Here is a 68,122-nt window from a genome sequence, read left to right on the forward strand (position 1 = left end):
TAGACATTCTACTAACTATAATTAACTTTGCAACTACATGTCAACTAACTCATTAGAGTATTTGTAGACTGTCTGATTAATATTTACTAAAACTTTATTTTGTTGGTCCCCCAACAGACATTCTACTGACTATTAGTAACTTGGCAACTACAATTCAACTCATTCTACTAACCCGAACCCTAACCATAACCTACCAGTCTACTGACAGTCAACTAATACTCTAATGACAGTTAGTTGACATGTAGTTGCAAAGTTACTTATAGTTAGTAGAATGTTTAAAGTGGACTATCGAAATAAAGTGTAACCTGTTACTCAAATACAGTCAAACCAAAACTTATTCAGACACCTTCAACGTTTTCTCACATTATCACAGTTTATTCACTATAGTTTAGAAAATGGTAATAAAATAGTTTCAGAACAAATTCATCTTGATAATGTCTGATAACTTTGATAGAAAGGGATGGAATGGATTGCAATCAACCAATCAGCCGTTGAATTTAACTATTAGATAATACCAATTTAGGTCAACCAATGACCAAGCAATGCTTCATTTGGTTCAGTATGTGGGGTCAAAGGTCACATTAGCAATTAAAGAAAAAACACTTCAGCAAAACATGCTCTAGAGTGCGTTTCCCGAAAGCATCGTTGGCCAACTATGGTCGCAAGTTCCGTCGTTATCAGCATAGTTCAACGATTTGGTGTTTCCCGAAACCATCGTTCCAACGAACGTTCGCAAACTGCATCGCAAACTTGTGTGGTTGGAACGACAGCTCTTGACCTGTGGTTAGAAGTATAGTTCCTTGTTAGTTTGTCGTGTCGACGGCATTGATTTCGCAGCAGCTGGGATGTGTTCTATTCAGAGCTATCGACCCTATTTCTTTCGTAGGTTTCACCATCCACTTTAAGTATTTGGATGACTTAAAGTCGAGGTGCCTAGGTTTTACACAATTTGCTTTCTTCATTACAAATTATTTGAAACGATATAATAGCGTGACAATCGCAATTATTCTCCCTTCGAAGTGCCCTCCGAAAGGATTATTTATGCTGGTTGGGACGCAGTCTTGGTTTCGTTTGTGCGAAGAAACAAGTGAGTGCAAGTGAGTAGCTTTGTTAAATTCCCAAAGACAAATTGTCATATAACAATATTTTACAAAAAGGGGTTTACCCTTAAATATTAAATTGTATCTGTACTGTAGAATTACACATATACGCAACACATGCAGTGCTTAGCGCTAAGGAAACGTAGGCAGATTCAGATTTATTTTATTCTGACATTTAAACATTTAACACATGATGACATAAATCAACATAAAGTCTGAAAAGGAATAGGCAGAAGCATTTATTTTTTGGGTGATTTCTGCCCAGGATTTTTTTTTTTATCAGCATTTGTTACACAATTTTTCAGCTTTGAAAATAGCTGTTTTTTTTATTCTCCACCTCCTCCACAAGAACTGTAACTTCATTTTTTGAAAATTGTGGTCATATGAACACATAGCTGTATGGCAAGGGGACTTAAATAGGTAGGCTAATGATCTTAAGCAAAATATGCAACAGGTGTACACAATAGTATAACAATCACAGTGATCATTGATCAACAGTAAAACCCATCATTTATTTTCATTATAATTGTGCTGATCTATCAATATTCAATAAGAAATTAATAAATATGAAATTGTGAAATTAATAGTTATAGATTTTTGGGATCAGAGAAGACAACGTGTTTATATATGTTTATATTTTATTGTGCAAAGAATGAATGTTGAGTTGTTAACGTAATTACTCCACATCGTCACTAAGAAAGCGCAGTCGAAAAGAGAAAAGAACCAAATTTACAGCAGGTGGCGATATGTGCTCATAGCACCAGTCCGCCATTAGATCGAAGAAGAAGAAGAAGAACGTCATAACGACAGCTCCAACCAATGTGGTTCAAACCATGGTTTTGCGACACAGGTACCATGGTTTCGGGAAACAGTAGTGACTAGCTAGTTGATTTCTTTAAAGATGCATCGTACTATGGTAGTTAAACCAGTGAGTTGCATCATTGTACGGGAAACGCACCCCAGGTCTAAATAATTGTGGTCCCAAATTATTATCAATTTTATTGGTAGTCCACTGTATGAAGAATTTTGGAATATAATATGTCACAGTTTACTTCTTTTTTGTCCTGCACCGAAAAATTATATCTGGTGTCTGAATCATTTTTGGTTTGACTGTACCTTTTGATTTTGCCAAGTATGACATCCAGACATCCCCGGTAGTCTTGGAACAACATTGCCATCCTCCATTTAGATTTTGGAGTTAGAGCTGGGGTTGGGTCTTGACAAAAAATATTTTGGTAAAACTTTACAATAAGCTTAATTAATTAACATGAACTAATAATGAACTGCCCTTTTAAAGCTTTTATTTATCTTTGTTGATGTTCATTTCAACATTTACCAATACTTTATTAAAACTTGCTAACATTAGTTAGTGCACTGTGAACTAACATGAACAAACCATGAACAGATGGATTTTTTATTAACTAACGTTACACAAAGATTAACTATTGCTGAACAGAGGTGTAGTTCATGTTAACTAGTGCATTAACTCATGTTAAAGGTGGGGTGAGTGTTATTTCAAAACTGCTTTAGAAAAGTGTCTCAGGCCGAGGACCAAAACACACCTATAGCCAATCAGCAGTAAGGGGCGTATCTACCAATGACGGGGAGAAGAGAACGCTCAGTGCACTTCATTATTCAAAAGACACGACACAGGACGGACATTAGCCGAGGGATGACAGAAAGAGAGAGATGGCAGATAAAAAACAGGGGGAGGATGTCTGAACAAAAGAAGTGTCAGCTTTCCAGCGCTGGAGAGAACTCAAGGAGCGAAGTCCGAGGTTGCTTTATTTCTTCTCGATAGGCGAGTAACATTGGTTTTGTTTTGCTTCACAGAACTAATATATGCTGGCTTTTGCTTGAATATGCTCGTGTGTCATGTTTGCTTGTTTGTTCATTTGCAATCGTATTGTCGTTCACTTCAGTGATGATATACCCCTTTTCCACCAAGGCAGTGCTGGTGCTAGTTCGGAGCCAGAGCCTAGTTTCAAATCGGTTCTTTGTGTTTCCACACCCAAAGCACCAGCTCCGAGCCAGGAAAAGTGGTTCTTAAGTAGCACCAAAACATTGCTGGGCTCGAAGGTAAGAACCGATTACGTCAGGTGCTGGGGGCGGGGTTACTGTGACCAACAAGACGAACGCAAACTTGTGACCGCCATTTTTTAAATAGCAGCTAATGGAGCTAACACCTGCTGCTTGTTTGTAATCTCCGTCTATACAAATTACGGCGAGCTGCACGAATGCGTTGGATTCGCTGTGTTTTGATGCCGATGTAGGAATGCAAAGACATGAGCATAATGGTAACGCAACATTTGCCGTTGTTGATGGAAGGCTTGTTCGAGATGCAGGGGTGCTGTGCAGACCGATCGCCGTATGACAACGAGTCCAACGAGAGCACACGACTCCTTGTGCTTTTGATTCACTCATGCGGTGTTTTGATATCATACGCGGATCGGTTTGCGCAGCGCCGATGCATCTCGAACAAGCCTGGTGTGTGTGTGTGTTTGTGTTTCCCGCTGCCTCGCTAGCGTTGCTGCTGAGAAAGATGAGCATATACAGTGACGTAAGACCTGGCTCTGTTGTGGCTCTCAGCATGTGGAAAAGCAAACGGTTCTTAGAAGGCTCCTCAGTCGAACCAACTTACCCCTTTTCCACTAAGGCAGTGCTGGTGCTAGTTCGGAGCCAGAGCCTAGTTTTAAATCTGTTCTTTGTCTTTCTACATCCAAAGCACCAGCTCTGAGCCAGGAAAAGTGGTTCTTAAGTAGCACCAAAACATTGCTGGGCTTGAACAGGGCTAGAAGTAAGAGCCGATTATGTCAGGCGCTGGGGGCGGGGTCAACAAGACCAACACAAACTTGAGATCCGCCATTTTTGAAATAGCAGTGTTCGCAGCGGTGCTTTGCAGAGACTGATCGCCGTATGACAACGAGTCCAACGAGAGCATATGACTCCTTATGCTTTTGATTCACTCATGCTGTATTTTGATATCAAGCCTGGTGTGTTTGTGTTTCCCGTTGCCTCGCTAGCGTTGCTGAGAAAGATGAGACGTATACAGTGACGGAAGACCTGGCTCTGTTGTGGCTCTCAGCATGTGGAAAAGCAAACGGTTTTTGGAAGGCTCCTCAGTCGAACCAACTATGAACTGGGACTAGCACTGGCTCTGAACTAGCACCCGGTTAATTCTGGTGGAAAAGGGGTATAGAAGAGCCATTCATTTCCACATCCTATTATGCTAAACCAATGTCTGTTTCAAGCGTCAGCTCACAGTGGCCCTCATTTATCAATCTTGCGTAGAAACGGGCGTATATGTTGGCGTAAGATTATGCTTACACTCCTCTCACCGCCTGATTTATGAAGCTGTGCGCACCTCTGAAATCCAGGCATGCGCAAAACCTGCCTTTGATAAATGCCGATTGACATGATTGTAATATATTCGTTAGTTGGACTGTCGTGCTCGTGCTATTGAGTTGTTCATGAGAACTGTGTTTGTGTTTTTGGGATGGAGAGGATGACTTTTTCCCTGAACATTCGACCTGGATTACCATAGTAACACACATTGCTTTCACATATTGATGACATCTACCCTCGGCCGGCTGGCACAGCAGATTCCGCCATAGTCGTTGCCTGGGTTACTTATGTGTGGGGCGGAGCTATCAAAATAGAGGCGTGGCCCTTTTGGGGTAGGGGCGATTTTTTTTGGTGATTTGAAATATCAACATCGGTTACCAGAAAGCACTTACCCCACCTTTAACTAATTCAACCATATTGTAAAGTATTACCAGTATTTTTTTCTGATATTAGGGTTAGTTTGTGGTTAGGTTTTCAGAAATGTAACAGATTATTCAGTAAGAAATTTATGAGAAACACTATTGATATTTGAAATTGACTCCCAAACAAGCTCACCCCTACCCAAAAGAAACACACCTCTCTATTAATTGCGTCGTCCCCAAAATAACAAACACACTATGCAATGTCTAGCAACAACAGCAGATTTTGGTTCTGTGAAATATAGCAAAACCGATGTTACCAAAGCAAATCGCTCTAATGTCTCCAGCACTGGAAAGCTTTTCCCATATTAATGCAGGTCCTAGCTCTTGTCTGATCCTAACCCCTTCTGTTTCCAATTATATTGCTCTGACCTTTTCCTCTTTGGTAATATCTCAGCCATCTCTCTCTCTCGCTGCAGTCTTTCTACAAATGTCCTGCTTGTTCACTCTCTCTCCTCCCCCATCATGAAGCGTATATGCCCCCTATAGTTTATTGGCTCCAAGAGTGTTGTGGTGCTTGGTGGATCTGTGAATCTCCTATTTACACATGCCAGGACTGTGTACAAACACTGTTTTTAAGAACACACACACAGAACAGACATCTAGCAAATATTCACAAAATTGTTTTTTTGGGTGTTAATTAAATTTTTCAACAGCATTTCTCATAAATCTGCACTGGCAGTGTGTGTAATGCCTGCAACAGTTGCCTGCTGCAATCCTATAAGATCGTTACAAATCAAATTGTATGATCTAATAAACTTGGGTATGGCATGTATTTAGACTGTACAATGATGACACCTATTGAATCATAGGCTACGACGCAAGTTAGTATAGAAGAATGCGCTAGTGGTGAACAAATAGGCAAGATGAACCACACTTTGGCAATTGTGTTTTTTAATGTGCTCTGAAAAAAAAGAGGGGAATATGGACGCGGTCATGGATAGGGAAAAGAGACCAACTTGGCATGCCAATTTTGTAACTCGAGCTTGAGGTAAGTAGTTTTTCGGTGCCTGTCGTGTTGATAAATACGCCATTTCATGTTGCATTTTTATTGGCTAGTCAGCAGTAGCAGCAAACACACTGAGATGATCATACTAAATTTCTGAAAATTATCGCAGGCTATCTTTGGTCGCAAAACCGTGACAACGGCTGTCTTTGAACCTCTCTGACTGTTCGACATAGGACCACCGATTAGGAGTTATCGGCACGATTGGTAATATTCCGCCCATGGAACAGCCCAAAATCATACAATGTGTGCTGGGAATTAGAGTTGGAGGTTAAGAATCGTTAGGAGAAAGGATTAGGATTTAAAGGCTCAAATAGAGGTTATGGCTGAAGGTTAGGATCCAGAAATGTGTGTTTAAGAGTCAAGTTTAGAACTAGAGATTGGAGTTAAGAGTTTAAATGGTTAGGATTAAGAAAAGGAGGCACGGCCATGGGTTAGGATCAGGGTTGGGGGTCAAGGGTTTAGGGTTAGAAGTAGGGATTCAAAGGAGAAATTCAAGGTTTTAGGCGGAGGTGTTCATTCCTGTTTCTGAAGATTGACCTTCCTGTAGAGTTCCAACCTTGCGTCAACACACCTGTTTGCAATTTTCAAGTGTTCCTGAAGATCCTGATTAGTTGTTTCAGGCGTAATTGAATATGATTGGAAGTAAAAATTTGCAGGAAGATAGATTCCAGGAACAGGAATGGGCACCTCAGTTTTAAGGTTCAGATTGAGGTTTTGGACAAATCAAAGATGTTGATCCAGGAGCACATTCTAACTGGCAAATTCACAGTCACCTTGAATAACGTTCAATGCAACTCCGAATGACACCACATTGTTTTATTTTACTTTATAGTTATGATATAAAGGCTGTTTATGAGATCATTTGTTTATGATGTCCTTGTTTACATGTAAAGCGAACAACAGTGTGCATACAAGAATTGTACAAAACATGTCTGTAACAGATTTGGATCACACTGTAATAAAACATTGATTGTATCTTTTAAATTACATAGCTGATGTATTCTTTGACTTCATTGACCGTTTAGTTACGTTTATGAAACCGAAATCAAAATGTTACAGCTTTACTTGAACTTGAGTGGTTTCACTATGGTCAAAGGCAGAGTTAGTGTAAGCATTTTCCTGCAGGTCATCACTACTGCTATTGACCTTCTCCATTTTGATGACACCTTCCTGGTCTGGATCTTTTTCCCATGCCTTGCCAAAGTCTTCCGAATCCTAATACAAGCAAAGAAAGGTTCAGTTTGCATGCAAACAACTCAAAGACGCATTCTACAAGTCGAGACGCTTTGTACCTCTTTGCCTTCACTAAAATCTGCTTGTCCAAATTTCTCAGAGCAGATCACCTCCTTCATTGATCGAGTCATCCCTGGCTTCAACTTTTTGGGGTCCATTGGTCCTGCAGACACAACAATGGCAATTATACAACAATTTATCTAATTTCTCCAACATAAAACTCCTTACTCAGTTCACCCAGATCATTTATTGATCAGAAAACTGTTACATACATACAGAAAGCATATTGGTTGTAATGTCAGGGAGAACTTAGGTGCGCTCATCTAGGGCCAACCTCTCTAAGCCTAGCTCATCTATGGCCTTGGAAAACACAAGCCACCGAATCATGATTCGGATCGCGTGTCAAACCGCCAAACTGCTGAAATTTGGCGATCCAAACTGCTGATTCGACTCACTGATTCATAACGCTTCGAAGCTTCATGATGCCGTGTTTTGAAATCGTCATCACTATATAAGTCATTATTTAGGGGTTTTTTTGCGCACAAAAACTATTCTCACCGATTCATAAAGTTATTTTAGAACCACTGTAGTGAGATGGACTTTGTAACGACGTCTTTAGTACCTTTTAAGGGTCTTGAGAGTGAACCGTGCATTGTGCCAATGGAGGCCTTTCAGAGCCATCAGATATCAACTAAAATATCTTCATTTGTGTTCTGAAGATGAACGGAGGTCTGATGGGTGTCGAACGACATGAGGGTTAGTAATTAATGACAGAATTTTTCATTTTTGGGTGAACTAACCCTTTAAGGGTCAGAGAGACGGATAATAGTTGTAAAAAACAAAATGATCATATTTTTTGGGTGATTAACATCATACTTGTATGAATAAATGTATGTGTGACCTCTTTAAAATAACTTTGATAGGCCTATTCGCAGCTCTCAGATTCTTTGGTATGAATAGTATTTCTCGTTCTCTGAGAGCAGCAGATTTTTTATTGTTACGTCTATAACTCAAGGAGTTTTGTTGCTGCCAGTGATGTGATGGAATAGAAGAGCTAATGAAATGTTGCTCTCACCCGTCAGCAGTGTGATGAGTAGGCCTGCTGCTACAGTGCCAATAAAGCCCACTGCACTGTAGTACAAATAGGACATGGAGTACCATGAATCAGCCAGCCAATACCTGAACACAAGACAGAGATCATTTACATAATCTTATAATGAAAGTACAGATTACATTTGTACTGTAAAAAATAGGGCTGTCAATTGATTTTTATATTATATTATACTATATAGAACTTTTTAAATAAAATTAATTCATTTCAATCATGACAACTCTTGAAATATTTTTAGCATATTATTGGTTATGGTAATGTTGATCTATTTGGTCTTGGTGGACTAGATCTGCTACGCTTCTGCTGCAGAGCTAGTATGGACTTGCTACTGTCAATAGATACACACACACACACACTGCTGTGAGCATGTAAAATATGCATAAATAGACATACACTGAACAGGCATAAAATTATGACACTAATATTGTGTTGGTCCCCATTTTGCCGCCAAAATAGCGCTGACCCGTCGAGGCATGGACTCCACTAAACCACTGAAGGTGTGCTGTGGTATCTGGCACCAAGAAAAGTGTGAATTTGGCCCTTGTCAAACTCGCTCAAATCCTTACGATTGCCCATTTTTCTTGCTTCTAACACATCAACTTTGAGGACAAAATGTTCACTTGCTGCCTAATATATCCCACCCACTAACAGGTGCAGTGATGAAGAGATCATCAGCGTTATTCACTTCACCTGGTCATAATGTTATGCCTGATTGGTGTATATAAATCCTGTAGCAGATCTAGGCAGGTGGTGCTGGGGGAGGTGGAGGGTTTCAGAGGAACTCTGATAGCACGCGCTGCAGAACTACCCTACAACAAACACTGAACCAGACTATTTAAATATTGAGCAAGCAATTTCATTGGCTGCAGGGTTAGCAGAGGCCAATCAGCTTGTGCCATGCAGATTAATTATATAATTGCTTGTAGATTGCATGTAAAGGCCCTGTCCCCTCTCTAGAGTTTCCTGACTGAACTAGATATTTATTTCTTATAGATAAAAAGGAACTGAAATAGTCACTGTCAGAAAATGTGATAATTTACTCAAATTTTCCGTTGGTCATTATTTCTAATCTGTGATCGTTTTGATTGAATTTTCATTCTTATTTTCTAGGAGAACTAAGTGGACTCTTGTCCCCTATATCAAATGGCTTGACAAACCCAATTTTCTTTCCACAAAATTGGGCGTTAAGTATTTTGACTTCAGAAGAATGATAGAAGCACACTGCACCTGTCGGAGGAGAGCGCGCTCACGGTGAGTGATGTCTGGTTGGATTCAGCTGTGATGCTGAAATTGCAGCCTGCAGTGCTGAGTTCAAGAGGATGTGTGTTATTGCTGGGTGCTGGATAAATGAAAGCCCCCACACCAACCCAGAATGAGAGACTGATGCCCACAATCAGACCCCCAACTGCCCCCTAAAGACAAAGGCCAAAAATCACTAAGGATGTGAACAATATTAACTTTAACCAAGCACAAATTAAAAAGTCATTCCTATTTTATTTGCATTTTTTCCTCCTCTATTTTGAATGTTATACAAACTACAGTCTTCATGCAAAGATTTGTAATATAAGCTATGTTGTACAAAGGCATATTCTTTATTTCTGACGGAGCCCCTAAAGGGACATGGTGATGGGAAAGAAATATGAGATGGGAGGGAAAAAATTATTTCAATGCTTTTGCATTCTCTAGCTAAAGTTGTGTGTTCCTCCGAACTTTCCATTCCCTCACGAAATCTTTAGCTTTTTCCCCCGTTTCATATATTTTTCCCATCACCATGTCCCTTTGGAGGCTCTGTAACATTATATATACATTATACATTACATATACTCTTCATAATGTCTATTTAAATGGATGTTATTTAGATAAATAGGGGGGAAATTGCTTTTATTAAAATGTAATCAACAATTCAGTAGTAAACAATCAGAACTAGATCATGATTTTCACAAAATATTTCTATGTGATTTATTATCTTTCTAGCACTTGCTTTAATAAAAAATATATTTTCCCAGTATTTTTCTCCAGCAATTATCAGCTATAATAAAAAAAAATAATAAAAAAACATTTAAAAAGTAAAATTAGGAGTCTTTACTATTATGAAACATGAAATACTGCTTTTAAGGTATGAGCAAAATGTCATAAAGTAATTGGCAGTTCAAAGTTGACAAAAATGTATTATTATAAAATTCTAATGTAATTGGTAAATGTAAAAAAAAATATTTTTTTATTTTGTTTCAGATGTCTCTAGTACTTCAAAATTGGAATAAAATAAAATAGTTCAATCCAACCATATATTCATGTCTGTACCGCTCTTCACAACTCTGGTATGAAAGTTTTGGATTAACCTTTAGGTTAGTGACAGGAAACAGGATTCCAAGAGAAAACAGGCCCAGCATTGGGCCTCCGCACATGCCATGGATACTGAGGGCCGCCTGAGGCACAAGAAGAGAAAGACACTCAATGACAGCAACAGATCATCTCAACCCAAATGAGAATCCCATGAGCCACATACCTGCACAATTCCTCCCATATATGAAGCACCCACGGCCATGGTAGTGCAGGTCACACCGAACACCACACCTGAGCGTCAGCACACAGCAGGCAGTGTAGATAACATTAACTCTTACTTAGTCAAGCATCACTCTCACTATTCTCACATTTAGGGTTAGTGATTTAAGCAAACCCCTAACCCTATGAAAATTTGGCACATCGCACCCCATTTGTGCAATGGTTATAAATTATTTCTGAAATTGACTTATTGAGGAGATACAACCCCAAATGAGAAAAAGTTGGGACAGTATGGAAAACGCAAAAATTGATGATTTTTAAATTTACTTTGACTTGTATTTCATTGCAGACAATATGAACACAAAATATTTCATGTTTTGTCTGGTCAACTTCATGTTGTTTGTAAATATGCATCCTTTCCTGTCATTCAGACCTGCAACACATTTAAAACAAGTCTTAAGGTGGGCAACAGTACGGGGTCTTCGTTGTCGCATTTTGCGCTTCAAAATGCACCACACATTCTCTATTGGAGACAGGTCGGGACTGCAGGCAGGCCAGTCAAGTACCCGTACCCTCTTCCTCCGCAGCCAGGAGTTTGTAATGTGTGCAGAATGTGGTTTAGCATTGTCTTGTTGAAATATGCATGAACGTCCCTGGAAAAGATGTCTTCTTGAAGGCAGCATATTATGCTCCAAAATCTCTATGTACTTTTCAGCATTAATGGTGCCTTCACAGAAGTGCAAGTTACCTTTGCCAAGGGCACTGACACAACCCCATACCATGACAGACCCTGGCTTTTGGACTTGTTGCTGGTAACAGTCTGGATGATCCTTTTCTTCTTTGGTCCGGAGCACACGGCGTCCATTCCTCCCAAAAAATACCTCAAATACTGATTCATCTGACCACAGTACACGTTTCCACTGTGTGATGGTCCATCCCAGATGCCTCCGAGCCCAGAGAAGTCGACGGCGCTTCTGGACACTGTTAACATAGGGCTTCCTTTTGGCACAGTATAGTTTTAACTGGCATTTGTGGATGTAACTACATATTGTGGTACTTGACAAAGGTTTGCCAAAGTAGTCCTGAGTAGAGGGCTGCATTGGGATTGAGTCCCGCCGGGTCCCGCGGGACCCAACGTAAATCTCGCGGGAGCGGGCGTTTTGAATTTTGCTGCGGGCGGGAATGGGCGGCTAAAAAAAACACAGCGGGAATCGGCGGGATAGGGAGGTTGCCTAACGACATGATGGAGAAGATGTCAATAGATGATGTAGAAAAGAACCTCAAACGAGGTATTTACAGCACAAAAGCTAAGCAAGGAAAGTCTGACATTTGGAGAAGTTTCTCAATTGTTTTGGTAGGCAAAACCATGCGGTATAACGTTATATGTATCCACATATTGCCACCTGGCAAATACATAGCTACTTGATCATACCTCACCAAAAACGCTCAGCAATCCCTGCAGGTCAAGTTGACTGTTTGGTGTTTTTGACAAACAATACATAGAAGTTTAGTGAGTGGAAATGGATTGTTTCTTAATGTCCGTTTGCTATTTTGTGTTCACATTACGTTCTGTTGAAGCATGTTTTCTCAGGTTTCCTTTCGGTCACGTCGGTCACGTTCGACGAATTGGGATCTGTTTTTTGTTTCTCAATCTGTTTTTCTGTTTTCTGTTTTGCAAAGCAGTCTATTTTTTTATGTGCAAAGTTTTTGATGAAAACTAAATTATATTTGAATGTATGTCTTTTTTGTTTTTTTTACATGCAGGCCAGGGAAACGAAACAAACAACCCCATGAATCTCTTTAATAATATCAATACAGAAGACGCAAAATCAATGCATCTCTATTATTGTGCGGGAATAAATTCTCAGAGTTTTGCGGGTGCGGGCAGGAGTGGACATACATATTGCGGGAGCGGGCGGGAGTGTAACACATACGTTGCGGGAGCGGGCGGTAATGGTCAGAAATTCGGCGGGTGCGGGCGGGAGCGGGATGAAGAAAACAGTCCCGCGCAGGGCTCTAGTCCTGAGCCCATGTGGTGATATCGCTTATAGATGAATGACGATTCTTGATGCAGTGCCGCCTGAGGGATCGGAGATCACGGTTGTTCAGCTTAGGCTTGCGCCCTTGTCCTTTACGCACTGACATTCCTCCAGATTCCTTGAATCTTTTAATTATGTTAGGCACTGTTGAATGTGAAATATCCAAATCTCTTCCTATCTTTCTTTGAGGAACATTGTTTTTAAACATTTCAATAATTTTCTCACGTATTGTTGGCAAACTGGCGATCCTCGGCCCATCTTTGCTCCTAAAGGATTAGACCTTTCTTGGATGCTGCTTTTGTACCAAATCATAATTACAATCACCTGTTGACATCACCTGTTTCAAATCACATCATTATTTAACCATTTTACCTCATTACTAGCCCTAAATTGCTCCTGTCCCAACTTTTTTTTAAATGTGTTGCAGGTCTGAATGATAGGAAAGGATGCATATTTACAAATGACATGAAGTTGACCAGACAAAACATGAAATATTTTGTGTTCATATTGTCTGCAATGAAATACAAGTCAAAGTAAATTTAGAAATCACTTTTTTTTTTTTTGCGTTTTCCATACTGTCCCAACTTTTTCTGATTTGGGGTTGTACATTAGAAGCAATATCTAAAGAACAGAATATGCGTCGTGATGGCGGAGAGTTTTGCTCAATCAAATGGATCTCTAGGCATTTCTAATTCATTACAGTAGATCTTGATATGATTCATCAACTTCCATTTGTGAAAAAGAAGTGTATACTTAATTGTAATGAATGTGTACTTATGGTAATCTTAAAAGTATTTTTAAAAACTGTACTTGTATATGAGATAATATTATTAATGAAACAAAAGCCACTTAAAGAGTACACTTCCATGCTTCTTAACACATGTAACACTCCTCAAAAGTGAACTTTAATAATGTCAAATTAAAAGTACATTTTAAATCATTGATTTATCGTGCTTTAAAGCAGTACACTTATTTTGATGGGTTGACTACACTGTAAACCTGAATAAGTTGGCAAAACTCAAAATAATTGTGGCAGTCGGTTACATCAAAATATTTAAGTTAAGTAATTTGAAGTTTAAGTAAGCAGAACTTGCAGTTCCCTTTCGTTCAGTCACTACGATGTATGTTAGTGACTAACGAATGGGGGTTTCGCTTAGAAGCCAATCATCTTCGAGAATTTAACAGCGCCCAATGGCGTGCCAATGCCATGGGCATGCTGAATTTGTATGCGTAACTCCGCCCCACCTCGTGGGTATATAAGGAAGTACGCTGGCAACATCGCATTATGTTTCTGCTTTGGAGCCAAGAGCATCTTTTCACTCCTACAAGCCTGATTTCTGAAGTCCTCTCTTCAGTCTTCGAGAGAAGCGGTTCTCCAGGGTGTTGGTGTGACGGCGCGTTCCAGCGATCTCATGCTGCCTGCTTGCTGATCTGTGCAGTGATCTGCAACAGCTGTGTGTGTGTTTCCCTGGGCGCTTCGGCACTCTGCAGAGCTTTCCTCTCACAAAAAGAGCTTGCGCGTGGCATGTCTTTTTCAAGACGGTTCGCCCGTGCACTTCCGGGTGCGATCGATCTCCGTTGCTATAAGCACATTCACTGCTCGATGTGTTTGGGCTTCAGCACGTTCGGGCAGTGTTTGTGGATGTGTCATGTTCCCACTGCGGGGGCGTGACCATCGCGATGTCGTGGTCGAGACTCAGTGATCTCCGTGAGGAGAGAGAGTCCCCTCTGCCACACCCCAATCTACCGTCTCCGAGAGAGGTGGTACTTTGGCTGGTGGCCAGGGTGACCTGAGGGCGGTGCCGTGGTTTTAAGAACCCCGACGATCATTCCTCGGGCCACGCCCCCCTCTAGCACACCGCTTCCCGCGAGTGTTGGACTGAAACAGCGGCCCGTCTCTGACGCCTCGTTCGTTTCGTTCACGCTCCAGATAGCAGTGAGATGTCGATCGCCGCATCCCAAGGTGGGCTGGAGTCCTTTGGGGATGACGATTAGGTTGTGCTCCGCCTCCGGGTGTGTCAGCGCTGCCTGATCCGACCTAAAGTTGACAGCCATGTTATCTCGGGCAGCCGCGAGTCTCGCGCTGGTGTGGAACTCCGCCCAGTCGCGAGTGCTCGTGGTTGCGTGATTGGTTTTTGAGGGCGGGACCCGACCGCTGTTGGGCCCCGCCCCCAATGCCTTTCGCTCCCGAGGTGCATAAGGAGATCACGCGGTCCCGGAAGTCCCCCTGCTTCCCGCGACCGTTTGGTGGCCTCCTCCTTCTTCTCTGCCCTTGATGGGGCCGCGGCCTAAGGGTACACTGGGGCCCCCTCCCCCCCACTGTTGAACTCTCTGTTGCGCACTACGATGTCCACAGAGGGCTTTGACGTGGCGTGGTGTGGCTATCCTAACCACCCTCCCAAAGCCTGTGGGCTCGTCTACTTCAGTGGCGTGGTCCTGCAGAGCTACGGGCAGGCCGCCGCCCCTTTGCACATGCACAAGAGTGGAGCCAACCCAGGCCTCTTCAATGAGCTGCGTGCCGCAACTGATCCCGCCCCCGGGCGGTGAAGGTGGCCACACGCTCCCTGGGTTGGGAGATGTCCACAGCTGTGGTCCGGGAGAACACCTGGGCTTACCTGGTGATTTGGAGGACGTTGAGCGGGCCTGCCTCCTCAACTCGCCCATATCCCAGGCTGGCTTCTTCGGTGGTGCGGCTGGGAACTGCGCCCAACGGTTCTCTGCCGCCCGAAAGCATACTGAGGCTGTAACACGTACTGTAGCATACATCAACCACCAGGGCGGTCTACGCTCCCGCCGTATGTCTCAACTCGCCCGCCATCTCGTTTTATGGAGTCAGAAGCACCTGAGGTCCCTTCGTGCTATCCACATCCCGGGAGAACTGAACCGTGCAGCCGACGAGCTCTCACGGATTCAGCCACTTCCTGGAGAATGAAGACTCCATCCCCAGACGGTCCAGCTGATTTGGGAACAGTTCGACGACGCACAGGTAGATCTGTTTGCCTCCCACGACTCTTCCCACTGCAGCCTGTACTATTCCCTGACCGAGGGCACACTTGGCACGGATGCACTGGCGCACAGCTGGCCCCAGGGCCTGCGCTTATATGCGTTTCCCCCAGTGAGCCTTCTCGCACGAGTAAGCAAGATCAGGGAGGACAAGGAGCCGGTTATGTTGGTCGCCCCGTATTGGCACGGCCAGACCTGGTTCTCAGAACTGCTACTCCTTGCGACAGTCCCTCCCTGGTCTATCCCTCTGAGACCGGACCTCCTCTCTCAGAGACGGGGCACTCTACAGTATGGCACCCGCGTCCAGCGCTCTGGAAGCTCCACGTGTGGCTCTGGACGGGACGCGGCAGGTTTGAGTGGCCTGCCACCTACGGTGGTCGCCACCATCACTTCCGCTAGGGCAGAGTCTACACGACACCTCTATGCGTTGAAGTGGAACCTCTTCGTCACCTGGTGCTCTTCCCGCCAAGAAGACCCTTGGAAATGCCCGATCGGGTCCGTGCTTTCGTTTCTTCAAGAGGGGCTGGAGCGAAGGCTGTCTCCCTCCACCCTGAAAGTGGATGTGGCCACAATATCTGCCCATCACAACCTCTTGGGAGACAAGAAGGTAAGTCAGCACAACCTGATCATCAGGTTCCTGAGGGGGGCGAGGAGACTGAATCCTCCTTGCTCTCCTCTCGTACCCTCTTGGGACCTCGCAGTAGTGTTAACTGCTCTGCAGAGACCTCCCTTTGAGCCTTTGCGGTCGGTCGATATTAAGTTCCTGTCGATGAAGACGGCTCTGCTGACCGCATTTGCCTTCCTTAAGAGGGTCGGGGACCTGCAGGCATTTTCGGTTGACAAAGCGTGCCTAGAATTCGGGCCGGCTAACTCTCACGTGATCCTGAGACCCCGGCCTGGATATGTGCCCAAGGTTCCTACCACTCCCTTCAGAGATCAGGTAGTGAACCTGCAAGCGCTGCCTTGGAGGAGGCAGACCCAGCCTTGGCATTGCTCTGTCCAGTATGCACTCTCCGCGCTTACGTAGACATGACGCAGTGTTTCAGGACCTCAGACCAGCTCTTTGTCTCTTATGGTGGAGAGCGGAAGGGAAGTGCTCTCTCAAAGCTGAGGTAGTCTCACTGCTTTCCGAAGGTGGATTTTTAACCCTAGGGGTGGCGGGGACACGCCAAGGGAAGATACCCGCTCACTGCGGAGGCTTACGGTGAAATACACATGTGGGGGTCGCCGGAGGGGAACCATGCACATGGGGCACCTGGCCGGACATGAGGGTCTGGGCTCGAAAGGGCAGACTGAACTGATGTCGGCGTCGACAGTGCTGGAGGAGCTCAGGGCTCTCGGGGAGCTCACCTGAGGAACAAAATCGCACGTATCCAGTCCGTGGAGTGGAATGGCGAGCAAGCGAAGACACCTGAGCCTGGTCCATTACCGGCCCCTCGGGGGGGGCGAGTACATAGTCGGACACTGGCTCCACTCTGAGATTGTAGAATCTGGCGAATGTGTTGGGTGTCGCCCAGCCTGCAGCTCTGCAGATGTCTGCTAGCAAGGCGCCATGCGCTAAAGCCCAAGAGGAGGCCACACTCCGAGTGGAGTGTGCCCTCACACCAAGGGGACATGGGCGACCTTGCTGCTGGTAAGCCAAAACAATGGTGTCCACTATCCAGTGAGACAGCCTTTGCTTTGAGAGAGCACTTCCCTTCCGCTCTCCACCATAAGAGACAAAGAGCTGGTCTGAGGTCCTGAAACACTGCGTCATGTCTACGTAGGCGCGGAGGGCGCGTACTGGACAGAGCAATGCCAAGGCTGGGTCTGCCTCCTCCAAAGGCAGCGCTTGCAGGTTCACCACCTGGTCCTTAAACGGAGTGGTGGGAACCTTGGGCACATATCCAGGCCGGGGTCACAGGATCACGTGAGAGTTGGCCGGCCTGAACTCCAGGCACGCTTAGTCAACCGAAAATGCCTGCAGGTCCCCGACCCTCTTAACGGAGGCCAATGCGGTCAGCAGAGCCGTCTTCATAGACAGGAACTTAATATCAACCGACCGCAAAGGCTCAAAGGGAGGGGCTGGAGCGGACTGGGACGCCTTCCTGCGGCTGCCTTTGACAGAGGTAGAGGGAGCCGCAGGAGTGCGCCCTCGGCGGCGAGCAGGCTGAGGCACGGGGCAGGATATATTTTATAGCTTCAGTCTGCTTCTGAGCGGCCGAGAACTGTTGGGCGAAGCTCTCAACCGCTCCGCCGAATAGCCCATCCTGGGATATGGGGGCGTTGAGGAAACGGGTTCGCTCAGCGTCACGCATATCGGCCAGGGTGAGCTATAGGTGTCGCTCCTGGACCACATTTGTGGACATCACCTGACCCAGGGAGCGTGCGGTCACCTTCGTCGCCCGGAGAGCGAGGTCGGTGGCGGCACGCAACTCATTGCTGAGTCCTGGGTCAGCCCCCCCCTCGTGCATATCACACAGCAACTTGGCTTGGTAAGCCTGAAGAGTTGCCATGGTATGCAAAGAAGCAGCGGCCTGCCCCGCAGCTCTATAGGACTTCGCCACCAGGGATGACGAAAACCTACAGGCTTTGGAGGGGGGCTTTGGGTCACCACGCCAGGACGAAGCGCTCTGAGGACACAGTTGCATCGCAACAGAACGTTCGACTGGGGGGACCCCAGTGTACACTTGAGCCCCCCATCGAGGGAGGTGAAGGAGGAAGAGTTCGCCAAACGTTCGCGGGGAGACAACGGGGACTTCCAGGAACGCGCGATCTCTTCATGCACCTCGGGAAAGAAAGGATTTGGAGGAGCGGTCGGACGGGTGTCCGAGCGCGCCGCCCCCAAAAACCAATCGTCCAACCGCGAACGCTCAGGCTGAGGCGGAGGGTTCCACTCCAGCCCAAGCGCTGCGGCTGCCCGAGACAGCATGGCTGTCAATTCTGGGTCCGACTCGGGCAATGTTGCCGCACCCGAGGGTGGCAGCACAGCCGAATCATCATCCTCAGATGACTCCAGCCCACCTTGTGATGCGGCGATAGACATCTCCTCATCCTCCGCCGTGCCAAACGCCACAGTCGGGACAGCAGGAGCCGGCCCCGATGTAGATGCTTGAGCACGGGCCGGGTCAGGTGCATGAGAGGGGGGTGTGCCGAGGAACTAGCGTCGGAGCTTTGCTCCACACCGTCACCCTCAGATCACCCACCTCCAGAGGAGACCGCAGATTGGGGGGTGACAGAGGGGACTCTCATTCCAGGCATCAGCACGGAATTCACGGAGTCTTGATCGAAGCACTGAGATGGCCAGGTTCCCGCAGAGAGAACATGAGTCATCCACGAGCGCTGCCTGAGCATGCTGAAAGCCCAAACAAGTCACGCAGCGCTCGTGCCCGTCGAAAGAAAAAAGAGATCTACCGCACCCAGAAGTGCACGGACGAAACATCCTGAAAAGGACGTGTCACGTGCAAGCTCTTTTTGTGAGAGGAAACTTTGCAGTCGATGCCGAAGCGCCCAGGGAAACACACACCAGCTGTCAGGCGGACCACTGCACAGATCAGCAGGCAGGAAGTATGCGATCACTGGAACGCGCCGTCACACCAACACCGACTGGAAAGCTGCTCGTCTCGAAGAAGCTGACAGAGTCTCAGAAGGCTGTAGGAGTGAAGAGGTAGGTACTCTTGGCTCCGAAAGCAGAAACATAATGCGATATTGCCATGTACTTCCTTATATACTCACGCGGTGAGGCGGAGTTACGTATGCAAATTCCGCATGCCCCATGGCATTGGCACGCCATTGGCCGTTTTCTCTAAGCTCGAAGATGATAGGCTTCTAAGCGAAACCCCCATTCGTTAGTAACTAACGTTACGTCGTAGTGACTGAACGAAAGGGAACTCTTCTAAACTATATACATACATAACAAAACATTAAACACTGCTAAGGCCCCGTCCACATGGAGACGCGAAAAATTTTGTATCGCATCAGCGTTTCGTCCAGATGAATCCGGCGTTTTGGGAGCCTGTATTTTATAAACCAGTATTTTTTGAAACCGGGTCCCAGAGTGGATAAATCTGAAACCGACTCCCTTGCGTTTTTGTGTGTACAGCCAATCCGTATATTTTGTGAAACGGTGATATCATCACACCACATCTTGCACATGCTCAAGTCTTCTTCTCCGTTTTTAGTGTATTTCTGTGGCAGAATTACAGCGCCACGTACTGGTCTCGCATGTACACTACATCATTTTGAGTCGGTTTCAGTGGTTGTGTACCCAGATATTTCTTGAGATGAGGGGAAAAAACGATTGAATAGGGAAAGCTCTGGCTTCGTGTGGATGTGGCCTAAATCTTCACCTTAACATTACAGTTTTTCTCAGATCAGAATTGAAATTCTCAAAACTACCTGTTCAATCTTCCCATCATTGTGTCACTTGTGCTACTTACAGCCCAGACAACACATACTTACAAGTTTATCACTTTTATCAGTGTTTTTATGTAACTTCAAAGGGTTTCCTGTAAAATGACACCAAAATTGTGTATTTAGAGACCACTGTGTGTGTGTATGGGAAGCTTTTCAATTTGTGTCGGCCAAATCCAGGTGGAAATCCCCAAAAATTGTCCCAGAGCAGAAGTGGCAAAGGAGATTGTCCTATGTTCACATTTCTACTTTTTTGTTGTTGTTGTTTTATTTGTGCTATGCAATGTTGCTGTTCTATCTCTACACAGATATTTACCTTTGAGAGATGATTTAAGATTTTGAGCAAGAGACTGGCTTTTGCAGGTAATCCATGGTATTTTGCTATTTGTACAAATTGTTTTGAGAAATGCACTTACTGTTTTGCAAATGTTGAGTATGATTCGAGAAATGTACCAAAGCGACTGAGAAAAACTGTAATCTTGCACACAAAAAAAAACATTATATAACACTTAATTTTAGCATTTACTCTCCCTTTTAAGTGTCATGGCAAAGCATGCTGGGAAATAGAAATCCCAGCCCAGTTTTAGATCAATTGAAGTTTGTCTAAATTAAAAGAAAAGTTCATAAGACTCAAAGCAATAAAACCATTTCAGATTTTGTGAACTCAAAAGAAAAAGAAAGTTCTAAATACTCACAAATGTTCATTTGATTGAACTCATTTGTGTAATTTGAGTTGGCGCTACTCAGCCAAAACATTATTTTGAGCATTAGGGTTTACAGCCCTTATGTATTTAAGCACATGTAAAGTACTGCAGTATTAGGCTACATTTAAATATATTTAAAATAAATTACAACTTCATCATTACAAATTTAGTTCATCATAAAAGTTTATGATAAAGCATAATGTTCTCTAAAATCATTAAAATGTCACTCATTTGTGGTGAAATGATGTTATCATTCTTTGATGTTCCAAGTGCTGTTTAAGTTCTTCTATGATTTCTTTATAAAGTTCAGCTGCTCTGGTTTTGTTTTGGTTCACTCCGCCTTTTGTTTGACCTACTTCTGCCTGTTAAAACGTCAGACACTTCTTGGTAAAAATCTGGAGATCCAATGATCTGTTGCGTTTCCATTTCTGCCCATATAAAGTGGCAGAACGAACAGACTTTACAGGCTGGGTTTTTTTCCCTCGTCTTTCTGTGACTCATAATGATGTACTGATCCACTGAGATAAGTCTTTTTCAGTGATAAATCTGCTCTTATGCCATATGATACGATCAATTTCTCATTATGAGAGTGCTCTGTTAATGCCCTGAAAAGGTTTGAACACATTGGGTATATTTACACAGGGCTTTGCTGGTCCAGTTGGCTGCTTGGTTGGACAGATCTCCAAAACACTGGCTCACAAAGTCCTCGTACATCACCGTGGCCAAAGCATTGATACTGGCAGCTACTGTGCTGAAGAACAGAAACAGAACATAATGTCTCCTTTTATAGGTCAGAAGGTCACACAAAAATGAACACTCTGACATTATTTACTCACTAACTTTTTTGGAAATGTCTTTGAAATCGAGAAATGAAAATCTGTACAAAGCAACAAATCTTTTAAACAAATTTGTATATAACCTCAGAATATATATCTAAATCTAAGAAACATAAGCATTAAGCAAATACATTTTAATTTTAACTTAAGCTATATTACTACATTATCACATATGTTACTGTGAACGTTTATGTGTAAACTGTCTGTAAATCATTGAGGGTCAAAAGGACTCAACATTACCTCAGAGTTCCACTGAACGCACATGCGACAAATAACCCTGGCAGTCCTGGAAACGCTCCCAGAATTTCCATCACAAAATATGGCATGAGCTGAGAAGAAATTGATATGGTAAAGTTAACGGTATGAGCAAGAGTAATATAGCGATACTTAATTTAGTGAGTGCCACTGATAAAACTGTTAAAGAGCACCTATTATGGCATTTAAAATGTTCCAAATATTGTTTTAGAAGTTCCCAACAACATTTTTGCATTCATGCAATGACAAAAAAGACTTTAGTTTTCTTATAATATGCATTTATTTTACCTGTTTTGACAGCGATTCTCAAATGATTCCTTTAGTGATTCGATTTTCAAAACCCCGCCTTTACGTGACGCTAATCTGCGGTGATTGGTCCGATGACCCAGTCAGTTGTGATTGGTATAGTCTGTGCAGATATTTTCGGAAACGGAACGTCCATCACCATAAATGGTTTTCGGTTTAACCTCTTAACTGGATTGAGGGCGCATTCGTCCTCAAGCTTTATTTGTTTAAATTAGCTCAAATGACTGTCAGATGTAAGTAATTACCATGTCAATCTATACATAATTTAAAAGATCTAAGAGTCAAGCTTCCATTTTTTACCTCTGTTTTATTCTCAAAGTCTTATAGTGACAGTAATTTGTTAATATGAGACTCGCGACAAATCAACATCCCTCAGGGCTTTTAGTTCAAAAGTGTGCATATGAGGAGAAATATTGATAGATTCTCATATGTCTGTGTCAAATTTCTAAACAGAGGAGTATTTTTTATTCAATACTTCCTCAAAATGCGCAGATGTAGCCTAATCATGAGCGATTGAGTTTCTTATGTGTTGTTTTCAATTCATCCTGGCAGCCAGAGGGCGCTCTGTGCACATGTAGTCCATATATGATACAGACAGACGAAGAAGAACCATGTGCCATAATAGAAGTCCATAATAAAAGCTTCCTGAGATTGCGAAACATGCAAATAGAGACATTTGAAGACTAATAAACACACAATCGGTGTATGGTTTGTCTTCAAGCCACTTAGTCTTCAAATGCTCATCCTTGGGCAGATGAAAAAAGTTTGCTTTTGAGTCGCACTTCAGAACACAGCGTCTCGTCGCCATGATGTTTTCTAGTTTTCACTGGCGTCTTGGAGCGCAATAAGTGGGCGTATCGTATTCAAATAACTTGACAAGTTGACGTCTTGACAATAATAACGATAAAATATTATTTACCAGTTGCTTAAGCTCGGTATAAGTGAGCTAGTAATGCTAGTGGAAGCCAGCAAACACTATATATGGTACACGCTGTGAGAGCTGTACAGCCCCTTTTTATTCCCAGACCTAAAAAGCTAAGATGCGCTAGAATTAACGCTGGGAATGCCGCTCATTCCTGCGGGTGTGTAGCGGGTGAAAAAAAAAAAAAAAAAAAAGGGGGGTTTTGTTGAGGGAAGGCTAGGCATTTTTCTCCTAGTATTAAGCTGCTAACTGGTTGCCGCCTCAGGGTAAGCCGGTCTGTATCTTCTCTCAGTGTAAATTTCTGGATAATGCAGGATCAGACTATGCTAGAACTACAGTTAGATCTAGAACCAGATCTATTTAACGACTGGCACTTCTACCCGAGTGCCCCTTTTGCTTGGTGCAAAAGTAGTGGCCCTTTTTGGGACCTCGGGTATAGATCTAGATTGGCCTAGGCTTTCTAGGGATTACGGAGTCGCGCGCCAAGAAGCGGTCGTGCTCCGGGTAGCTGTTCCATTTTTTGAACTTAGCTTTATTATTTGTCCCTAATGTAGCCTCCTCTTATGCAGAGTAGTCCGGCCAAGGCCCACCCCCTTACCTGCGTTCTGGGGCCTTTGCTAGTAATGCAGGTTGGTGCTGTGCAGAATTGATAGCGACTTAGCCAGTAGTCGTGGGGCAGGGTTAAGGTGTTTTTCATGCAAGTACGAACATTCCGTATGCATAGCTCAGCCCGGCCCTCCAGAGCTAGTTTTAGAGGCCGCCAGTTTTTTGGCAGGCGCTGGCCTTTCTTGTATATGCCCTGGCAAGTTGGTCGTACTCCCCTGACAAGGCAGGGTAGATTTGAGTACCTCCACACCCAGCTCTGTATCATTCTGCCTCACCCATGGCTCGGGTTGAGCAGCACTTCACAACCTTTTGGTTTATGTAGGTTTGGTCGTGAGCTCCCTTGTAGCCAGAGCATTGCCATGGCTGACGCCCTCACACGGTATGATAGGCCGCTATTACAGCTAGGACCTTCATGAGGTGGGTGGCGTATGTGGTACTCCCCCCGCTTAGGGGGTACAAGGCGTTTGGTTTGCCGAGTACCCTGCTATGGACAATGTGATTGGGTTCCATTGTTTTTAGGCGCTGCCGATAAGACTGCACCATTATACAGTTGGCTCCAGAAGGAATTGGAGGCCTCCGGGATGGGTCACCCAGTCTTGGCAGTAGACTCCAGGTCAGATGGTATGCCTCAGAGTTAGGCCTCCTTGCGAGTGAGTCCCGACGTTTGGGGAGGTTGGCAATTTACTAGCTGCAACCTGGAAAACAGGTAGTCAGCCTTGGTAGGCCTCTGCAAAGTTCGGCCCCTTGTGTATTGCGGTATTTATTGCCCCCCAACGATGTCGGCTTTCAAGTAGCAGATTTTCCCAACTATGACCCTAGTTAGCAGTTGGATGTTAATTTTTGTCAGCCAGCAGAGAAGCTACTGTCAGCCCAAGGCTGACTGATAACATCACAGTTTTTCACTCCTGTCACCAGGAAGCCGTCCCTGCAGGCCTGCTGTGAGGTGGTAGGCCCCATTAGGCCTCCCTGAAAGCAGGTTCCCATTTGCCAGTCGCTGTGTCAGCTAGCATGGGCTGCTAAGCTGTTGATGGGTGGTAGGCCGCACCAGGCCTCCCTGAAGACTCGGCATGAGGTAGCAGGCCTCACCAGGCCTCCCTTGAGGACGCATTCTTGGGTTCAGTCACTTGGCAGGTTGTGATGAACTGTTGGCAGGTAGTAGGCCTCAACAGGCCTCACTGAAGGAGGGCTCCTGTTTGCCAGTCGCCGTGTCAGCTAGCACAGGAGCTGCTAGGCTGTTGCTGGGTAGTAGGCCGCACTAGGCCTCCCTGAAGACTGGTCGTAAGGTAGTAGGCCTCACCGGGCCTCCCTAAGGGCATGTTCCTGGGCTCCAGTCACCTGAGAAACAGCTAGCACGAGTCGTTAGCAAGTAGCAGGCCGCACTGGGCCTCCCTGCAGGCCTGCTATTAGGTAGTAGGCCCCTCCAGGCCTCCCTAAAGCTTGCTATCAGGTAGTAGGCCTCACTAGGCCTCCCTGAGGGCGAGTTCCCGAGTCAGGATACTCGGCTAGCTGGTGTAGCTTGACCTTCAGGTAGTAGGCCTTCACTAGGCCTCCCTGAGAAAACGAGTTTCCATTTTCCAGCTACTTTGACAGTCGGCTTCAACTGCTATCAGGTAGTAGGCCTCACCAGGCCTCCCTCTAAGCGAGTTCCTGAGCATGGCTTCTCAGGCTTCTCTGGCATATATTTCCATCATACAATGGGCCTCACTAGGCCTCCCTAACGGGTCTTTGGTTCTCAGTACGAGGACGGTTAACTGGCATGACGCTGACAGCTAGTGGTGACCTGCTATCAGTGATCCGGCTCCTAACCCGGCAGCATCTGAGTAAGGTCTCTCCCTAGCGCGACTGGTGTCGCTTCTGCTACTTGGTCCCCAAGGAGGGGATTTCAGCCTGCAACCTGGTTTACCTACCGGGCAGCCCCCTTTAAGCTCCCCTCCTTTCGGAAGGGTCATATGTGAGCCGAAGCTGCCTGGGCCTGATCGGGTGGTCGTAGGCCCCTAGGGTGGCCTCCCAATTGGATCAGTTTTTAGGCCAGTCTGGCCTCCTGAGTGTTTCTATCTGATAATAGCTCAGTAGATCCTAGGATTGAGCAGATTACTCCTCTCGCTGGCAAGGGTAGAAAGCGCTATGCTGAGTGCTGCTCTCCGGGATTCCCGTCTCTGAGATCCGGTCCGAGGAGGCCACTGCCATTCTGCAGTCCCTGGGACTGTTATCGAACAGACAGGGATGGCCCGGCTGAAGCGCCCGTTAAAAAAGGCACCAAGCTAGGCCTCCTTGGTGGCGGTAGTGGCTGGCTGGGGCGCCCTAGGGCCCCCTAGCCACATTCCCTTAAAGGAACCCCCTTCCTTTGAATGGGTTGGATCCAGGCCTTTGAGCGGCCTGTGTAGAACTTCTCTAAGTGTTCGAAGCTTCCTACTCAGGCTTATAGCTTGGGCTATGACCGAAGGGAATGCTGTCACTGACAGCCTCTGTGACCAGAGGGGGGGTGGCTCAGGCATTTCAATTGAATTTGCTTGTTCTGACAGTTGTCACTGCCAGTAGGCATGCACTCCCCTCGGCATGGCGGCGTTGGTATTTCGTTCCCCGTAGCGTCAAGCTGACGCAGCGCGAGTTCCCTTTCGAAAGGGAACGTCTCCGGTTACGTATGTAACCTAGGTTCCCTGAGAACAGGGAACGAGACGCTGCGTCACTTTGCCATGCCTCAGGGTTTGCCTGCCGGACAGTCCCTGAAGACGAAGGGCGGTGTCATGTTGGCAGAGGCGCCCTTATATACTTCCTGGTCGCACCCTGATGACATCATCGGCTGTCGCCGGTCAGTAGGACTGATGTGATTCGATAGTAGTTCAGACGCCTGTCACGCTGGAGGCGTTCCCCGTAGCGTCAAGCTGACGCAGCGTCTCGTTCCCTGTTCTCAGGGAACCTAGGTTACATACGTAACCGGAGACGTTTCTCTGCCACCCTCTTGTGGAAAAAAAATTATTATAACATGATATTTCACGGCTAGATGGCCTTATAGCTCTATATGGAGCAAATGAGCTGTTCCGCTGGGTCCTAAAGTCGGATCTTGAGTTCATCTCTTCAGCAGTGGTGTGCACAGAGGTTTATTCGTGAAAGTGAAAGTGCCCTTTTTGCTCGTACCGCCGCCCCCGCAAACACGATTTCTAATTTCTACTGGAGGTGATTCAACCAAAAGATCACAGTTTGTCGCTGGGGCAATTTCTAGATCTTTTGCTATTGCTGTTTGGATCACCATATAATGTCGGTGTCAGTCTGTTTTTTAGTTCTTCTCTGTGTGTGTTTTGATTTGTCTCATGTTTCTTTGTCTTAGTTTTCCCGCCACTTGTCTGTTTCCATAGTTACCCTCATTAGTTAATTTGTCCCAGCTGTGTCTAGTTCATTATCTCGTTTCAGTTTGCCATTTAAAGCTACACTGTGTAACTTTTTTAGTTTATTCTTAGCTAAAAACACTTAGTTCTTTCAAAAATATATGTGCTCATTAATGTATATTTACTTCTTTCAAGTAATAAAGTATTCTCGTAAGTTTATAATATGCCATTGAAAATACATACGGGTAAGGGGTTCGAATGCGGGTCGCCATGTTGCCCCTCCATCTTGAAAGTACATTAGCCAAAGAGGGACATACCCATAAATTCAAGCTTCGCCTTTCGCGTTTTAACACTCGATGGCACCATGATGAATGTGGACGAGGTCGAACTGGAAGCCATGTTAATCTTGGACTAAATTGGCCACCGTATGAGTTAAAACGAAATCGGAATTGAGAGGAAGAGAAACTAATATTCACTGGATGGTCATATACCTTTTAACCGCTAGATGGGGGAAAATATCACACAGTGTAGCTTTAAGTCTCTCTTGTTCACTCACTCTTTGTCCGGTCACCGTTATACAAAGTTGTGCTTTTTCCTGTCTGACTGCCTTGAGTTGATTTAGTTCTGATTAAAACGAGTTTTGATTGCATCGCCTGAGTTTCCTGCCTGTTCCTACCCACAATCGTGACAGATGACTGGACCCAGATTGTAAAGTTTGGCAGCGTTTCTCCTGCTCTTGTTTTGTTTTGTTTTTTGACCTTTTCCCTCGTTATGGACATCCCTGCTGTTCGTCTTTTATGTTTGGAACAGGGGAAACGGACATTAGAGGACCACACGCAGACCTTTCTAGAGACTGCCTATATAACTCTTCTGCCAGGTGAGCTTGAACGCCACATGCAGAGTGCAGATGTCCGGAGGAGGTCCGCAGGCAAATTTTGCCTTTGTGGAGTGGGTGCTGGCGAGCTGTAACTCGCCATTCACCGTCTGCCTCGGAGAAGAGGATCTCGCCAGCACCGCTCCAGACCCAGAGCCTGAGCCAGCAAATGAGGACTGGCTCATTGATTTTGGGACAGAACCAGCCCCAGACCAGCGTCCAGAGAGGACTCCAGTCCCCGTCCAGACACCAGAGAGGACTCCATTCCCCGTCCAGACACCAGAGAGGACTCCAGTCCCCGTCCAGACACCAGAAAGGACTCCGGTCCACATCCAGAGTCCAGAGAGGACTCCAGTCCCTGTCCAGAGAGGACTTCGGTCCCCGTCCAGAGAGGACTCCGGTCCACGTCCAGAGTCCAGAGAGGACTCCAGTCCCCGTCCAGAGAGGACTCTGGTCCCCGTCCAGAGAGGACTCCAGTCCCTGTCCAGAGAGGACTCCGGTCCCCGTCCAGAGAGGACTCCAGTCCATGTCCAGAGTCCCGTGATGGAATAAGTTGTCTGTTATTGTTGCAGACTTTGTTTACGTCATTGTTCTGTTCCTTGTTTCCTAGTTATATTTTATTGAATCGTGAGAACTCCTGCAATTAGATCCTGTTTCAACTTATTTGCAACTACGTGTGACACATGTAGACATTACAAACTCTTTTTTGTGTTTTAGCATTTTTAGTTTTAATTAAGCCTTTGTGGAGTGGGTGCTGACGAGCTGTAACTCGTCATTCACCGTCTGCCTCGGAGAAGAGGATCTCGCCAGCACCGCTCCAAACCCAGAGCCTGAGCCAGCAAACGAGGACTGGCTCATTGATTTCGGGACAGAACCAGCCCCAGACCAGCGTCCAGAAAGGGCTCCAGCCCCAGACCAGCGTCCAGAGAGGACTCCAGTCCCCGTCCAGAGAGGACTCCAGTCCCCATCCAGACACTAGAGAGGACTCCAGTGCCCGTCCAAAGAGGACTCCGGTCCCTGTCCAGACACCAGAGAGGACTCCAGTCCCCGTCCAGAGAGGACTCCGGTCCCCGTCCAGACACCAGAGAGGACTCCAGTCCATGTCCAGACACCAGAGAGGACTCCAGTCCCCGTCCAGACACCAGAGAGGACTCCAGTCCCCATCCAGAGAGGACTCTGGTCCACGTCCAGAGTCCAGACAGGACTCCAGTCCCTGTCCAGAGAGGACTCCAGTCTCCGTCCAGAGAGGACTCCGGTCCACGTCCAGAGTCCAGAGAGGACTCCAGTCCCCGTCCAGAGAGGAGTCCGGTCCACGTCCAGAGTCCAGAGAGGACTCCAGTCCCCGTCCAGAGAGGACTCCGGTCCACGTCCAGAGTCCAGAGAGGACTCCAGTCCCTGTCCAGAGAGGACTCCAGTCCCTGTCCAGAGAGGACTCCGGTCCACGTCCAGAGTCCAGAGAGGACTCCAGTCCCCGTCCAGAAAGGACCCCGGTCCACGTCCAGAGTCCAGAGAGGACTCCAGTCCCCGTCCAGAGAGGACTCCGGTCCACGTCCAGAGTCCCGTGATGGAATAAGTTGTTTGTTATTGTTGCAGACTTTGTTTAAGTCGTTGTTCTGTTCCTTGTTTCCTAGTTATATTTTATTGAATCATGAGAACTCCTGCATTTAGATCCTGTTTCAACTTATTTGCAGCTACGTGTGACACATGTAGACATTACAAAATCATTTTTGGTGGAGTTTTAGCGTTTTTAGTTTTAATTAAGCATTTACTGAGGCATTCCATTTATTCCTAAAGGGGTCAAATTGACCCACGAGGGAAGGATTTGTTACTCTTTCTATTGAAACCACAAACTCTTCGATTCCAGGCAATGTTTGTGTGTACTCATGGTTCAAGTGCAACAAGTCCTGAGGTCTTGGACCACTCCGATGAACACTTTTTTTTATTTTTTTTAATGAAAAGTGTAAAAATGAAAGTTAAACCATTGACATGTGTATGTTGTAATGTTTAATTCAGTTGATAATATTATAGAGGGCTGTCAAATAAATCTATAGAAATCATCACCTGGTCTGGTGCAGAGACCAATCCAGCTGACCAGGGGTCACAGTGGGAGTAGAAAGCGTACATCATTAGACCAGATATCACAGCACAGAACAAAATTATCCACAAACCCATCAGATTCAGATACAGAGCCCTAAGGGGGAAAAAAAGACCTTTTAATTAACCAAACTGTACATATAAATGAAAAGCTCCAACATAAGAATCTTTTTTTTTTGTTCATAAAATCAGAAATGTAAAAAGTAGTTTAAAAAAGTTTAATGTTTAAAAAGAGGAATTTAAGTTAAAGTATGGGTAATGTATAGTTTTTTTTTTTTTTTACCTTGTTTAAAACTCAAAATATCTAGCAAAAACATACTTGAGTGAAAAAAAGTTTCTAAATGTAAAGTTGCGATGAGACGGATCTTTTCGTCCGTGTTGTGACGTGAAACTAAGTGTAACAGATTATCAGAAAAAATAAACAAATGTAGGGTGGGGACATCTATGCTTTTGTTTTTGATTGGATGTTGATTGGCACTAAAAACTTGAGGCAGAAGAGCGTAAGCTTAAAGAGGCGGGTTTAAGCGGACTAAATGATTGGATAAGTCCTGCATATGTCACCAGAGAGAAGTCTGTCAATTTCATTGAAAGGTACAGTTATAATATTTTGATGAAACATTACAAGTTCAAAACTATTTTTTATTCAATATATGGGCAGATGAATTGTTCACAATAAGATCTATATAATAGAAAATAGGGTCAAATTCGGTCCTCGAGGGCCGCTGTCCTGCAGAGTTTAACTCCAACCCCAATTAAACACACCTGAACCAGCTAATCAGTGTCTAACTAGGACCGTGTAAGACCTTGATTAGCTGGTTCAGGTTTGTTTATTTGTGGATGGAGCTAAACTCTGCAGGACAGCGGCTTTACTGAAAGCTCATTTTTTGAGATATCAACCTCAAATTTGGAGCACAAATTGTTTAGATGTATGGCTTTTTTTATTTTCTCATAGTTTTAGAGTCAAACCTGTTACAAACACTAAAGTACTTTTCACCACTGTTAATAAATACAGACACAATGATATGCAAAATGGCCCAAAAAACGTATTTGTATAAATAAATAAATGTTTCATTTAAATAATTGAATGGTAATCAAGTCTTTTTTTGATCAAAATTCATGGCCAGATTGTGGGAATATTAGGAAAAATTACATGTAATGGGAGCTCACCAGCGTGCATGGCTTTCTGTTTTGCAAGAGATGCATCTCTGGATGGTTGACTGGTTTACCCCATAGATACCCAACCATGTGAAGGTGCCTCCTACAGTAAGGGTCCAGAACGTGTGGCGCCTCAGAGGATCGACATCAAAGCTGGAAAGAATGTGCACAAAAGTATTTTAACCGGTTGCAAAGTGTCACTATTCAAATTTGCTCATTAGTGCTGCTAAAAAATGTGTAAATCATAAATCAAGAATTACTCTAAAAATGAGATGAAATAAAGTGTGTTCTGTATGTCTGAACACATACATACTCAAAGACATGCAATCTGCCTCCTGTCTGAGCCGTGCTCCAAACAGACCCAATCCCCCCCGCTCTATTCGCACCCTGGATCAGAACAGTGAGGAACCCGACCACCATCACCACCATCTGGAAGGCATCTGTCCAGACCACAGCCTTCAGTCCACCCTAAAGAACACACACGGGCACTGTTTCTCCTGTTTCTGTCTGATCACCAGCCACTGAGTCCATCTGAATGCCCCATTCACAACACTTTAAACATCTCTCCCAGGTTTAAACATACAGTAATATTTCACCAGTCAAACATTTCACAAGTTAGTTCACACAGTGCATGTTTTCTCAAGAAACAGGCGATCATTTCTAGGTATGATGGTGATTTGTGAAGTGTATGAATTGATACTTTTCATTTTTAGCATGTATACATTTAATTGTATAGACAATAGTCATGTCGGTTAATAATTTTGTCCTTACCATAACCAAGCGCGCGCGCACACACACACACACAATTTAACCTCTTAAACGCCAAGTACCCTAATAAGGGTCCGTAATGACATCATCAAGTATATGCTTTAAATGTTAAATGTCTGTGGAGGAGCTCTGACCTCATATGAAAGCTTCTCTACTTTCTGGAGACATGCATCACTTTGGCATTTGTTTTACACAAAGTAACTTATTTACACTAAATTACTCTTTGACCATTTCCGCCTGGATTTGGCCGACCCAATTTGAAAAGCTTCCCATACACACACACACAGTGGTCTCTAAATACACAATTTCGGTGTATTTCGGTTTCATAAACCACTGCTAAAAGTGATAAACATGTAAGTATATGTTGTCGGAGCTGTAATAAACCCAAAAAAAAGAGGCACTTTTTGATTTCTTTGGTTATAAATTCATTTTTGAAAGTGTGTATCTCAGGCCCTGTGTGCTCTAGCACCCTGCAGACAGTTTGGGCTGTTTCCAGCATATGTCAGCAAACACTGGAAAAAATTGTTTTGTGACACTGGGATATTGCATTTATACGACTGTAAATGGGGAGACTTGTATATTGGAGAGATTTGGGTAGGCGGAAATTACATTAAAAAATTACATTAAAAACAGATTGTTTTCCAGTATTTGCTGCCATCTAGTGGAATCATCCAAAACTGTCTGCAGGGTGCTAGAGCACACAGGGCCTGAGTTACACACTTTCAAAAAATGAATTTATAACCAAAAAATAAAAAAGCGTCTTTTTTGGGGGGTGGGGGGTTAATGCAGCTCAGACAACATATACTTACATGTTTATCACTTTTAGCAGTGGTTTCTGAAACTCAAAGGGTTTCCTGTAAAATTACACCAAAATTGTGTCCACTGTATGTGTGTATGGGAAGCTTTTCAATTTGGGTCGGCCAAATCCAGGCGGAAATCCACAAAAGATAACACTTTACATTAGGGTTCCCTTTGTAAAGGGTTTATAAAGGTGATTGTTAATGACTAATAACTCAGTTGATAAGCAGTTATAACTGCATGAATAAAAAGAGTGACTTTAACGCAATGCCTGCCAAATAGTGAGCCATTTTTAACTCACATGTTATAAATGCTTAATAAATGTATTTATTCACACTTATTTAACTCAATACCTGATTCCTGAAGTTCAGTACAGGTTCTCAGGTTTCCACTTTACATTAAGGTTCACTTTCACAGGTTATAAATGTTTGTAAATCATTAATAAATGGTTCACAAGTGTCCACCCTACATTAAGATTCACTATTAGCTAAAATTGGAAATAAAATATTCATTATTAATATCTCATCAAGTTATCGTTGTGCTCTTATGTTGTTTTTTTTCCAAAATAAAGTTTGATAATTTCATCTTGATAAACAAGAAATCAGTTTTTGTATACACTGCTGTGGATAGGCATCATGAGTTTTTTGTGGAATATCACGGGTAAGACAGTATTTTCTGGAAAAGAACATTTTAAGAAAACTGGCAGTCATGAGATATTAATGAGAAAACCACAAATACAACCCCCTTCAGTCTCACTATTTTTGCTGCATCGTAAAATAAATCAGGAATCAGGTATTGAGTTAAATAAGTGTGAATAAATACATTTATTAAGCATTTATAACATGTGAGTATTTGGCGGCCATTTTGTAAAGAAAAACTACGCACCTGTGCACATACAGTACATAGTAGTTAATAGTTACGTGTATAAAGTTTTGAAGTTTACAAGAAGATGATAACGGTATCGTTTCAAAACTATTTCAAAACCCGTTTCAAGGTTTGCGTTCTCTGGCCGCCGGGCGCTGTTGCCATGCAAATGAATGGCCTTTTAGTTGAAATTGGTGTCGTGTAAGTGGCCCCAAAGTAAATAACTAATGATTTTTTACAAAAGAAATGAGACAATCGAAAACTTACTTAAGCTGGACAATAACTTTTTTCTAGAGCTGATGAACAGCCAAAACAATCATTTCCATTAAGTTCCTATTATCACTGTAAAGCTGCTTTGAAATGATATACACTCACCTAAAGGATTATTAGGAACACCTGTTCAATTTCTCATTAATGCAATTATCTAATCAACCAATCACATGGCAGTTGCTTCAATGCATTTAGGGGTGTGGTCCTGGTCAAGACAATCTCCTGAACTCCAAACTGAATGTCAGAATGGGAAAGAAAGGTGATTTAAGAAATTTTGAGTGTGGCATGGTTGTTGGTGCCAGACGGGCCGGTCTGAGTATTTCACAATCTGCTCAGTTACTGGGATTTTCACGCACAACCATTTCTAGGGTTTACAAAGAATGGTGTGAAAAGGGAAAAACATCCAGTATGCGGCAGTCCTGTGGGCAAAAATGCCGACTGATTCAAGCTGATAGAAGAGCAACTTTGACTGAAATAACCACTCGTTACAACCGAGGTATGCAGCAAAGCATTTGTGAAGACACAACACACACAACCTTGAGGCGGATGGGCTACAACAACAGAAGACCCCACTGGGTACCACTCATCTCCACTACAAATAGGAAAAAGAGGCTACAATTTGTACGAGTTCACCAAAATTGGACAATTGAAGACTGGAAAAATGTTGCCTGGTCTGATGAGTCTCGATTTCTGTTGAGACATTCAGATGGTAGAGTCAGAATTTTGGCGTAAACAGAATGAGAACATGGATCCATCATGCTTTGTTACCAGTGTGCAGGCTGGTGGTGGTGGTGTAATGGTGTGGGGGATGTTTTCTTGGCACACTTTAGGCCCCTTATTGCCAATTGGGCATCGTTTAAATGCCACGGCCTACCTGAGCATTGTTTCTGACCATGTCCATCCCTTTATGACCACCATGTGCCCATCCTCTGATGGCTACTTCCAGCAGGATAATGCACCGTCACAAAGCTCGAATCATTTAAAATTGGTTTCTTGAACATGACAATGAGTTCACTGTACTTAAATGGCCCCCACAGTCACCAGATCTCAACCCAATAGAGCATCTTTGGGATGTGGTGGAACGGGAGCTTCGTGCCCTGGATGTGCATCCCACAAATCTCCATCAACTGCAAGATGCTCTCCTATCAATATGGGCCAACATTTCTAAAGAATGCTTTCAGCACCTTGTTGAATCAATGCCACGTAGAATTAAGGCAGTTCTGAAGGCGAAAGGGGGTCAAACACAGTATTAGTATGGTGTTCCTAATAATCCTTTAGGTGAGTGTATATTGTAAAAAGCACCATAGAAATGAAGGTGACTTGACATATATATTAAGAAATGTGAACTTCCTCAAACTACATAAAAACCCATGTTAGATTAACAGAATTCCCACAAATGTTGTCCCAACTAGTCAACCTGAACTACCTGAAATGTTAAGGGTTCATGAGTTCCCAGCATGGATTGCAGCATGAATAAATTATGTAGTTACTGATAACAGGGGTGCCCAATCCTGTTCCTGGGGGTGCGTCTCAGTCAGCTCCCTAGTTCAGTAGTCAGGGCACTGATCAGGGAGTCGGCCATTTTGAGGGCTGTTATAAGGGAACCTCCGTTCACTGATGGTGGGATACTAGTAACCAAGACGTTCCCTTTCTATCACACACTTCAACGCTGTGTCACTGGGGTTCCCCATTCTAAAAGACACAACTACTGAGCTGTGTCACAAGATATGGCTAAGCCTTCGCATGCCAACAGCAAGTGCAGCTGCGCTAACTCTTAACCTCCCAACGCCCAGGGTAAATGACCTCAGGTATCATGACCTCCATATGGGGAACTCCTCACCTCTTGGAAAAGGTCACTCCAGCCGAAGGGCCTCTTCTGTTTTTTTTGTTTAACCCCTTTAGGGTCAAAGATCGCAGATGGCCCCTGATTATTATTGTTCAAAATTCACTGCACGTTAAAACATCACACTCTGGACAATCTCAGGATCATTAGAAAGATTAAAGACTCCTGCTTCGATATTTGAACACTGTTTATGATAAAAGTAGGTTTCAGTGACATTCATTTCTTACTTTATGTCAGGAGGGCAAAATAGTCGATCTGTAATATTTAAAATTTTTAATAGAATATCAACACAAGTATGAATTCACTCACGCCTCCTCCGGTTTATTTGTGTTCAAATAATGCACTAGACAGCGTCAATTAGGGCTTTTATAGGGCAACATTTTTCCCATTTAGGGAAAAATATTGAATTATTATCACGTTTGCAAAATGTTTCATCATTCAGAATACCATTTCTATTCATTTCTCACCGATTTATGCCATCTGAAGAGATAAAATAGCATTCAGAGCGACTCTGTGTCTCCTGTTCCTGGTTTGCGTCAGCTGTGATCTCGGCGCTCCTTCAAAATCCATGAGCAAAATCCATATTAAATCGCAATCGGAAATTATTACAAACACTCATTGGTGGTTTAAAGGTGGGGTAAGCTCATAAGAATATCACTGGAAAATTAAGGATTATGATCAGGGAAGGGCTTTAGGACCCGCGTTGATATTAGAAAAGCTTTCCAGCGCTGGAGAGAGTTGTGCAGGCTGTTTTGCAGTGTTTACTGTTTAGCGTCCATATTTTTCTGTTTATGTCTGAGCTTATACACCGATCAGGCATAACATTATGACCATCCTAAAATTGTGTTGGTCCCCATTTTGCTGTCAAAACAGCCCTGACCCGTCGAGGCATGGACTGCACGAGATCCCTGAAGGTGTGCTGTGGTATCTGGCACCAAGATGTTAGCAGCAGATCCTTTAAGTCCTGTAAGTTGCGAGGTGGAGCCTCCATGGATCGGACATGTATGTTCAGCACATCCCACAGATGATCGATTGGATTGAGATCTGGGGAATTTGGAGGCCAAGTCAACACCTCAAACTCGTTGTTGTGCTCCTCAAACCATTCCTGAACCATTTTTGCTTTGTGGCGGCGCATTATCTGCTGAAAGAGCCACAGCCACCAGGGAATACCGTTTCCATGAAAGGGTGTACATGGTCTGCAACAATGGGAGGTGGTACGTGTCAAAGTAACATCCACATGGATGGCAGGACCCAAGGTTTCCCAGCAGAACATTGCCCAAAGCACCACTGCCTCCGCCGGCTTGCCTTCTTCCTATAGTGCACCTGGTGCCATGTGTTCCCCAGGTAAGCAAACTCACACGCACCCGGCCATCCACGTGATGTAAAAGAAAACGTGATTCATCAGACCGGGCCACCTTCTTCCATTGCTCCGTGGTCAAGTTCTGATGCTCACGTGCCACTGTTGGTACTTTGGGCGGTGGACAGGGGTCAGCATGGGCACCCTGACTGGTCTGCGGCTATGCCGCCCCATACACAACAAACTGAGATGCTCTGTGTATTCTGACCCCTTTCTTTCAGAACCAGCATTAACTTCTTGAGCAGTTTGAGCTCCAGTAGCTCGTCTGTTTGATCGGACCACACAGGCCAGCCTTCGCAGAGTGTGGGGTGCACGCTGGCCGCCTTTTATTACCCGTATATTCGGGAGCATGGCCAGACATGCAAACTCCACATGCAAATTTAATTGGCCTTTTATGAATATGTCAGAGGTGTTTGGGGCTCCCAAGAGTGACCCCTATACCCCTTTTCCACCAAGGCAGAGCTAGAGCTAGATCGGAGCCAGAGCCTAGTTTCAAATCGGTTCTTTGTGTTTCCACACCCAAAGCTCCAGCTCCGAGCCAGGAAAAGTGGTTCTTAAGTAGCACCAAAACATTGCTGGGCTTGAACAGGGCTAGAAGTAAGAACCGATTCCGTCAGGCGCTGGGGGCGGGGTCAACAAGACGAACACAAACTTGAGATCCGCCATTGTTGAAATAGCAGCTAATGGAGCTAACAGCTGCTGCTCGTTTGTAATCTCTGTCTATACAAATTACGGCGAACTGCATGAATGCGTTGGATTCGCTGTGTTTTCGTTGTGTTTTGATGCCGATGTAGGATCGTAAAGCCATGTGAATCAATAGTAACGCAACGTTTGCATTGTTGATGGAAGGCTTGTTCGCAGCGGTGCTGTGCAGACCGATCGCCGTATGACAACGAGTCATACTTATGCCTCCTTATGCTTTTGATTCACTCATGCGTTTTTTTTAATATCATACGTGGATCGGTCTGCGCAGCGCCGATGCATCTCGAACAAGCCTGGTGTGTTTGTGTTTCCCGCTGCCCAGGGTTGCCTGGTTTTCACAACAAAACCCACCCAATAGGGTTTGGGCGTTGTGACGTCATTACTTGGCGTGGCGGCCATGTTGATGGCTTCCTTTACTGCTACTCGGACTACTACACACTGTTTATAGACGTACTCCCTCTCAGTCGTGTGTCTTAATTTGATTAATTTGGCGTCGAAAATGGATTAACTTTCCACCGCTTTCCTGCTTGGAGGCGCAACCACGGAGACCAAGTATCCGAGGTAACAAAGAGTCGTCGGCTTTCACAAAAGGACGCTGTCAGCTGGATGCAAGAGATGTGGAGAGCACAAGAAAAAATGTCCACCTCCGAATTCACGTGTAAAGGGTGATTGGAACCGTCCGCAACAAGTAGCCTACACTATTTTGTCAGATAAAGCACCGATTCACATGGTGTTGACAAGCAAGGAAGAAGACATGACATTCCTCGATAAGATTGTGTCTGTATGTTGTGCTCTGATAAACATGAGCCCTAGTGTTGTGCTGAAATAAATGTGCATTAAATACAGCCATAAGTGTCTATTGCATCCATACCCACAATCTTCACAATAAATATACTTAAATTAAATGCACATGTCTCATATACAAGACGCAATAACAGTATAATGTGCAAAAGCAAGAAGTGCCACACAATCAGATGTTTTTCAGTGTTTATTTGCAAGTAGTGCAACCTGAGAACACAGAACGGTGCAGAATGCTTCAAGGTAAAAGGTTAACGTTACATAGGCTTCATGATCTGCAGCTCTTGAACCCATCCATTTGTGAACTGCACATTTCATATGGATCCAACCAGTTAATAGTTCCGCTTTTGTCCATATACCGGTCCCTGGCTTCCCTATCTAACGTATCCCGGTAAATTCCACATCCTTTTCGCGATTTTAACATAGTTTTTCTTTCTCCCAACTCTGCTTCTCCTCGTTCGATTTGCTGTATGTTTACATTTGCGAGGCCATCAACATGGCCGCCACGTCCCAGAATGCAACGCGGCGCCCAAGCCCTATTGCTACTCAAAACAAGCCCAATCGCGCTTCAGGGGGGCTTCCCCGGTAAAAATCACATTTGGGGGTAAAATATGTTTTTTTTTTGGCATGGTTGCCTACTAAAATTCGCATTCCCGGGGCTAAATATCACATAATTGGGGTCGCTTCAACCCGCGGACATGAAAAACAGCCCGCGGCAACAGTGATGATGTAGCCCAACTTGGCAACACTGCCGCTGCCTCGCTAGCGTTGCTGAGAAAGATGAGCATATACAGTGACGTAAGACATGGCTCTGTTGTGGCTCTCAGCATGTGGAAAAGCAAACCGGTTCTTAGAAGGCTCAGTCGAACCAACTATGAACTGGGACTAGCACTGGCTCTGAACTAGCTCTAGCACTGCCTTGGTGGAAAAGGGGTACTAGTGTCTCAATGTGTCACAATGTCAAAATTAGCGACAGAAAGGGAACTACGCGCTTATTAAATTATTGGATGAATGAGGCATTTTTTTCTTAGAGAACAAACTAATTTAAACTGACGAAACAAAGTTACATATTAAGAGAATAGTTGGTAGAATTAAAAATTATGAATGCATCAAGGAGCCTTGAATTTTTAATTTTTCAAACTGTACATCTTTACAGTGCAGAGGTATTAATAAGAATGTTCATTAAATCAGCCATTTGCAGTTTTAAACAACATAAGGTTGGGTTATGGGTTACTTGCATTTCAGGATTAAATAGAAATGTCCTAAGTGAAAACATAATCACAACCAATCATAACCAAAAGAAATCATAAAAATAATCAATACAATATCAATCACACTCAATCGTTATCATAATCAATATCCGTTACAGTCATGTCCACATCACGAGCACAATTATAATCATAGATCATAATCATAATCATAACTAGAATCATAATCAAGTCATTTCATATCTTAATTCAACACTCACCAATGTGCAGTAAAAAGTGCAGACAATGCCAGTGGCAAATATGGATCCCCAAAGATTAAATCCTGTCACTGATGGGAAAAGAATGAAAAGTATGAGTTTATATACCTGATATTTTCCATGAATGACTCTTATGTGTAGAGCTGACTTTAATATAAATCAGTGGTTCTCAACCAGGAGGCAGGACCAAATGAGAAATGATTTACATTAAGTTAAGATCATCTTAACATAATCTAATAAAAATGCAACAACAGGAACATCAACAAAAAAACTAAATTAAACTGAAATAAATGTTTTATTAAAACAGAAGTACTAGTGGTATATCAGCTTACATAGGATTTGAACAAGGGTGTGGAGGGTGGGGGGCTTGAGTCAAAAAAGTTAAGAACTACTAAAATAATAAGGCACAATGAACATACAGATAGTCTAATGTAATGGACAGAATACATTTTACACACTTTATTAAACTGTATGAACTGGTCAAAATGGCAAAGTCTGTCTGAAGCACATTTATATTAAATATCTGAACCCTGCTTTATTGGGAATAAGAAATGTTAGTCTGCTTTTGTTCTTTATGGAGATTTGTTTTTCTAAATTTCGCTTGTGGTCCACATAAAAAAAATGGTATGTCCAACAGCCTTGAGCACGCGATCACTTCCAGTGAGTGAGGACAATGTACACAATCTGGCGTAGAGATCATAGACTGTAAGAAAATATGGACGTAGTGTCCGTGACGTCACCCATAGGATTCTGAAGAGCAGTTTTGAAGCGTAAAGTAGGGTCGAGCTGGCTGTCGCCATCTTGGCAGGACATCATCGCCTGTCACTCCCGGATAACAGAAAATGGGCAACTTGGGACATGGGTGGAGCTGACGTGACGCGATGACTAACAGATAGCAGACAAACGGCAATCCACCTGTCACTCAAAGTGGCCACGCCCTTAATTATGCAGAACTTTAAGGCTTTATATAATGTAAACGAAGGAGTTATAAAAAAAATTCACCCCCCTCACAGTCGTCATGAAGGGCAAAATTAGCCGTATACACCAAAACCACAATTTGTCCCAGACTGTAAACATGTTTTGGGCATTTTAACATGAGCTCAATGAGATTCTGCTCCTTCTGGAGTCTGTCTCTAGTGGCCAGTCGATGAATTGCAGTTTAAGTCACTTCCGTATTGGCTTCAAGAGAAACTGCGGGAGGTGCCGCTTGGTAGAGATACGCGCAAGAGATCACTTCAGCGCTTCCGTCAGATCATCTACATTGTACATTGACCTCACGCCCGGAAGTGATCGCGCGCTCAAGGCTGTTGGACATAGTGGTGTGTTAGAGGTAAAAAATGATGTAAATACTGTTGGGTTTCTGAACCAATCGTTTCGTGTCTTAAGACATCAATGTGTCATCACCAGCCGCAGGGTTTGATATGGATTTATCTGTGCATGTTTCACACCTGCCTCATTTAGTTCAGTTGAATCATACTACAGTTAATTTTCCCCTTTGGTGGAAAGCCGTTTGGTCAGGTGTGAAAGCAGCAATCGCACTCGGTGTGCACCAAAAGCGGACCAAACAAGTGTACCGAGACATCCTTGAAGATCTCTGGAGCGGTTAGTTTGTGGTGATAACGTGATCCGACCTCTAACATACCCAACTGCAAAAAGTACATTTATGCATTTGGCAGACGCTTTTATCCAAAGCAACTTACAGTGCCCTTCGTACAGGGACAATCCCCCTGGAGCAACATGGAGTAAAGTGCCTTGCTCAATGATACACTAGTGGTGACCGCTGGGATCGAACCAGCAACCTTCTGCATATCAGTTCCATGGTTTAACCCACTGGACCACTGGATCATTTTTGAACTAAACCACCTGCCGTAGTCAGCTGCGCTGTGCATTATGGGATGAGGAAGTGTTTGTTGACAGTTTGCACTTTAGCATGGCAGCTCGTGGAAAAACTTGGAGTAGTGAGGAGGTGCGGAGGTTTCATAGAAATTTGGTCTGATGACCATATTAGGTCCCAACTTTCGAAAATTCACAAGAACAGTGGGATCTTCGCTTGAAGTGACGAGCGATGCGCGCTCGCCGTTTGCAGTGCATTAGAGCGTTGTTTTCAAGCCGCATCCGTGCTTCATTATAGAAAAATGTATTGTTTGCATATTGTGTATACAAACAATGTAATAGATTAAGGCCACACTGTAAAACGTAATAAGTTGACTTTACTTAGAAAAAGTGAGGAAACCGATTGCCTTAAAATTTTCAAGTAAAGCAGCGTAAAAAAAATTTGTCTGCAAAACTTAACAAAATTTGTACAGAAAACTTGTTAATGAATTATACTTAACTCAAAATTATTAGTTATGTTAACTTGGTATTAGTGCTCACATTACTAGGAAAATATTAGGAAACCGATTGCCTTAAAATTCTCAAGTAAGCTGAACTTAAAAAAATAAGTGAAGACAAAAAGCAACAACTGAACTCCATTCAACACTTATTTATTACTTATCAATAGTCTACAGGTACTGCACTGTAAAAACAATTAAGTAAGCATTACTTAATTGCATTAAGCTGTTCTTACTTAAACCGTTTAAGTGTTTAAGTGTTTAATTCTATATGGGATCTGAGGAAGTGTACTCCCAGAGTGCATTGTGGCATGAATAAATTAATTGCTTCGTTTTACTATTTTTAGCTTTATTTTACTATTTGTCTTTTGTCAGTATAACCCGAATAATGACAGCAAGTAAAATAGTAAAGGTCGTTTTAATAATAAAAATTAAAAAAAAAAATTACTTGTTACCATTGTTGTGTTTTGCATGCTGAATGTTGAAGTCTGTGTGTGACACACTCAAGCATGGTCAAATTATATTGTGTCAAATATAGAGGGATTATATCAACTCAATTAAAATGTTATGCCATAAATATTAGCAAAAATAATGTTAAAAGATCATTATTTGACATTAAATATAGTTATGTTGTATATCATTAATTGACAAATATTTTATATATATATTACTTCCCTTCTTTTGAAATCATACAACTATGATTTTTTGTTGCATTGCTGCATTAATAGGAAGTTAATTACTATAATATAAATGAAGTTCCAAGTGTCCAACCAAGTGTTTTTTGCTTTGGCAAAATGGTGCTCAAACCAGTCAAGTAATGTTTACTTGAGTTTTCTAAGTAACAAAGGCATAGCATGCAAATAGTTCAGATTACTTAATTTTTTTAAGTAAGTTCAACAAATTATTGGACATTAAAGGGTTAGTTCACCCAAAAATGAAAATTCTGTCATTAATTACTTACCCTCATGTCGTTCGACACCCGTAAGACCTCCGTTCATCTTCAGAACACAAATGAAGATATTTTAGTTGAAATCTGATGGCTCTGAAAGGCCTCCATTGGCATCATGAAGCTTTGAAGCGTTATGAATCAGTGAGTCGGATCAGCAGTTTGGATCGTCAAATTTCAGCAGTTTGGCGGTTTGACACGCGATCCGAATCATCATTCGACTCACTGATTCATAACGCTTCGAAGCTTCATGATGCCGTGTTTTGAAATCGTCATCACTATATAAGTCATTATTTAGGGTTTTTTTCCGCACAAAAACTATTCTCGCCGATTCATAAAGTTTTTGTAGACTTTGTAATGACGTCTTTAGTAGCTTTTAAGGGTCTTGAGAGTGAACCGTGCCATTGTGCCAATGGAGGACTTTCAGAGCCATCAGATTTCAACTAAAATATCTTCATTTGTGTTCCGAAGATGAACGGAGGTCTGACGGGTGTCCAATGACATGAGGGTAAGTAATTAATGACAGAATTTTCATTTTTGGGTGAACTAACCCTTTAAGTAAAGTTTACTAAAAAAGTCTTGGTAAGAACAACTGTTGGATTTTACAGTGAACCAGCCCGCGCAGTCGCCGTTTAGGAAATACGCCATGGCCAGTGAGTGATGTGGATGTTGTCATGTGACTGCATTTTGGTTCGTTTCAAATGGTTCGGACCAAAGGAATCAAAAAAGCTGAAAAATGCTACAATGTATAATTGTTTGCCCTTGGTTCGGACCAAATGAATGATTTTGTTTCCATTCACATGCATTATACGACTGACAGACTGCAGTTAAACATCTTCATGTGTGTTCTACTGACGATACAGTCACCTACATCTTGGATGCCCTGGGGGTAAACTTTTAATCCTTACGCTATGTTGAAAACCCAATGACAACTTTAATGTTCCCGTCCTTTTAAAATTGCTTGTAAATTGCTCATTGTGCTATTTACAAGCACAAAAAAAATTATTTTGTCAACTTGTTTTGTTTTGTTTTTTTTCAGGTAGGATTGAAATGTGGTTTTGTGGTTCTTTTTGAAACTGATTGATTCCTAGGCCTCATTGATCTGAGACTGTCTACACTTTGAAGATGTGAAGTGCACTATTAGTGCACATTCAGTGCACTTCTTTTTCACAAGGGACATCCATTCACAAAATCATTCTCCTAAAGCATCTCAAATAGTTTTTCTAACAGCCCGCTCAGGTTCATGTCAAAGGGTTGACAGTATATGACTAACCTTGATTCAGAGCTAAAGCAGGGGCATAAACTACCACACCAGTGTACAGAATCTGAGGAGTTAAAAACAGAACAATCAGCATAACAATTTGTCAAAAACCAAAGAACAAACGACAAAATATGCGTTTTAAGCGTATGGAGATTGAATCACACTCACCGTTTGAATGATATAAATTAGAGTGGCTAAAACACGAACAAGCTTACCAAAACGCAATTCCAAATACTGTGAGAAAAACACACAAGATACAAATCAGAACAAATATGTGTCACGCTGGGCCTTAACTTGCATAACTAAAGCGGACACGGGATTTATTACTAAAGGTCATGACCTCCAAAAGCCTAGTAACATCTGGCTAACATCACACCTCAGTACTTCATTTCTGTCCTGTAGTAGACATATTTGCTATATTTCTGAATATGATAATATTAATATTATGTAACAATGAGATCATGTGATATTAATACATTGTAAAAAAGTAAAAATGTACCATAAAAGTCACCATAAAAAATAATGTATTATATTTGACTTGATCAAAACCAGTTAAAATATTATTGCAGTGTAGTACGCAAAAAAAAAAAAGATTTATGTAGATTAATTGCACATAACATTTCTATTCATTTGGATTTGCAGTTTTAACATAAACTAATACACTTAATGTGATGCGTATTTGTCAGTCATACAAACATAAAAAAAAACATTTTTGGTTTTATAATTAACAATTTGCATCTATTTTATTTTATTTAAATAAATGTTTTTTTAATGAATGCATTCAAATTGCTTATAATCAGCATAAATCTGTTTAGAAATGTATGAACATATGGCTAGCTGTGGAACAAGCAATATTTAATTATGATTGACAAATATAAGTTTATTAGTTTAGTTGTTAAAACTGTGTAATCCAGATGGAAATTTTAAGTGCAATTCAAAAACATAAATCTTACATTTAGCCCTAAATATTTTTGGGTAACACTTTATTGTACAGTTTCCTTGTTACACATGTTACATGTAGTTATATAGTAATAACTATAAATTATGCATAATTACACACAACTAACCCTAAACAAAATCAAATCCTAATCCTAACCCTATATTAAGTACACGTAGTTACTTAATAGTGCTTAAATGTACAGTTACAGTGTAACAAAGACACCTTCAAATAAAGTGTAACCTATTTTTGTGTGTATGTGTATTATTATTATATTAATATTGAATTAGTTCGAGAGTAAGTGTTGAATATTTGGTCTTGATGAACACAAGTAGACTAGTCAAACAACAAAATCAACTCTGACTGGTCGTTCATACCTCGTATGTACTGGTGATGCCGGATCTGTAGAACACAGGCAGGAAAAGCTCGGCGGTGAAAAACACCACAAACGTGTAGGCGACCCCAAAGATGACATAAGAGGCCCCGAATCTGTACACATCTGATGGGGCCCCGATCACTGTCACTGCAGACATGAAGCTGGCGGTGAGAGAAAGGGCCACCGGCCCGCAAGTCATCTGACGGCCCCCAACCATAAAATCTTTAGATGCAGGTTTTTTCCTCTCTTTGATGGCGAAGAAGACCCCGATACCCGAGGAGACCACAAACAGAAGGGCAAACACCACATAGTCCCCGACCTGGAAGGTCCCCACATTGGGACTTTTGTTCTCCATGTTTCCTCAGTTTGAGACAGAATACGATGGAACTGGTAGTTAGGCTTCAGTATCTGTAGTTCACATACCTCACATGTTAATCATTGAGTATTTAACAGGTTAAAACTGCTTATGAGAGAAGACAAAGGTCGAGGGATCTATCTATCTATCTATCTATCTATCTATCTATCTATCTATCTATCTATCTATCTATCTATCTATCTATCTATCTATCTATCTATCTATCTATCTATATCTATCTATCTATCTATCTATCTATCTATCTATCTATCTATCTATCTATCTATCTATCTATCTATCTTTCTAACTATCTATCTATCTATCTATCTATCTATCTTTCTTTCTATCTATCTATCTATCTATCTATCTATCTATCTATCTATCTATCTATCTATCTATCTATCTATCTATCTATCTATCTATCTATCTATCTATCTATCTATCTATCTATCTATCTATCTATCTCTATCTATCTATCTATCTATCTATCTATCTATCTATCTATCTATCTATCTATCTATCTATCTATCTATCTATTATGTCTTATGATTTATTATGTTTTATTTATTATAGAAAAATGTGTTGCTTAGCATGCGATTGATTATTCCTCTCACTTCTTTATTAACTGCTTGTGTGCTTTAGTGGTGTTTGTAACGCTCTATCATCTGTGAAACTGTCTGATGTGTCGTTTATCCTGGCACACTGCTGACAAAGTGTTTTCGGGAAGCGGAAAGAATGCTGAACGCTGCACATTTTGACCATTAGTCATCCCATAAAGATAAAGTCATGCTGATTTGTATTAGTGTCCCACTTGTATTCACTCTATCATTATGCTGTACAATGTTTGTCTTCAATCATTTATCAATTATATATAATTTAACCAGTTAGAGGTGTGTGCACACCAAAAGCGAAGCGAATATTTGCATCACGTTACTCGCTCTGGATTACTCACTTGTGCAATGAGGAGTGTCTTCCTGTTCATCAACAACAACATTTCTTTCTGCCATTTTTCCGTCATCAACCATGTTGGAGATTGCTACTATTGCTGCTCTGTTCTGGAAGTCCCAAATATGGCAAAAAGCCGAACGGCGAGTCTGGGTTCACAGCACCATCCAGAGGGGCACACAACTCGCTTTCACCGTTTTCTCCAGGAACTGCGATGGATGGATGACAGATGCTTCCAGAGCTACTTGAGGACGATGGGGTTCAATTTGCCCGGCGCGAATTTGTGTCTATTTGAGTCTGTGCATTGGCTTTGTAAGAGTGGACTCCTGCAGATGGTTCAATCTGCAGGGTTGCCAGAAGACTAAAGAAACGTTATCAGAAAGATGGAAGAAAGCTGTACATTTCTCGTCTATTTCCACCCACTGCAACTCATACCAAAGACGGAGATAAGCGCAGTTACAATAGCAAAATATGTGGGAGAGCATTGCTATAATATGGCTATATTGTATTGCAATAGGGAGCACTTCAAAGTCAATACTAAATCAAAACTAGTTAGCACAGTATTGGTAATAGAAAGGATTTAATGACAAAATCTGGTTATGGTTACACTTAAAATAGTTTCAAAATGGATGTATGAGATGATAAACTTATACCATTAATCGTACACAACATGAATACAATGTTACCTGAGAGAGAAGGAGAGAGAGAGAGAGAGAGAGAGAGAGAGAGAGAGAGAGAGAGAGAGAGAGAGAGAGAGAGAGAGAGAGAGAGAGAGAGAGAGAAAGAAAGAGAGAGAAAGAAAGAGAGAGAGAGAGAGAGAGAGAAAGAGAGGGGGAGAGAGGGAGAGAGGGAAAGAGAGGGGGAGAGAGAGAGGAAGAGTGCAAAGAAGAGAAACCCCGATGACCTCAAGAGCCAGAGGAAAAGAGAGAAAAAGCCAGAGTTCCAATCCTCTTTTATCTACTCCTTGACCATGTGACTGAAACCAAATGCAATCAGACCAAACTTCCCCCACTGTAAAGGTGGGACCCCATGTGGCCTACAGGCCTGTCTTTTGTCTTCCAGGTGGCCCTTCTGATAAGCAAATGTGTTGACAACAGTAAAGCAAATTTCTTTGTTGGATTTCAAATATCAAATATCTTTGATTATTTTCAATTCCTTGAGTTTTGTATGTAATCTTCTAGCGCGAATTATTAAATTCGCACATACCATAAAGCCCCGGGTATACTTAAAAATGTACACACATAGCTCGCACATCAAGCCTTGTTTATACTTTCGTCTTGCTCCGCATGTAACGGAGGCCAGCTAGTAGTTGCTGTGCGAGTAAACCTCACTCCTCTGATCTCAAGAGATGCTCTAGCGATTGACGGTAGAGGTTGCAGCTTTTAGCCTCCTTGTTAGAGCATCTGACTCTCATGCCGGCGGACCCGGGTAAAAGTCCCGCTTGGAGCGGGGCAATTCGAACAGGAGGGGTAACATTGGTGATGGGAGTGAGGTTTAGGGGGGTGAGTGTAACGGAGGAACAAGGTATCAGCTCAGCTATTTGTTTATTAATGACGTCATCAGCGACTAGTCGCTGTCGACTCGACTTTAGTCACATAAATGTCGACTTTAAAAAATCTGAAGTCGTTCAACCCCTAAAGTATACTCAACCGCGGATGAGCGCTTTGGGCTTAAAGGAACACTCCACTTTTTTTCAAAATAGGCTCATTTTACAAGTCCCCTAGAGTTAAATAGTTGAGTTTTACCGTTTTTGAATCCATTCAGCCGATCTTTGTATCTGGCGGTAGCACTTTTAGCATAGCTTAGCATACATCATTGATTCTGATCAGTCCATTAGCATCTCATTCAAAAAATGACCAAAGACACTTTCGATATTTTGCCTATTTAAAACTTGACTCTTCTACAGTTACATCGTGTGCTAAGACCAACTGAAAATTGCGATTTTCTACACCTATATGGCTAGGAACTACTTTCTCATTCCTGCGTAATAGTCGCGGATCTTCGCGGCCGTACCATGGCTGCAGCAGCAATGATATTACAGCGCCTGAAAGTAGCCCCAGTAACTTTCAATGTGACCGGCACTAAGTTTGTGTAGTTGCAGAGAAAGTTTCAGGCTTGCAGCCGACAAATTGTGTTGTGGATTTAGCTGAGATTAGCCATGGTTCTGTGTGTAGTAAAGGGCTGTGATAGTAAGTCGAAGGTGTAACTACCACCATGTTTCACAGAATACCAACAAATCATTGCGCTGCTGCAGCCATGGTACGGCCGCGAAGATCCACGACTACTACGCAGGAATGAGAAAGTAGTTCCTAGCCATATAGGTGTAGAAAATCGCAACTTTCTTAGCACACGATGTAACTGTAGATGAGTCAAATTTTAAATAGGAAAAATATTGAAAGTGTCTTTGGTCATTTTTTGAATGAGATGCTAATGGACTGATCAGAATCAATGATGTATGCTAAGCTATGCTAAAAGTGCTACCGCCAGATACAAAGATCGGCTGAATGGATTCAAAAACGGTAAAACTCAACTATTTAACTCTAGGGGACTTGTAAAATGAGCCTATTTTCAAAAAAAGTGGAGTGTTCCTTTAAGGGTACAATGTGTCTAAAGGCGCACTGGGGTAAAAGGCACATTTGACTTTATTCTCTTTTAAACCACTAGATGGCCCAAAAATTCAGCTCAGCACTTTCTTTACAACCGCTTTTGATGATGCACACTGAAATTTGGCTGATCCGTGACGCGATCGCCGGCAGCAGCGCAAGTGTTGATTCTGTGCTAATTTGATCTAATATTTAATGGTTTTTTTTATGTGGTAGATTTATGAGGCAAATTGATAAAAAATATTGACTATATTTTGAGATAAAGGTCTTGTTAATGGTTTTCAGTTGTGTTCAAGGTAATTAAAGCAACAGTTTTTTAATAACTGAAGAATATGTAAAGTATGGTATTTGGGGTATAAGGCGCCCCTGTTGTCGGGTCAAAAGGCGCAATAATTAACATGATAATAAACAGCGGCTGACTTTAACATTAGTGCACATGACATGGTTAGATTCATATTGTAAGGAGCTGTACCTAAGCTTCTTTCTTCTTTTTTGTCAAACACATATAAAATAACTATATATATATATATATATATATATATATATATCCACTATAGCAAAAATCTACCTTATTCATAGGCTAATGCAACTATATCATATTTAAAAAATACATGAATCACATCATATAATAAAATGTCATATTTATTTGTTACTACTGTGAAGCTATTTATTATGGGATCTCATTCAAGGCTTTCAAACATTTAAAAAATTGTGTTTCTGTATTTTTAAAATTAACAGTGTAATGATATTTATTGAACAAAATGTTTTGATATTCTTTATCAAAATTAACACACAAAAAAACGTTGCTAAAATGGTTGTTTTGAACAAGTTTTAACTTGGACATTATAAAAAAAACATTATTTAGCTGAAGTATCTGTATAAATACTTGCCACCTCATACATTTATAAGATTTTTAAACAAACAAAGCACTTTTATGATTTATTTTCAGACAAAATCTGTTGCTCCATCAATGTTCAATAAAAACATATTTTTCTGCCACCATACACTATGGGAGCAGTGAAAAGCATTTTTTCTTAATGTGTGCATTTGGCCCCTTTGAATCCAACACATATATGCAAAAACATAAGTTTAAAAACGCTTTCAGACTCGTTTTGACTGTGTTTAGTCCCTCCGTGAGGTAATTTGAGAGCGCGTAAAAGCGCGTGGACTCAGATTTCAGCCATGAGCGTCTCCTCAGTGCGCATACTCATGTGAAGAATTCCAGATGTACACATCGTCTCTGTCAGGTCAGTCAGACCTTCGGAGTGGACAGAAGCTCTCTATCATGTTAGCCTTCGCCCTTGGTCTGTGTTTATTGCCGGTCTGCGGCGCGGTCTACACGGGACCTTTGCTCCCTGAAATGTCCAACGGGACTTTTCACCACTTCTTCGTCCCGGACGGCGATTACGAGGAGACCGAAGACCCGGAGAAATGCCAGATGCTTTTCAAATGGATCGACCGCAGACCGTGTCCACTGGAGGAAGACCAGGACTCCATCATTCGAGAGGATTTCATCATCGTCAAACAGCAGATCGAAGACGCAGCGCGCGTTCTGGAGAGCCTTGGGAAGAGCATCTCCTACGACCTGGACGGCGAGGACAGTTACGGGAAATACCTGAAGAGAGAGATCGTGCAAATCAACGAGGCGTTTACAAACGTGGAGAAATCTCTCCTGGAGTTGGAGACGAAATTCAAGCAAAGCCAGGAGACGGAGCAAAGGGAGGAGAATGAGTTCACCGATAACTTTATCAACCCCATGTATAATGTGAGGGACACTCTACAGGAAACTCTGGACATCTCGTCCGGACTCAAGGATAAGCACGAACTCATCTCTCTGATCATTCGCAGTCACGGGTCGAGGTTGAGCCGGCTGAAAAACGACTACCTCAATGTTTAGACTCACAGACTTTCTGGACAGACTTCAGTCCGAGTCGGATTGTTATCGCGAGTGTGTTAAACGCTGGATCTCCTGCATTTCCCACGCATGAAACTCGTTTTGTGGTTTTGAGTTATGAAGCTTCCTTCACTCTAAAAAATAAAGGAATTTCAATAGTAGAGAAACATTTTAGATAAGAATTTCTTTGGATATATAAAAAAAGTAATTGATGCTTATATGGGTTCATCAGTCTTTTGGGTTCTGGATTAAAACACAAGTACAAAAGCAAAAGTTCATTGTGATAGCCTGCTACAAACTTCTACTTCTATATATAAACAGGTATTTTCTGAATGTGAAACAACCTCAATAACCCTGAAAAAAATGTGTACATTTTGTGAAATCAGAAATCTTTATACTGAAATATAATCATATTTCCATTTTTGCATTTTTTGTCTCTGGGCATGCATGCGAACAATATTAAATGTATATGCCTTTTTTATTAGTTTCATAAATAAATAAATAATCTATCAGATATCAATCAGTCACATTTAGGATAGTGTAAAAAAGTTAATGTAACCTAAAATGCGCTTCTAAATGAACTGGTTTTATTCAAATCGAAAATTATTTAATAATAAGATTTAATTAACCTGGCTATACAAAAGTCATATTTTAACATCAGCACTGATAAAAATTAAGTAAATACTACAGAAAAAAACGAATGTAATTTCTACATGAAAAAGTTCGTTCAGGCAAGAATTTAAAACAGTTAGTAAATTCTATATTAGTACTCAATTTAACCATGTAGAAATTAAAGCATAAATATCAGCCTTATAAAATTAAGTAAAACCTACTCAAGTTTTCTGATACTGGTGTTCCCATCATGCACTGGGGTGTGAATAATTAATAAGGTTGATTTTTCGCTGTTTTCCAGCTGTATTTACACTGTTTTATTATTGCTTTTGTTGTCAGGTTTAGTAACTTGTTCATTTTCTACTCAAAATGACACATTCATACTCAAAAACGATCCATCCAATGTTACGTCACTTGTATTGAGTACTAATGCTGCGTTCCAGGCAGGTTTTTGAGCCCGTAAATTACAACTTCAAACCACGACTCACGACTTTGTAGTGTTCCAGGCTTTTTAAAGGGTTAGTTCACCCAAAAATGAAAATTCTGTCATTAATTACTCACCCTCATGTCGTTCGACACCCGTAAGACCTCCGTTCATCTTCGGAACAGAAATGAAGATATTTTAGCTGAAATCTGATGGCTCTGAAAGGCCTCCATTGGCACAATGCACGGTTCACTCTCAAGATCCTTAAAAGCTACTAAAGACGTCGTTACAAAGTCCATCTCACTACAGTGGTTCTACAATAACTTTATGAATCGGCGAGAATAGTTTTTGTGCGCAAAAAAACCCTAAATAACGACTTACATAGTGATGACGATTTCAAAACACGGCATCATGAAGCTTCGAAGCGTTATGAATCAGTGAGTCGAATGATGATTCGAATCGCGTGTCAAACCAACAAACTGCTGAAATTTGGCGATTCAAACCGCTGATTCGACTCACTGATTCATAACGCTTCGAAGCTTCATGATGCCGTGTTTTGAAATCGTCATCACTATGTAAGTCGTTATTTATAGTTTTTTTGCGCACAAAAACTATTCTCGCCGATTCATAAAGTTATTGTAGAACCACTGTAGTGAGATGGACTTCGTAACGACGTCTTTAGTACCTTTTAAGGGTCTTGAGAGTGTAAAGTGCCATTGTGCCAATGAAGGCCTTTCAGAGCCATCAGATTACAATCATTTCTATCGCCAAAGGTGCTTACTCCTGTTATACCTTTTAATTTTACGTTATTTGTATATTTGTTTAATAAACACTGCATCCGTAGGGGCTGCCATTGTTGCTTCGCGGGCTATGTGACGTCAAAACTCGTAACTGGGAGTACATCGATCTAGTACGAGTTCACGGGTGGGAAGTCACGGGTTTGGCTGCCGTTCCAGTGCACTTTCACGGGTGAAGGTTGGAAAAACACGGGTTTCGGGTTGCCTGGAACGCGGAATAAGTATTGAGATCAGGGGCACGTTCAAGTTCAAACCGGTGCACAATGTTTTACTACAGTTTCCGGGTTGAACGTCATGTTTCCTGGATGTGCACCGGGTTTGAGATGCGTTTTCTCTCGTTTGGTGGTGTTACATGTATATAAACCACGAGGTATTAAAGAGACAGTTCGCACAATGTGTGTCCGCTGCACCTCGGTATACGCAACAATTGAAGATATTAGAAGACATGATTGTCGTAAGAGTTTTCTAGTAAAAATATAGCATATCAACATGATGATGTAGTTGTTTATATTTTTAAGCTTCATTGCAAGGCAAGTTTATTTGTATACCAAATTTCATACACAATGGTAATGAAGTGCTTTACATAAAATGAGAAAGAAAATACAAGGTATTGCAAAAGTAAGAACTAGAAATGAAATTATTTAAATTAGAATTGATTATCAGGAGATACAAAAGTTAATTAAATGGGATGGGGATGTTCTCTTTTGTTCTGGACGGCAAGGGCAGTGATTGCATCGAGCGTGTTTTGCTGTATTAAACACAATCTCATCAGGCTCTGAAAATTCTTCAAAAAGAGCACAAAGAGTGGCCTTCTAAGCTGCAACTCTTGCGTCATCAGAACAGGGTGTTCAACGCAGCACCGTTTCCGTTTAAAAAACATTTTGCAACGTTTTGTCAGGGCTGAACGCAGGTGTTCAGGTGCCGCATTACTTCTATTAAATGATGTCTACGCAATTTTTATTGTGTTCTTCACTTAGATGTTTCTAAGTAAAGCATACACTTTATAAGCGTGGTTTAATTCACTGCTTCAGTATATTAAATTATTCGTTTTTTGCAATTTTGAGTAAAATGTATTGCAAAGGAAACTTCAACTAGGTAGAAATGATTCAACCTTTTACTGGCCAAGTTAAAATGACTTACACTGCGAAAAATGCTCTTCTTACTTAGTCATTTTGTCTTGTTTCTAGTCTAAATATCTCAAAATTCTTAAATCAAGATACATTTTCTAGATAAGTAAAATGACATAAGATATTTTTTCTTGTTTTCTTGAAAATAAAATCAAAATGAAGTGAGTTTTTGAAAAAGAATCTTGTTTCTGATTGAAATCTTGTTTCTTGTTTCTATCCCAAACAGAAATACGATTATTTTTCTCACCCCATTGGCAGATCATTTTGCTCGTTTTAAGCAAAAACTCACTTCATTTAGATTTTTTCCCCAGAAAACAGGAACAAATATCTAATGTCATTTAACTTATCTAGTAAATGTATCTTGATTTAAGAATTTTTTGATATTTGGACTGGAAACGAGAGAAAAAAAATACTAAATAAGAAGAGCATTTTTCGCAGTGTATTTTCTTTGTTTATTTTTACCTAACTTAGTTAAGTAGAGTTTACTAGTAAATCTTACTTATTGTTTTTTTTTTTTTTTTTTCAGTGAGATCCGCCTAATGGCAACAACTGCAATTTCTCACACAGAACACCATACACTGATTATTTTAAATGTCAAAATCGGTTCTTTCTCTCTTCAGTAGTCTGGTATTTTTCGTCTGTCTGTCTACCGCTGACATTCCATTATGGATGATTGAGGAAGTCGGAGGGTTGGTGGTTAAACAAGCTGGTTGAGATTTGGCATTTCCTGTGCCATTAGAACAGAAAGTCTCTTTCTCTTTCTGCCATGTGGAAGAATAATCAAAGACTGTAGCAATGTACAACGAAACACAATCTACCTTTCCAGCTTCCAACTCCGCAAGAATGCAGGGATATTAGCTGGTGAACAGTTTTAACCTTTAACTCTGGTCCATCCATGAAAATAAGTCATTACTTATAATCACACTGAAGCAACACACACCCAAACCACAGATGCATAAACCAAAATACTGTACCAAAAGCACTGTGTTGCTGCTGAATTTTAATTTCTAACCAGAACAATGAAGTACTTATAGATGTTTTCTGCCCGCAGTCTCCTGGGCCGTGACTGTTTTCTTTTTCTTCCTCTTTTTCAGAGTTGTATTCTTGCTGGAGGTTAAAGCTCAAGGAAAGAATGTCTTTTCTAATGGTTTAGTGTTACCAGATCTGAGCCTGTTCAGTAATATGGATCTAGTTTCAGTGGTTTTGTTGTTTAAAAATAAAAAAGAGAGAGAGAGAGAAAGAAAGAGAGAGATAGTAATGAGCAAAAATGATTGATGTTTATTTTAAGTAAGATACTGAAAGATGCTGTTTTGATCTGCCAACCATAGTTGGGTTTGATGTGTTGGTTTGTTAGATTTAGATAGATCACATCCCCAGTGTTTAAAGTAAAACAATATCAGATGTTCATCGCAGCTTTCATGCCGCTATAAATTACATCGTGTATGTGTGTGCGTGTGTGTGTGTGTGTCATACAGAATTATCTTTTTTGAAAATGTGATGGGTAGGTTTAGGGTTAGTGTAAGGGAAGATAATATACAGTTTGTACAGTATCAAAACCATTAAATCTATGGAAAGTCCCCATTAAACATGAAGCTAGAAGAGATACCAAACTGTTAGCTTTTAAAATGTGATTGTTCTAATATACTTATGATGACAGTTTTATGATGAATATTAAATATGTATTGCATTTCTGAACATGCAGAGATCAGTCTTGGCTGAGTTATACAAAAAAAAAGATCAACTTCGAAAACTATTAGCAAAATTTTAATTTCATAAAATATTTTTGTTCTTAATTACATCATTTTTGTAGTTCATTCCATCATTTTCCGGATAATGGTTTTGCTCTTGTTTTCATTTGTTATATTAGCAGTCTTTTATTTTTAAATGTTAGTTTTTCTTTTTTTTATTGAAACTTCTTTTGTCTCTGTTCATTGACTCTTTCTTGGTTACTAGGTTACTTTCTTGTTTCACAGTAAGCATGCCCAGGTAAAGCTGCAGACCCAACGACTGTCATCAAGGGGCCTGTTGCAGTCCTAAAGCCCACTGCAAGAATTTCAGTTTTCATGGTAATCGTGTTTCTTGGTTGTCTGTCTCATCCTTCGCTATCACTCTATGGCAGGGATGGGCAACTCTGGCCCTCGGGATGCACTTTCCTGCAGAGTTTAGCTCCAACCCTAATCAAACACATGTGAATAAGCTAATCAAGGTCTTCAGTTGTGGCAAGCAGGGCGGGGCAGAGAGCTGTGTGAACGGAGTGAGGCCGGTGGGGCGAGTGCTAATGAACGTCACCAGACTCAGTCTGCCGCCATGGGCGCTCGAGACGGTGGGCTGGAGTGATTTGCTAGGGGGACAGATGAATCTGCTTCTGTCCGCCTGGGTTGTGGAGGTGCGGCTGCCATCCAAGAGAGAGCGGAGGAGTCGGTGGTGGCATTTTCCTGAGGATGGAGCCTGTTGCCGTCCACCATGATGGGGAAGAGCAGGGAATGGGACACTCACTGCCGGCTGCCCGAAGCCGGAGGAACCGTTGCCATCCACCAGCTGTCGGAAGAGTTAGAGGGCCATCCGCCAAGTGGTATCCAGCGCCACCAGCAGGCATTACGGAGGAGTTCACCCAGCTGGTGGAGGACCGAATGGCAGTGTGTTTTTTGGAACCGGACCCAGATTTGTTTTCCCTCACTCCTTGTCTCAGTCTCTCCTCATCCTTCCATCGCTTTTTCTCTCACCTTGTCTGTTCTGTGCTGCGGCTGCCGTGATGAAGTAGTGATGGAGTAGAGCGCAGTCTCGAGGTTACCCCCCTGACCTGCGAGTGGCACTGGGGTATGTGGCAAGCAGGGCAGGACCGAGAGCCATGGGAACAGAGCGAGTCCGGTAGTGCGAGTGCTACTGAGCAACGACAGTGCAAGATGATAGAGGACCAGGCCTGGACTACTTATGCTGTGTTTGTTTATGTTTATAAGTGGCAATCGTCCGTGAGGGGCTGCTGCTTTACTTTAGTTTTTTTGTTTGTTTATTTTATGATTAAACTTTACGTTGATCATATGCCTTTTCCCGCCTCCTTCTTCCCTGAACTCTAAACATTGTTCGATCAGGATTACTAGAAAGCTACAGGCAGGTAGGTTTAATCAGGGTTGGGGTTAAACTCTGCAGGAAAGTGGATATTGAGGGTCAGAGTTGCCCAGCTCTGCTCTATGACACTGAGCCCAGCATTGTTATGGTCTAGACCAGGGGTGGGCAAATTTGGCCTTCAAGCTCCACTGCCGTGCAGAATTCAGCTCCCAACCCTAATCAAACACACTTGAAAAACTAACCAACATCTTCAAGATAACTTTAAGAGTTAAAATATGCAGGACAAGACACCTCGAAGCCCAGAGTTGCCCGCCCCTGGTTCAGTCCATACCAGTGTCTGTCATGGAGCCAGTTCATGTCATTGATGTCACAATTTTAGACACAGCCACAGCCAATTCCTGTAACATGCCACAGCTTCCCGCACCAGGGTGGTAGTTGAACAAATTCAGGGGTTACAGAATTGGTTTTGAGTTGGCAAAAAAAAACGAAAATCTTTTACTATTCAGTGACCTTTAATCTGGAGTAGAAACTGGGGGAGTGACTGTATTGCATCTGAAATGTGTCATTTTGATCACAGCTGATTGATCCAATTTCTGTTTGAGATCTCTTACCCAGAACAAAACCTGCACTGGAGCAGGTTAGCCATGGAGCGAAGGTTATAATACAGATGAATATCGCTAAAAGCAGAGCCACTTTTTACTGGTGACTAAACCCCAGTTTTGGCACAAACTAAACAGTTAGAGAACCATGGACTTCTGCCTCTCTTTCAGAGCTACGATCTTGAGCCAGTGAGCAACCCAGATCCACCTCAACAGCCCAATGTCACCTCAACACCATAGCTATAGCTATAGCTCAGATCCTCCTCAATGCTTAGACGACAACTTAGGTCTCTTTCAGTGTGATGTCCCCGTTCAAAACCTCTACACGAGCAGAATCGCCCCCAGGTTTATTGGTCAGAGCCTAACACCTTTCTGGGTCCCATCATCAACTCATATGGGCAGACCCATGTAGGCCCCAAATGGTTACTACCTGGGTTACCCCTATGGGCCCGGTATGAGCCCATCAAGAGACCCATCATCAACCCGTGGGACCTCCATGGAAACTGAGGACAAAATTAGCTGGGTCCCAGATATCAGCCCATGTGCACTTTGGGCCCCACATGGGTGTGTTGGCTGGGTAGGTCCTCCTCAACTCTGTGATCTCAACTCCACACCCTTAAAACAGCCTCTACAACACCACAACCAAAGCCAAGGCACACCACGGTCTGTCCAAGACAACAAGCAACAACCTTGTCCAAATACTTAGCATTCGAAATACAGCAGAAATAGTACACAAATTACATTCAGCTTCAGCTCAGATTCGATTCGCAATTTGCCTTCCCTTAGGTCACAGCAGATTTAAAGGGTTAGTTCACCCAAAAATGAAAATTCTGTCATTAATTACTCACCCTTATGTCGTTCGAGACCCGTAAGACCTCCGTTCATATTCGGAACACAAATGAATATATTTTTGTTGAAAGCTGATGGCTGAGAAAGGCTTCAGATAGGCCTCCATTGGCATTCAGTACACTTACACTCCCAAGACCGATAAAAGGCACTTAAAATGTCGTTACAAAGTCCATCTCACCACAGTGACTCTACAATAATCTTACGATGCGACGACAATAGTTTTTGTGTGCAAAAAAAAATCAAAATAACACCTTTATCCAGCTTGTTATTGTCTTCCGTGTGTGCCTCCACGACGCATGCGCGAGAATATGACGTAGCGCCAGGGTTCGGGAATCCATGAAATGCACACTCTAACCCCATTTTGAGCACTACGCCGAGACCTAAAGCACGATCAATGTAGAATCCAACAGCTGAGATACGCGCGTCTTCCTCTGATTGTAAACAAATCACTTCTGGGTCATGTGTCCGAACGCCGGATCTGCGTCATATTCGCGCGCATGCGTCGGAAGGCAGTAACAAGTTGGAAAAAGGTGTTATTTTGATTTTTTTTGCGCACAAAAACTATTGTCGTCGCATTGTAAGATTATTGTAGAGTCACTGTGGTGAGATGGACTTTGTAACGATGTTTTGAGTGCCTTTTATCCGTCTTGGGAGTATAAGTGTACTGAATGCCAATGGAGGCCTATCTGAAGCCTTTCTCAGCCATCAGCTTTCAACAAAAATATCTTCATTTGTGTTCCGAATATGAACGGAGGTCTTACGGGTCTCGAACGACGTGAGGGTGAGTAATTAATGACAGAATTTTCATTTTTGGGTGAACTAACCCTTTAAGAAGACGAACCGAGACCACGTCAAGTCAAGTCAAGTCACCTTTATTTGTATAGAACTTTTTACAATGCCGATTGTTTCAAAGCAGCTTCACCGTGTTAAACAGGAAAATAATGCAACAGAATTTGATTCGGCTGTACAGCCGCTCTGGAGAAAACAGTGATGTCAGCTAGCTCAGTTCAATTATCATACAGTGTCAATGAGGGCGGATTAGTAATAAAGTTGAATATTTAGTGTTCCCAAATGAGCAAGCCAAAAGCCAAAGGCGACAAGTTGGCAAGGAACCCAAACTCCATCAGGGCATAATGGAGAAAAAAACCTTGGGAGAAACCAGGCTCAGTCGGGTGCCAGTTCTCCTCTGGCCAACGAACAAACAGTTTATGATTAGGATTCAGGCAACATTACAAGTCAGAAGTGTCAGGGTCTTCCTCTGACAGTTCTGTCAGTCTTGTTTGTGCTTCATGTCTCTATGTTTGTGTTGTGTGTCACCACATGGCTGTTACATGTATGCCCTGTCTGCCGTGTTCATTGTGTTTTCTAGTGACCTAGTTTCTCCCCAGTCTGTATAATTAGTTATGTCTATCACCTGTGTCCTGTTAATCACCTCGTTATCCCTGTGTATTTAGTTCTCAGTGTTTCTTCAGTGTTTGTCCGTCGACGTTCATGTTACTGGTGTTCCTGAGTGTTCCCTGTGAGTAAATTGATTAAAGATACCTGTTCCAAGTTCTCCTTCGCCTTCGTGAGTTTTGATACAACCAGATTTGTAACAGTGGCTTCGTCTTTAGGTGTGTTTGACATCGGCTACGGCTGGATGCAACCGATCGGCGAGAGTAGCCGCGTGCAGGCGGGGAGGAGCTGCAAACGGAGACGTGAAGTCGGACACTTTCTGCTTCCTGTAGTGACACAGATGAAGTGAAATAAATGCAATATTTGTCAAATACACAGATGTTTCAGAAGACATTTTCATTCAATATGTTATATTGGCTATACTGCTTAATACAGCATCTGTTTGTACAAGAATAAAGTTCAACATATAAGCCTACACTATCAATGAAGTGGGGTCTACGTTTTTTTTATCAGTTTTATTTTGATAAACATGACAATATAACTTCGGGACTACATGAAAAGAGGTTTTACCGTTATAAAAAAAAAGATTTTGTAAGCATAAGTGGAACAAGGTTTAAGAAGGAATAAACACGAAACACACATGTTCGCTGTCATGTGGTGAATCCGACCAATCGTGGAACAGCTGTGTCGTCATCAGAGCTCGTGCAGTCGCTCTGGAGAAGCTGCACCAAAGGCACCAGCTGGCTGCTCTCGAATCGCTCTCGTGGTAATTTGTTGACATACGTCACCGACTTGAGGCATCAGCGCTGCCTCAAGTCAGACAAAATTTCGAACCGGCATGCACTGCTTGAAGTCAGCCGCCAATCGGTCTGCGCATCGCTGCATGAAGTCAAACAAGCGTATTGTTTGTTTGACATGTGCTCTTGTCCCCCCTCCTTGTTTCCAAGTACCACGCCCTCTTGTTTCTTCTTATTATTAATATTCTTAATTTACAAGCGGTTGGCAGACCACACCCTCTTGTTTAGTTGATTAGTCCTCATTAATCTGAGTGTGCTCACCTGTTCCTTGTCTGAGTGTGCCTATTTCCTCATGTTCTCTGCTCTTCATTTGTCTGAGTGTTGTCATCTGTTCCTCATGTTTTCTGCTACTTTATAATGTGTGCTCTTTCCCTCATGTGTTGCTGGTTCTTTATACGTTGTGCCTTCGTGTGCTGTTACTCTAGTATTGCTATACGTTAGTGCTGCCTTTTTGGTCTTGTTTCCTGTTTCTCTAGTTCCTGCCCTGTCCTGCAAGCAGAGCTTCCCTGGCTGCTTGCTCTCCTTGCCTAGCTGAAAGCCTGGTGCATTTCCGGAGATACCTGAGTGCATTGCCCTAGGATTCCTGCCTGGCCATCGCTGGTATCCTCTGGTCTCGTTCTGCTCTGACATAACTGCTCTCCAGCCTACCACCTCCTTGAGCTAGTTATGTGGCTGCTCTTTCTGCCTGTGATTGTTCCTTATTCGCCTACTGTTTGGACTGTGTTCACCTCCTCACCATTTATTGTCTTGTCAGCTGTTTTGTCAATAAATCCCTGATCACTCATTCCTGCATTTGAGTCCTCTCTTATAGAACTGTGACAACAAGTCATATTAGATCGGAATATTCCGAATATTTGTCCAGTTCCATCTGATTGAAGATCGGAGTCATCATGCTGGAGACGGGTTTGTTGAGGATGTCGTTGTGATGAGGCCCTCATGGGGGATAGTCTATTAAGCTAGCAGGGAAACCACACAGTAGAGCATTACAATAATCTAGCCTTGAGGTCATGAACGTGTGAACTAACTGTTCATAATTTGCATTGAAAGCATGTGCCGTGATTTAGATATATTTTTAAGATGGTAGAATGCAGTTTTACAGATGCTAGAAACGTGGCTTTCAAATGAAAGATTTGTATCAAAGAGCACACCCAGGTTCCTCACTGACGACGAGGACTTGACAGAACAGCCATCAAGTGTTAGACAGTATTCTAGGTTACTACTTGTGGAGATTTTTTGTCCAATAATTAAAAATTATTTTTTTTCTGAATTAAGTTGTAGGAAATTACTAGTCATCCAATGTTTTATATCAGCTATGCATTACGTTAATCTTGCGAATTGGTAAATTTTGTCAGGGCGTGAAGAAATATATAGCTGAGTATCGTCAGCATTACAATGAAAACTAACGGCATGCTTCCTAATGATATCTCCAAGTGGTAGCATGAACAGGGTGAAGAGCAAGGGTCCTAGCACTGAGCCTTGCGGTACTCCATACTGAACTTGTGATCGGTGTGACATCTCTTCATTTACTGCTTCAAACTGATAACAGTCAGATAGGTATGATTTAAATTGCCAATGCAATTCCACTAATGCCTACATAATTTGAGAGTCTATTCAGAAGCGGTAATATCAAGTAACACTAATAGAGAGCCACATACAACCACGATCGGATGATAAGAGCAAATCATTTGTAACTTTGATGAGAGCAGTCTCAGTACTATGATACAGTCTACATCCTGACTTGAAATCCTCACAGATACAATTTATTTCTAAAAAGGAGCGTAGTTGTGAGGACACTGCCTTTTCTAGTATTTTTGACAGAAAGGGTAGATTTGAGATTGGCCTCTAATTGACTAATTCTGTAGAATCAAATTATGTTTTTTTAATAAGTGGTTTAATAATAACCAGCTTAAAAGTTTCCGGTACATATCCTAATGACAAAGATGAATTAATGCTATTAAGAAAAGGATCTATGACCTCTGGTAGCATCTCTTTTAATAGACTAGTCGGTATAGGGTCGAGCATACCATTTTTTTGAATTAAATTATTTAACGAGTTTAGCAAATTCTTCTTCTCCTATAGCAGTAAATGAGTGGAATTTTTCCTCAGTGACACTACAATGCACTGTCTGAGGCGATATTGTAGTAGATGGTTACATAGTTATTATTTTCTCCCTAATATTTATCAATCTTGCTCATAAAGAAGTTCATAAAGTCATTACTGAGTTAATGTAATGAGTCATTACATTACTAAGTTGAAGCTTTATTTCTTGTTAATTTAGCCCTGTATAAAATAAATACCTAGGGTTGTGTTTGTTTTCTTCTAAGAGAGTTGAAAAAAAAAACAGATCTAGCAGTTTTTAAGGCCTTTCTGTACGCATTTATGTTATGGACCCTTTTCAAAGGCTGATGAGGGGTTTACACAGTTATCAACATCGCAAATCTAGGAAAGGTTTTCATATAATAAAAAAAAAATGTAATATATATTTATACTGCTATACTTTGTGTTATATTACTTTGGCCGTAAATGTACTGCCTCAAGGGTGTTGCTAGTACACCAGCTATGGAAGAAATGGCAAATTTGACATTCTCTCTTCTGACTGCTGTTATTAATCTCTATATATGTTTCCTCTTTTGCAGAGTCATGGAAACGCTATGGATTTTTTTATTTTGCTATTGGAGAAAATGATAATGCAAAAATTATATTTGCTGTCGTCTCCTGTTCAGCACTATAGAAGACTTTTAATTGAAAAAGACATATTCAAAGAATAATGCCAAAATTATAGATCACACATCTATGTGTGTCATATATTTATATGACACCCATAGATACCAATAGAAAGCACCAGTTGACAAGTAAGTTTTCATTGAATTCACCACATACTTTTTAAATTCAGCCCAAGTGTTCCTAGTCATTTGTCTTTGTAGAAATACCCTTATATTTCCCTTGTCTGTTTGAATATGTCTTATAACAACTTTAATAAGTTCATGAAAGGTATTGTCAAACATGTTCAAATCAAGCTTTCAGTAAAGCCATGGTCTGTGTTCTTGGTAGTGTAGTTTGTTTCTTTTTCACTCAAAAAATCTGCACTTGGATTACAATTTATCACTTCTCAGTAGCCCTAGCGACACCCTGTGTTTGCATTATCAGTCGTTTAGTGCGTGTAATAATTAATAATGTGTGTGTGTGCACTTTTGAGACTAAATCTATGAAAATCTCATCAAATATATGGTGAAACATGTTGAGAACCCATGTGGTTTTCAATATTTAAAAATGCTCACAAGTCAACCAAATCATGTTTGACTATAAATCTAATGATGTCAACAGGCTTTTGTGAGGGTTATTGTTTAGGTGTATAGTAACTGCCATTAGCTCCTAAGGCCTATGTGTGAGTAAGTCTTCCTGGAATCTGCCCTCGGTAAACAAACAGCAGCTGGTGCTCATCATAGCAATCCCCCGCACCTTCTACCACACACACACACACACACACACACACACAATACTCACACAAGCTATGTCAACACAGAACAGCTTCAGCCATTTCTAAGCAAAACTGTTAAGTGTGTTTCTCCTTCTTTCATAATCTCCATCAGTCATTATCATATAAACAACATTTTTTTCAGTGTTTTGATAGGGATAAAACGCTTTTTTATGTACACACAGTGTCTGGATTAATGTAAATACCTGAAAAGACTCTACAAGAGAACCTAGAAGAAAAGTGCCATTGCTTAGCTCCATTTAAGTATCCACGTTTTGTTTCTCCCAAAAAGGAGGCACAAATGAGTCCGTTATTGAGCGTGGATTGCAAATTTCGATCATTTGATCTTCAAAGAATTTGATGAGAAATATTTGAGTTCATATTGAGATCTTGCCGACTGTGGTCACATTCGAGCTCAGTTTGAGACATTGATTGCTGGCTTCTGTTCTCAGCTAAACGTCTCCATTTTAATCTCATTGCTGTCAATCGAGGGTTACACTTTATTTTGTGTCTGTATTACAGTGTCATTATGCATTTAAGTACTGAGTAATAACAATTAACTACATGTAACCACTATGGGTTTGGTTAGTTGCATGTAATTATGCTCAATTTATAGTAATTTGTTTAGCAAATACACATACACATAATGTGTAACAAGGATACTGTTAAATAAAGTGTTATCCAATCGAAATTTGAAAGAAATCTTCCTATGAGGAAGCAGTATTTAGTGAAGGACTGAAAAGACAGGGCGGTCTGAAGTTTGGCATGCTGAGAGAGCGTTGATCCTGAGCGCCTTCTTGCTTTGTGTGTCTCACCTCAGAGTCCCTTTTCCCCCGGTGGGACCCAGTCCAAACACAAGCCTTCCCCATCCGGCCTCCAGCCGCTCCGCACACCAGCTCCAAACCACAGCCACTATAGCTTCATTATCCAGGTTATGGATAATGAAACTTTTTTATGTGAAGTTAAATGCATAAGTACATTTTTATGGGCAGCTCTGCTCACTGGAGAAAGTTTGAACATGTGGCGCCTACATGGACATCTATGCTATGGGTTATGAGTGATACTTCAAATTAGGTATCTTGTTGAGGAGAGGTGTGCTCTGTGATCTGACTTATGATTTGTGCCTGGAAGATAATAAAATAGTAAGAGAATGCAATGAATAAAAGTATACTTTGAAGCTGTAGGCAGAGTCATTTCTACCCTAGTAAAAAAAAAAAAATTGTGGTTCACTTCAAACCGTCCAAAGTATAAGTAAAGTAAAAAGCAAAAAAATTTACGATAAATATTGCAGATAATATAATAAAATAAGGAAATAAAAGGCCACTTTAGTGTTCTAAAGAGTGTATACTGACTGTGTTTTTAACACACTTTTAAAGGTGAAAAAAGTGCACTTTATAATGATGTCAAATTAAAAGTTTTACTTAGAAGAACATTTTAAATATTTTTTTTATTCCTTAAATGCATGAATGTTTCACCAATCCTTCTTACATAGTCGGGTCTTTAGCGACCCGGCTCTATATCTAACACGGATTGATCTCTACCTGTCATGATAATATAAAACTCTCCTGATATTAGAGTAACAATTACAGAAGAATAAAGCATATTTTGTTCTTTTATAATTGTATTATTTGTATTATTATTTCATGCTATATAGATTATAGTGCATTGATTGAGGAATACTAAGAAGGCTGATGTCTAACTTCAAAAAAATGAAAGAGGAGGAGGTGGTGAATGACGTTTCCGGGTCACTAAAGACCCGAGGTATGGGTTTAAGGGTTAAGGAAACACGCAAACTTTTTGGGACTTTATCTTATTCACCGTATCCCCCAGAGTTAGATGAGTCCATACACACCATTCTCATCTCTGTGCGTGCCATAACTCTGTCTGATGCACCCATCACTAGCCTAGCTTAGCACAAAGACTGGAGGTAAATGGCTCCAGCTAGCCTACTGCTCAATAAGTGACAAAATAACACCAACATTTTCCTATTTACATGTTGTGATGTGTGTAGTTACATCGTTCACTAAGACCGACGGAAAATGAAAAGTTGTGATTTTCTAGACCGATATGGCTGGGAACTATACCCTCATTCCTGCATAATAATTGAGCTTTGAGCCGTACCATGGGTGCAGAGGCGCAATGACATTACACAGTGCCTGAAAATAGGCTAACTTCTGTCAACATAACCAACGTGACAACCTGCTTGCATAGAGAGAGTGCTGGGGACTATTTTCAGGCGCTGTGTAATATAATTGCGCCGCTGCAGTCATGGGACGGCACAAAGTCCCGTGATTATTACGCAGGAATGAGTCTCAGTCAGTGGGACCAAAACGTTGCAAATAAAGCTATTTTTGATACTTTTGTAAGTAGACAGTGTGCAGGGCTTTCTTTTGTTTTTTAATTTAATTGCAATTGACATTCATTTAAGTCTCCGAAAACAATATATTCAGTTTGCACTGAAGTACAAGTATATTCATTTAAAGTATATTATTTCCTTACTCCATATTTACTTGTTTTAAAAGTATGCTAAAATCAGTGCACTTCTTTTTTCACAAGGTGAAGAGACTGGAATATCATAGAAACGTAAGCATTTTGACTCGGGCCTGTGAGCAGCACCTTAGCAACCACTCAGAGTACCCTAGTAACCATTTAGCAATGCACTAGTAACAACCCAACTTGTACAGTGCAAGCACCACTCACATTTTCTTCACAAAATGTTTAGTCTAGATGAGTGTTTGGACTTTCAAAGTGAAAAACAGAACAAATCAGAAACAGGAGGCAATGCATAAACAAACACTTTAATGAGATTTCACTCATGCTTTCAGTCTTATTCAGAGTTTTGAGTATCAGAGGATTCATTGTGGGATCTGAATAGACCCTGGGCAAACACACAAACACCATGTTTCAAATATTATCCTGGAGTAGTAGTTAATCCTGGGTAGTCAGCTTTTGAGATTTTACTCTGCACATTTGTAAACCCTATTTTCTTATCTTTGCTATTTAATTTTTGCATATTTATCAAGTTAATAACACTGATTGGACAAGTACAGCACACAGCGAGCACACAACCTGTTTTAATAACTCTATGAGGAATAGAAAATAAAACATTTCTCATATTTAGTTTGACACGTTGGTCACAGTCAACAACCTTTTACTCACTATTTGTTGAAAATGACAAGTAGGGGAGAGAGCGGGGCACAACCTAACGCGGGGTTAGTTGTAACATGCATGGTTTAACACT

The 68,122-nt window shown here is 42.0% G+C and overlaps 2 protein-coding genes across 2 annotated transcripts; one reads left to right on the top strand and one right to left on the bottom strand.

Moving 5' to 3' along the window:
* Nucleotides 1-6,669: 6,669 nt before the first annotated feature.
* Nucleotides 6,670-46,373, bottom strand: slc5a12 (solute carrier family 5 member 12). The gene is made up of 15 exons (XM_079809019.1): nt 45,945-46,373; nt 44,799-44,864; nt 44,643-44,694; nt 40,097-40,164; nt 31,542-31,696; nt 31,241-31,381; nt 30,041-30,170; nt 21,934-22,022; nt 21,496-21,608; nt 10,724-10,791; nt 10,557-10,643; nt 9,445-9,629; nt 8,182-8,285; nt 7,166-7,269; nt 6,670-7,088 (listed from the first exon to the last, which is right to left on the bottom strand). The coding sequence occupies exons 1-15, from the start codon at nt 46,296-46,298 to the stop codon at nt 6,927-6,929; spliced, it is 1,878 nt and encodes a 625-aa protein (XP_079665145.1). The 5' UTR covers nt 46,299-46,373; the 3' UTR covers nt 6,670-6,926.
* Nucleotides 46,374-51,051: 4,678 nt separating this feature from the next.
* fibina (fin bud initiation factor a) lies at nt 51,052-52,160 on the top strand. The gene has a single exon (XM_079809554.1). The coding sequence runs from the start codon at nt 51,072-51,074 to the stop codon at nt 51,741-51,743; it is 672 nt and encodes a 223-aa protein (XP_079665680.1). The 5' UTR covers nt 51,052-51,071; the 3' UTR covers nt 51,744-52,160.
* The last annotated feature ends 15,962 nt before the right edge of the window (nt 52,161-68,122 follow it).

This window comes from Gobio gobio (genome assembly GCF_949357685.1).
Source record: "Gobio gobio genome assembly, chromosome: 25".
NCBI classification, from domain to species: domain Eukaryota; kingdom Metazoa; phylum Chordata; class Actinopteri; order Cypriniformes; family Gobionidae; genus Gobio; species Gobio gobio.

Excerpts from the sequence above, each read along its gene's own strand:
- slc5a12 (XM_079809019.1), bottom strand. The coding sequence starts at position 46,298 with ATGGAGAACAAAAGTCCCAATGTGGGGACCTTCCAGGTCGGGGACTAT. Across the intron at positions 44,865-45,944 it reads GCATCACCAGTACATACGAG|TATTTGGAATTGCGTTTTGG; the intron begins GTATGAACGACC and ends TTTTTCTCACAG. Across the intron at positions 31,697-40,096 it reads GCACTTTTTACTGCACATTG|GGTGGACTGAAGGCTGTGGT; the intron begins GTGAGTGTTGAA and ends TGTGTTCTTTAG.
- fibina (XM_079809554.1), top strand. The coding sequence starts at position 51,072 with ATGTACACATCGTCTCTGTCAGGTCAGTCAGACCTTCGGAGTGGACAG.